Source organism: Hakea prostrata, chromosome 3 (genome assembly GCF_041222555.1).
Source record: "Hakea prostrata isolate BN-2017 chromosome 3, UWA_Hpros_2, whole genome shotgun sequence".
Taxonomy (NCBI): Eukaryota; Viridiplantae; Streptophyta; class Magnoliopsida; order Proteales; family Proteaceae; genus Hakea; species Hakea prostrata.
In genome coordinates, this window is record NC_142602.1 from 34,657,004 (window position 1) to 34,729,092 (window position 72,089).

The 72,089-nt window shown below is 41.1% G+C and overlaps 1 protein-coding gene across 1 annotated transcript; it reads left to right on the forward strand.

The window, feature by feature from the left end:
• The first annotated feature begins 888 nt into the window (after positions 1–888).
• LOC149022151 (ER membrane protein complex subunit-like protein) lies at positions 889–34,428 on the forward strand. Its single transcript, XM_089150320.1, has 8 exons — positions 889–1,250; positions 1,427–1,489; positions 1,567–1,662; positions 10,263–10,310; positions 27,699–27,770; positions 32,669–32,727; positions 33,735–33,825; positions 33,994–34,428. The coding sequence occupies exons 1-8, from the start codon at positions 936–938 to the stop codon at positions 34,132–34,134; spliced, it is 885 nt and encodes a 294-aa protein (XP_089006446.1). The 5' UTR covers positions 889–935; the 3' UTR covers positions 34,135–34,428.
• The last annotated feature ends 37,661 nt before the right edge of the window (positions 34,429–72,089 follow it).

Genomic DNA, 72,089 nt, shown 5'->3' on the forward strand with positions numbered 1-72,089 from the left:
AATTAGGAAATGAAAATTAATGGATGAAATGTAATCTCCAATTCGATTTGACGAAAATTGGAATCTTTCTTTTGGGTAAGCTACCGATGAAAGGTGAAAGACCCTAATAGGAGAAAAGAAAAGCAGACATAAAGAGGGAAGATAAAATGAGAGCAAAAACAAACGGGGAGAAAGCATGTCTTCTTTTTCAGTTGTTGCAGCTGCTGCAATTTATTATTGTTTCTCCATGTGAAGCAGTAGCCGAGAAAGAGTAAAAAAAAAATCCACAAATTAGGAAGAGAATAAAATTTGCTTTAGAGGAGAAAAAATCAGACATGGTAGATATCTGGAAACTGAGAATTTTCACTCATTCCCATGGGAAGTGAAGTTCACCATGTGTGTGATTCTAATGGGGAGAAGAGGAAAGTTGAATCCAACGATGATGGGTTTCTTTGGCTTGTGAGTTGTGACGTTGCAGTGTAGGAGGAGACTCTTAGTTTGACTGTTGGTGGAAATGGGAGCATCAGAAACTTTAAAGCGTGTTAATGGAGTTGAAGATTAGGAAATGAAAATTAATGGTGAAACATAATCTTCAACTAGGGTTCAAGATTTAGAATTGATAGAACAGGGGAATTAGATAACGAAGGAGGGTATGAATAGAACCGGGGAATTGGATAATGAAGGAGGGTATGATTTTGTAAATTTATAAACTTTAATTCCTTAAAATGTAAAAATAAAAAAAGTTAAGGGTAAATTCGTCATAGAAATTTTTTATAAAGAGGCAGATGCAAAGTTTCAATTGCTTTGGATGAAAATAACCGCAAACAAATGAAAATTACCAAAAAAAGAAAAAGAAAATTATATAAAGAGGGCTAGTATTACCGTCTTATAGTAGAGGTTTATCAGCGAGAAATAATATAACAGCATTCTTCGCATTACTGCAAAGTATAACAAAGATGGCAAGTCATAGAGATATTCCGTGGCGGAGGTTCTGCTTCGTTGTATGGTTGTCTCTGCTTCTCGTTTCATCGGCTTTTCAATCCGACGAGCTTCAAGACGACGAAGAATTTGGTCTTGAAGGAGGCAGAGCACCTGATCTCGATTCCGTAAACCCTAAAAAGTCATCAGTTGTCAGAAAGAGATCTTCCTCCGATCAAGACTCTGATTCGAAAGTCGTCCATTTCTCGCTAGAACATGGGTTCGGTGACTCTGATTTTTCAGCCGCAGGAACCTTTACCGCTCGCCTCAAGACTTGGAGTCATGGTGGTCAGGTTGGTCTGTTAATCAAGATTTCAGATTTGGTGTTTTTGTTGCTGCTGCTGTTATTGAGTCCGACAATTCAGGATATTTAGTGTGGCAAGGCTTTGATTTGTTATCTAGGTTGTGAGTTTAATTTGAGTCCTAGATTTATGCAATTTCTCACTGATGTCATATTTGAAACTTTCAGACTCTCACCAAACTTCGGTTTTCAAGGAGTGGTTTCAGTGAAGCAGAGAATGAAAAATTCGAAGTAAACTCCCTTCATCCTTCGACTTGTATGGATGTGGTTATTAATAACTATTCAGTGCAATTTATTACTTTTTGCAGAAACTGTTGGAAAATGACGATTTCTATAGGATAAGGCTACCATCAGACGTGTTGAGCCCTCCTGGAAGGGATTACGTTATTTCTTCCGTCAAAGCCGTAAGTCGATGGTCAACTCTTTGTTGAAAAAATATATATTCTAGTCTCCTATTTTCACTTAATGCTTGTTATATGCTTCAAGTTTTAAGAATGCGAAACAGTAGTTGAAGACAGGATAAACGTTCGTTAAGAAACAATTGAGACAATTGAGACAATGCCATATGGGACCTTTTTTTGTGATGGAAAACAGAAAATATATTAATTAATCAAACAAAAGCAGCTATCTTGGCGATGCTTCATTACCAGGGTAACCAGAGTACAACAACTGTTCTGTAGATCCATTGCACACATCCTTAACAATACTTCCAAACCTAAATACCCAACATATTGCTGGCCACAAAAAGCAATCCTGGGACTGACTTGATAGGCCAAGTTAGATCCCTAGGCTTAGAAACAAGACTAAGAAGATCAAAACGGTAAGTCCAAACTTCACAAATCTGAAAATCCTGACTAATACTAAACTTCTATCCATCCACAAGAGGGTTTTACGGTTTTCTAATGAAGAAGATGAATTTCAGAATTTCTACGGTTTAGATGAGGGGAATTCCTACGCTTCTGCAAGTAAGAAGGAAAAAAGAAGAAGAAAAGAGAAGAGAGGAGCTGGGGTGGGATGATTTAGGGTTGGGGACGGGAGGCGGTTAAATGAAATAGGGATGAGGGAGGGGATGGGGGCTGCCACAGGGTGGGATGATTTACGATTTTTTTTTTTTGTGTGTGTGTGTGTGGGGGGGGGGGGGCTGTGACTATGGAATTTAAGGGTTGGGGTTTGGGTGTGAGGGAAGGTTGCAGATGGGAGGAAGAAGAGGGACAGGCTAAGGCTAGGGGTGGGGAGGTTTTGTACATGGAGAAGGCTTGGGGAATTTGAAGGTTCACAAATTCTGCAGAATTCTCACTCTATAGCAGCTGCAAGTCCCCTTCTAGGGAACCCATGTCTCCAACTCTTGCTCCTTCAAATCGTAGTTTCATTCATTAATCATAATCTGAATTTTACAAGCTTGAGAACCTAATTTATAGCCTTTAAGAAGGAACTCACACTAGAAATCAACTTTAGAAAATAACTCAAACCAGGACTCCAACTTGGACGAAGGACTCACTCTCACACAAGGACTATCATTCTTACTCTATGTCTAGGATGATCCAAATTGAAAAATAAAAGTAGGTATGGAATCCTTGTAGCAAGTGGACTGTAACTAGGGGAATCCCTTGTTACTTGGGAATCACAACCTAACCAAGACTCTTTCAATAACTTGACAAATAAGGACTCAACTTCTCAAAAATAAAAGTATATCTAAATTCCTAACAGAGTTCTGAATTAAGTTAGGTCGGATTGGGTTTGACTAGGGGACCCAAAATTTCCAAAATACCCGTATGCTGGCCAAAATTCCTTGGATTGCTGGTAGGGCTGCAGGATAGTGATAACCTCTATGGGCCCTCTGTTGGTGGTCCTGGATCTGCTTCACATCAGAATGCCTTGACTGTTTCTTTAAGGATAGTAGTATAGTACCAATTGTAGACTTCAGAGCTCTACAAATAAACATGTCATCTGCCAAAAAAGGTAAGAAATCCCCCAGGCTTGTTGGGCCACCTTAATTCCCTTGAAAGAATTGAGATCATGATAAGCCCTTACGATAGGCGACAATATCTCGATTGCACATATAAAGAGACAGTGGCTTAGAGGGCAGGTTTCATGAAGCCCTCTGGAAAGTTTCAAGTATTCAAAGGGAGAACCTTCTAACTTAATAGAAAAGGATGAAAAAGTTATCAGATTTGAAATAATACTGTTTCAAGCTTCTGCAAATCCCAACATCTGAAAGCTGGCCAACAGGAAATTTCACTCCATCCAGGCATAAACTTTTGATAGATCAAGTATAATGGCGGCATATCCCAATTTCCCCTTTTTCTTGTGCTTGAGAAAATGGAAAATCTCATCAGGATGGTAATACTATCTGCCATTTGATGACCAGGGATAAAAGCACCTTGGAGAAGTGACAAAGCGATGAAGAAAGGTTTAACTTGGTTAGCCGACATTTTTGCCAGGATTTTAGAGGTCACGCTGCAAAGGCTAATTTGTTAGTAATCAGAGACCTGGGAAGCAAGTCAGATTTAGGGATAAGGCAGAGGAGGGTGCGATTAATTCTTGGAGGCAGGAATGAGTGGGAAAAAGTTGATATAGAGAAGTAGAAATATCAGAGACTAATAAATCCCAAAACTTTGAAAAAACACAGCCTGGAAGCTGGAATCCATCAGGCGCAGGAGCTTGACAGGGATCCATGAAAAAATTAGCATTCTTAATCTCTTCTTCTAAAGGAAGAGCCACAAGCAGAAAAGCTTCTTCATCATAGAGATAAGAGTCAAGTAAGCATGCAATAAAATGAGGGGTCTTAGGGGGTTTAAATGAAGAGAAAATGGACCGAAAGTGAGATATAAACAAGTTAGCTATATCAGACGGAAGTTAAAGGGTTACCATCCAGGTCCATCATGTTGGAATAATGAAGTCTTGGTTTGTTTGATTTTGGCCTAACTGTCAAAAGTATGGAAAAACCTGGTATTACAGTCCCCTTGAAAAAGTGAACTTGGTTCTATACTTTTGTTTCCAGAATGAGTTCTTCAGCTTCCAAATCCAGGACAAATGAGATGCAATTACTTCTGATACTTGAGGATCAGACCAAGATTAGATTCTTTGGCTGAGGTGAGGTCAAACAGGGATTCTTTTGACCTTTCAATATTATCAAAAACCCTTTTATTAAGATCAGTTGTTGAGTTTTAGACCCCCTCCTTGAAGGCAACCTCCCTAGAGAACCTCTAGTTCCTTTCAACGTAGGCTCTAAGGTGCGATGAAATAATATGATTGGTAGTTATGGTCATTGGTGTGGACTCTTGTTTTGTGGTTAACTTTGAACATTACAATTTTCCAATTTAGATCTCAACCTTGTAGTTTTTTTTTTTACCTTTTAAAATGTCAAAACTTGCTCAGTTTCTAGCCAGTCAGTTTTCCACTCCTTTTCTAATCTTATTTGGTAACGCGTAACTATTGCTATTCATGTAAAGATGTGCTAGTCTTCCATTTAGCTCTTGAAGGTAATGGCATTATGATGTTATCATGTGGAAATCATACTAGGAGTTTATTCTACTAGAAATATAGAAAGGGTTGGATTTTTTGTGTGTGAGGAAGTATGATAAGCCCCTAATAACCCACGTCTACCAAAGGAAGAATAAGAAGAGAAGCAGGGGATCAGCAGCAGCAAGGAGCAGAGAGACAGGCCTATTAGAAGGGGACACGTGTCATGATTCAATTGGGCAGACCCATAACCGAAAGCAGGCAGAGGAGCTTCCAGGTGGCAGTGAAAGATTGGGGGGCAGTGGAAGTTTGTTAGAGAGGTGAGGATTAAGAGAAGGCATGAGGAGCTGGAGAAAAGGGGGAGGAGGAAAGAATAGAGCAGCAACCTCTGCTTGCTAGGAGAGGGCAACCTCTTGGGTATGGGTTTGATCATTTAGGGAGTCTGGGAATATGTAATGTGGGGTGAGCTTTATAGTTTAGCTATTGTTATTTTCATTCCAAGAACTGAATCTCATCTATAGACATTTGAGTTGTATATGTTGATGAAGATTTTCAGAATTACTGAACGAATTGAGTTACATCTGTTGCTGTCTTCATTTACTCTATTGTGATGATTGAATATAGTCATTGCTGTCATTAAGCTTTCGGTAGGATTCAGGGTATTGATAAGAGGGACTTATCAACGTGGTATTAGAGCGCGTTATCCAGGGAATGGTCAGGAGCAGGATGGAGACTAGAGTGGAACTTCTTGAATTGGGGATGAGGGAGTTACAAGATCATCTAACAAAAATTGACGCCAAACTCGATCGTGTCGAGTAGAGTCATGTAGCTTTTATGAGTGAGTTGAGGACATACCTGGAAAAGGGGAAGACAATGGAAGTGGAGTCGGATTTTAGGGAGATTTTGACTGGAAGAAGAGGAGAAAGTGATTGAACTACTTTCGGCAACAACTCTCAGGGCGAATAGAGAGGACCAACAGCCTCGAATCAACGTGATTTCCTCCCAAGATACCTTGAACTCCCAGTTTTCAAAGGAGAAGACCCTAATGGGTGGGCAAGCAGGGCAGAGAGGTACTTCGCGATACAGGGATTGAATGAGGATGATAAGCTTCAAGTGGCGGTCATCTGTTTCGAAGGACCAGCGTTGGGGTGGGCGCAATTCAGGGAGTTGCAGCGACCCTTTTGATCTGGGTACCATCCAATGCGCGTGGCGGAGGGAGACATTGAGAAGACAGCATTTCAAACTCATGACGGTCACTATGAGTTTCTGGTAATGCCCTTTGGGCTGACCAATGCCCCAGCCACCTTTCAAGCACTCATGAATGAGGTATTTCGAGAACACTTAGAGGAAATTTGTGTTAGTATTTTTTGATGATATATTGGTGTTTAGTAGGACCATGGAGGCCCATTTGCAACACCTTCGTGTGGTTTTTGGCTTGCTGGTGCAACACAAGTTAGTGGTGAATAAGAAGAAATGTTCCTTTGCCGTGTCTTCACCAAACAATTTGGGTCATATCATTTCAGCAGATGGCGTAGCAGCAGGTCCGAGCAAGATCAGTTGCATGTTGGAGTGGCCAATACCCAAGAACCTTAAAGCTTTGAGGGGATTTCTAGGGCTGATAGGGTACTACTGGGGATTTGTAAAAAATTATTGGAAAATTGCCACACCCCTTACAAATCTGTTGCGGAAGGATGCATTTCAATGGGACACTGTGGCTAATTCCGCATTTGAAGCTTTGAAAGTAGCCATGACAACCATCCTAGTGTTAGCTATGGCTGATTTTTCTAAAGAATTTGTAGTTGAGACAGATGCCTCGGGTTTGAGTTTAGGAGCTGTGTTGATGCAAGAAGACCACTCCATTGCATACTGGAGCCAGACGCTCTCTCCTCGAGCTCGCACCAAGTCCGTTTACGAAAAGGAATTGATGGCTGTAGTGTTGGCATTTCAGAAGTGGCGACATTACTTATTGGGGAGACACTTCAAGGTGCACACTGATCAGAGAAGCCTGAAATACTTGATGGATCAGAAGCTCATGGCAGAAAATCAGCAAAAATGGATCATGAAACTCTTGGGGTTTGATTTTGAGATCATCTACAAACCGGGGTGTGAGAACAAGGCTGCCTATGCATTATCACGTCGTATGGATGAGGAGATACAACTATCCGCTCTCACAAGTTTGGGAAGAAGGAGAGGGACTAGAAGAAGAATTACGTACTTCTCAGCGGTATAGAGGTCTGATCCAAGCACTATTCGGGGGTTCGACAGAATTTCCACATTATCAGCTGAAGAAAGGGGCCCTTTTTTACAAGGGGAGGTTAGTGGTTCTTGAAAAGTTGAAGTATATCCCAAGCATGGTAGAAGATCTCGCTCTCGAGAGAGATCTCGCCACCTTGAAAAAGAGAGATCTCGACCATCTCGGTGAGATCTCGGTCGAGATATACAATTTTTTGGCGTCAACTCGGTGGCCCATCTCGGTGGGTTTTAGGGTCCCAATTGGGTTGAAACTTGGTATTTAGCTTATTTAAGGCCTTTTGAACACGTTGGTGGCCTTGGATTTGTCAGAAACAGCCCTATGTATGATTTCTAAGTCTACCCTTAGTGTGAAACCGAAATGTAGTAGGATTAGGGAATGTAATGTTATACAACATGTAATATAGAACCTTTAAAGCATATAAATGAAAAGCATGTATATCAAATGCATCAACTAACTTAAATGTTATCAAAATTCCATCCATATGAGTATCACAATCTCAATTTTCAAGAATAAAATAATTATACAACCATTAGAAGTTCTATATAAGTCATTAAATCATAAATTCATAAGACAAGTAGAGAATGATTGATCTTCCTTGTTATAGATGTGCTAAGAGTAGTTGCAAGTGAAAATTCAGCCAAAATCCACAAAAAAATGCAAAAATTAAGAGTTCCAGCGAGATCCAGGGCGAGATATGGCGAGATATGGCGAGATATGGCGAGATATAGCGAGATATAGCGAGATATGGCGAGATCTCGAGCGAGATCTCGAGCGAGATATCCCAACTCGCAGATCTCGACCTCCATCTCGTCTCGCCAATGTGAAAAAACGAGATATCTCGCGAGATCTCGGCGAGATCTCGCGAGATCTCCCACCATGATCCCAAGACTACTTGAGGAATTTCACGCTACACCAGCATTCAGGATCCCTACGCACTTATAAGAGGCTGGCTGTTTTGGTGTATTGGGTAGGGATGAAAAGGGCTGTTAAAGAATTTGTGGCTAGTTGTGATATATGCCAAAGGAGCAAGCACCAGTCTATGAAACCAGAGGTACTACTTCAGCCCTTACCTATTCCAGATCAGAAATGGGAGGATGTAAGCATGGATTTCACTGGTGGGCTGCCGAAGACTGGGGGGGGGGGGGCACGGTGTTCGTGGTGATTGATCGACTCTCTAAATATGCACATTTCATCCCACTTACTCATCCATACACTGCAAAGGATGTTGCTGTAGTTTTCAGCAAAGAGGTAGTCCGGTTGCATGGATTCCCGCACTCCATTGTTTCTAATAGAGATCTAGTCTTCATCAGTAATTTCTGGACTGAGCTTTTCAAACTGGCAGGGACTAAATCAGCAGTGGCTACCATCCTCAATCGGATGGCCAAACCGAAGTTGTGAACCGCAGTTTGGAGATCTATTTACGTTGCTTTTGTGCTAGGCAGCTGCGCACCCGGACCACATGGCTATCTTGGGCGGAGTATTGGTATAATACCACTTATCATTTGGCCACCAAGCCAACCCCATTCCAAGTTGTATATGGTCGTGCTCCACCAACACTACTGAGGTGGGAGGGAGACTCTTCCAAGGTGAATGAAGTTGATGTGTATCTTCGGGAGTGGGATAACATTTTAGAGGAATTGAAAAACAACTTGCGGGTTGCACAGGATCGCATGAGAAAATCAGCAAACCAGCACCGCCGAGAGGTTTCGTACCAAGTTGGGGAAGAGGTGTTTCTTTAACTCCAGCCATATCACTTCAAAAAATTGACCAAGAGACCTAATGAGAAGCTTAGTCATCGTTACTATGGACCCTATCAGATTTCAGCTCAAATTGGCCCTGTAGCATACAAGCTCAATCTTCCAGCTGGCTTGAAAATACACCCCGTATTCCATGTCTCCCAATTGAAGAAACTTCAGGGTAGCAACATCAACACACAACCACTACCAACATGCCTTATGGAGGATGGAGAATTACAGCTAACTCCGGAGGAACTATTGGAGATACGTTACTCACCACGGGGTACTCTAGAAGTGCTGATCCAATGGAAAGATTTACCCTCATGTGAAAATACTTGGGAAGACTTTAGAGAGCTACATAAAGAATTCCCATATTTTCACCTTGAGGACAAGGTGAAACTTAAGAGGGGGGGGGGGGAAAGTGTTGATAAGCCCCTAATAACCCACGTCTACCAAAGGAAGAATAAGAAGAGAAGCAGGGGATCAGCAGCAGCAAGGAGCAGAGAGACAGACCTATCAGCAGGGGACAAGTGTCATGATTCGATTGGGCAGACCCATAACCAAAAGCAGGCAGAGGAGCTTCCAGGTGGCAGTGAAAGATTGGGGGAAGTGGAAGTTTGTTAGAGAGGTGAGGATTAAGAGAAGGCACGAGGAGCTGGAGAAAAGGGGGAGGAGGAAAGAATAGAGCAGCAAGCTCTACTTGCTAGGAGAGGGCAACCTCTTGGGTATGGGTTTGATCATGTAAGGAGTCTGGGAATATATAATGTGGGGTGAGCTCTATAGTTTAGCTATTGTTATTTTCATTCCAAGAACTGAATCTCATCTATAGACATCTGAGTTGTATCTGTTGATGAAGATTTTCAGAATTACTGAACGAATTGAGTTACATCTGTTGCTGTCTTCATATACTCTGTTGTGATGATTGAATATATTCATTGCTGTCATTAAGCTTTCGGTAGGACTCTAGGTATTGATAAGAGGGACTTATCAAAGTATTTATTTTGTTGGGTTATCCTTTCCACCAATCCTAACCAATCTCCCATGAGAGATACAATTTTCAACCTGTCAATCCTCCATATTGGGTATGTTAGCTGTAGTTGAAAATTATACATAGCCAATGCAGAGCTGCTCTAGTGGTGAAACCAACACCTCTTAGTGAAGAGGTCATGGGTTCGACTCTTGTTGAGGCATATTAATATCCCCACCCCCGGCTTAATAAAGCCCCTTTGTACCAAAAAAGAAAAGAAAAAAAGAGAAAATTATACATAGCAGGGATATAGGTACTGGAGTAAGCTGCAAAGAAACTTTTCAAGAAAAGTTGTTGAAAGTGAAAGCAACGAGAAGACGTTTAAGCTTTATTCATGAAAAAATTATAAGGAAACTTCAGCTGATAACTTGACGTTGTATTGTCTGTATCTAGATATTCATTACCAATTGCATTCTTTTTTATATAGATTTCATTACTATTTTTACTTGAAGTCTCTTTCTCTTCTTTTATCGATTGTCAAGTTAGTGAGTTTATTTGCATTAACACCCATTTGTTTTGTTTCAGAGGTGTCTTCCAAGGGATACTCTGGATGAGCATTTTGTCATTCACATGGTAATGTCCCACTGAATGATAATGCATCAGTTTGTTGTAAACATGATTCTTTAAAGATTCCTTAGAGTTTCTCAAATCAGAAACTTCCGGTTTTTATTCCGTTTGCTAGTATGGCATAAATGACATTTTAATTAGAGAGTGTTGACATTAGAAGTTTTTTTCATGCTAAAATCCCTTAACTACCCTTGGTTTAATGTGCTGCATGCCCATAAAATGGACTAATGCCCTCAAATGAAAGAGTTGGCCCGTAAGTCAGTCCCACCCTGGAGAACCTGATATCCACAAAATGGGTTTCACAGGTATAGTCAAGCTCTACAATGCAGCATGCTGACTAAAGTGTAGTAAATGGACAAAAAATTGGTCGCTATGTGCTACAAGTGAATGTTTTATGTAGGTGGTCCTGCTACTGTCAGGAGGTTGTATATGAGAAGAGACTAGAATATGACTCTACAACCACTTGTTAAATTAGGCGACTCTTTGATGAATTTCTGTTTTATGAGGACTCTTATCATCTGACTACAAGCATGCGAGTACATGTGATGTAAGCATGAAATTCCCCCTGGCCGAAGCCCTAATTTGGGCCCCAAGGCCCAGCCCAAGTGGCGCAACTAGGGGCTGGCCAGAACCCTTTGGGGGCAATATGGTCATTTCCTCTCTTAATTAATTATTTTAATTTCGGAATTTTATTTTAATTCTTGGTGTCCAAGTCTGTTTTGTTTCCTTATTTGAGTCAGAAGTGAGTTCTAATGCCGCTGGAAATCTATTTTAAATTAGGATTCCTTGTGGATAATTAGGTCTTCTATTGCAAGTTAAATTCTTTAATCCGCAGCGAAGAGCATCACTTAACCATAGTAAGAACTAGATTATTCATCCAACTGAGACCGATTTCACTTACACGGGGTGATGAAACTGAACATACTTTGGTTAGTCATTCTGGTTGTATCAACTTCTTTAACTTGTGTGGTTGTTATTTACTTAGTTGTAAGGGGGGATCCTAGTCTATAAAGGAAACCCCAGTTGAGTCAGTCTCCCAGTTAGAGTCTAAGTCTTTCCCTCCTTGTGTAAGGCTATAAATAGCCCACCCTACTCATTGTAAATTTAAGTTGAATGAATAAAGAATCTGAGAATTGAGGGAAAGGATTGTGGCCTTCTTGGGAGGGCCACAGTTGAGTATTTTGAGAGATTTTCTCCAACTTCCAGCATCAGTTCAAAACGTCCAGCAGTCCCCATCCCCTTTCCCTTCTTACTTTCTCACCTGCAGCCCTCCTCCACCATCACAGTCCCATGAAACCCCTCCCCACCATCGCACCCTCAAGAATCCTCTCCCCATCCATTGCAGCCTCCAAGAAATCCTCCCCCACCCCTATGATACCCTGAAACCCCTCCCCACCTTTCCTAACCCTTGTGGTTCCCCTCCCCCTCCTTTTCTTCCATTGGGCCCCCCTCCCCTTTGCCTCCTCTCCCTTGCAGCAGGTCTAAAAGAAGAAAAGAAAAGAAAGAAAAGAGAGAAGAAAGCAAAGAAAAGAAAAGAAAAGAAAAGAAAAGCACAGAGAAAAAGAAAGAAAAGAAAAGAAAGAAAGAGAAGAGAGAAAGAAGAGAGGAAGAAAATAATCAAGAAGACTGCCAAGAATCATTCAAGAATCGAAGGAACCTTCCCATCTCTTTTATCCATCCCTTTTTCATCATCTTACCCAACCGCAGGCTTCCTTGATCACCCTAGGGGAGATTAGGTATCACTGAGTACACCCCATGCTTCTTTGTTACAACCCATATTGATTTTGGGTATCTCATGATCATGCCACAAGGATATGTTAAAACACTAACCATTTCAATACCAACCCATTTAGTTTTGTTAAACTAAATTACCCAAATCCTTACCCATTTAGATCCCAAGAGTGTCTTCTTTTCCATCTCTACAATTCATAATGATTGAAACCATATTTAACAAGTTTTGTCCATCTCATTTAGGTTTAATAGAAACCTTTAAACCCTAGGTTTGGGTATCCAACTGCTGGTTCCATAAGAATGATTTTGGGCTAAACCTAAATTCTAGGGAAGTATTTCAATAAACCGTAACCCTAGAATTGGGTTACACTAACATGCATGGGAGAGGATTACACCTTTCAGGATCTCTTTCAAGGATAATTTCATCTATTGAATGAAGAAATATCTACTCTAGTGCATCTGAAGTTGAGAAAAACATCTTTTGATTGTTGCCTTAGCCATTGAGTTTGGCATCATTAATTAGAAGATGTTGTAAGAAGAAAGGATAGAAGAGAAGGGGAAGGAGTAAGGGTTATATGAGTCATATTTATGCAGCCTTAGGCTATACTAGTTTCCAGGCCCAAATCTGATTCGGGGATTGTGTATGGGATGGTTCCTGAGTGGGTTCCCCAATTGGTTTTAAGCATGCCCTTGAATGCCTTGGTTGGGTTAGCATGGCCTCTGAATTTCTTGGTATTAGTTTTGGAGAGATTTAGGTAGGATGAGGCTGGTTCTTGAGATATGGGATGAACAATTATGGTAATGGGATGAAACTGGGAGGGGATGTAGGGGAGATGATGACCCCCAAGTTTGGTTGGGTTTGTATGGCTAAATTAGAAGATATAAGGGTTCTTGTTTGGGGTTTTGGGGAGTAAGAAAATCCAAGAAAATACCTAAATCTTAAAATTGGATTGTCAAAGGGTTTGGATTGTTGGAATAGGGTAAAATTCGGATCTAAGGTCACTAGGATTGGGTGATGATGTACCTAAGGTGTATGACAGATCTACAGGTTAGCTTGGTGTACATCTTACCTGGATTGTTGGCTTTGTTGGAACTCCAAAATTTAAAGAAGAGTTTTGAAAAACTAGAAAAAAGTGTGATAGAAGAACGAGATTTGAGGTAGATTTCTAGTAATACCTGAATGGAGCCTTGAGGTACAATACTCTGGTGGAAAATGAAGACTGTTGAAGTGTACACAAGTTTGGGCTATTTTATTGTTCATGTTACTGTTCACATGAACAGTATTATGCTAGTGATGCTACTCTACTTTCTATTTCTAATGGAGGAGTCTTGCTACATAAGTTTTGGGAGTTTCTAGAAAGCATAGTTTCTATTTTCAGAACTTTCTATTTTAGGAATTAGAAAGTTACTAAAGCTGTAATTTTTTTTGTTTTTTTCCTAGAGGACGATTACTTGTCTCTTAAGTTGTATTAGATTTATTAGAAGCTATAAATAAAAGGGCTATGTGATGACTCTTAAGCTAGAAACATAGGCCTCTTCTACTGGTTCTTCATCTCTCTTCTCTTCTTCTTTTTCTCTCTTTTCTCTGTTCAAGTTCAACTGCTGTTTTGATTATTTAAAGCTTGTTTTCTAACATGGCATCAGAGCAAGTTTAATCAGCCTAGGGACTGTTTTCTCTCTCTTGGCTGCCCAATTTTTATTTTTTATTTTCTTCTTCTTTTTCCCCTTTCTTATCTAGGGCAGCCCCAACCTTCGCTGCAGTAATTGTGAATGGCTGTCCTTCTTTGACTTTTGAAGCACCAAGTATTTATGTATTAATACTATAAAAGGCCCATGCTTTTTAGAGATTTATCTACCTATTTTATTCAACTGAGGTTGCTACTACCCTGTTTTTTGTGCAAATCGGAAGTTTGATCTACACTATACTGATGTCCTAGGATTCCTCTTGATTCTTGCGAAAATATGCCCATAATTCAAATTGCAAGACCTAAGTATTGTCTTCCATTGTTTGTGCTATAAGTTCTGCTGCAGCCTGCAAGTCGTATACTAGTACCCTTGTTTCATTGAATTTCTCTGTTCAAAAAATTTTTGCTACTACCATCTTGCTTTACTACTACTTCAGTTGTTTATTTCAGAATCAAGTTTAGCCTTTTCTTTATCTAATACTTCTACAATGACCTAGAGGACTATTTTTCCTTTATATCGAGATTTTGCTGCTATGGTCCGAGGTACAGCGCAAGGCGTCTATTTTCTTCTGAAGATCAGTTGCATTGGCGAGGATCTCTGGGATGTTTTTTTATTAACTATGAATTTAATCCAATTTTCACTTACAGTGGCTGTTGTTTTTTTTGGGTAAACATATCTAATATTATCTGCTACTGCAACAATTGTTATTGCACTTCTTCTGAGGTATTCTCTGCCTTATTGGTCTGATTCTACTTGGTTTCTAAGTATTTTCGTCGATGCCATTGCTGAATATTATAGTGGATTGCTGCAGCGACTAACGCAATTCTGAGATTCCATGCTGGTTAAGTAATTTTCTCGTGATCTAATTTGCTCTTGCCCTATTTGAGGGTTAGTGGTGGTCCAGAATTTTTTTCCTTGGTGAACAAGACTTTGATTAGTGAGACGATTTACTACTGCTTGATCAGCTTTATTGGTGAATAATACTCTGCTCTGTGGCTGCTACTTTTCCTTCTTGGGTTTCTTTTGTGCTCATACTTTAATTGTCCATGTATAATGCTACACGTGAGGGGGAGAATGGTATCTTATTCCATATCTACTCAAGATGTGCTGATGGATATTATTTGTGAAGATCTTTATCCTCAACTTATGGCATTCTACAACAATATCATTACCTACCTTTGCCTAACTACTTGGTCCGCAGTAACCCATACTGTCTTTTACCTTACCTACTTGGTCTGCGGTAACCCATATTGTCTTTTACCTACCTACTTGGTCCATAGTACCCATACTACCTTATTTACTTGGTCCACAGTAACCTATACTTTCTTTTACATACTTACTTGGTCCACAGTAATCAATATTGCCTTTTACCCACCTATACTTTACCTATTACTTGCCTTCTTGCGAAGCATTTATATAGACATTGGAGTTGCAATTTTGAAGATTTAGTGTGGATATTTCTTCCTACTACCTACATTATGTGGATAGTGCCTTTTGCCTACCTACTACTTGCCTTCTTGCGAAGCATTTATATGGACTTTGGAGTTACAATTTTGAAGATTTAGCGTGGATATTTCTCCTTACTACCACCATTATGGGGATAGTGTCTTTGATCCTGCTATACTTATGGACTTTGTTTGTCTTCAACATCGTCGATGGTTCTCATTATTGGATGTTTCTTTCGACATGAAGAATTAAAGTTTTTTTTTTAAGTTGGTGTTGATTATCTCCTGGGTGAAGTTTTCTCAGTGTTTATCGACGTCTGCTATTGCTACACAATTTAAGATTGGTGCTACCTTTCAAGTTTATTCTTATTGTACAAGCTGAAGTTTTCTTTGTGTATACTCCAGTTTGAGGGGGAGTGTTGAAGTATATGCAAGTTTGGGCTATACTGTTCACGTCTGTTCACGTGAACAGTATTATGCTAGTGATGCTACTCTACTTTCTATTTCTAATGTAGGAGTCTTGCTACATAAGTTTTGGGAGTTTCTAGAAAGCATAGTTTCTATTTTGGTAGTCGTTTATATTTTCAGAACTTTCTATTTTAGGAGTTGGAAAGTTACTAAAGCTGCATTTTTTTTTGTTTTTTTTTCTAGAGGACGATTACTTGTCTCTCAAGTTGTATTATATTTATTAGAAGCTATAAATAAAAGGGCTATGTGATTCTAGACTCTTAAGCTAGAATCATTGGCCTCTTCTACTGGTTCTTCATCTTTCTTCTCTTCTTCTCTCTTTTCTCTGTTCAAGTTCAACTGCTGTTTTGATTATTTAAAGCTTGTTTTCTAACAGAGGTTAAGCTCTGGTGTTCAACCAGCCGTAGGTGTTTAGGATTTACTTCACCTTCAGAAGTTAAAACCTTTTTTTACCTTGGATTTTCAATTCCCAATTGACAGAGCCAGGATTTACTTACAAGCACAGAAGGACTTACTCAAAGAGAAGCTTTTATTATACAGTGTTCAGTCTGATCTCTCCACATCGTGGAGGGGCGTATTTATACAAATTATGAACCTGGATATACTAATGAGAGTTGAATTTCCAGCCTCATTCTAATTTCTAACTGGCTTCTAATACTAGGAGGCCTTTATAGTTAGAGTTAGAGCTGTACAAGGACTGAATAAGATAATAATAACCACATGTCTAAAAAAGAAGGCTTACATGCCTAATATGCCCCTCAAGTGAACAGAATTACAATTCTACCATGGGTTCTGTTGAGTACACTGAAGAACTGAAATGAAACTATAAATAAGCTGCTGGGCAGCAAACCTAGGGGGTTCTCTTGGCACTCCACTTGGTCTTGGACTTGTAGGTTTCAGATACTGCATCGCATATGACAAAGGCCTCTACTTCTATGGCCTTGGCCTTGGTCAATCTCTAACTAATCAATGGTTTCTCATATTATGACTGTCTCACACTTTGGGGTGTCAATTTCCTGCCCAGACCCTTTTCTACTTTGACCTGATTTTGGGTTTTATGGAACCAATACTAACTGAATGACACAGACCAGAACCAATAGAATGTGGACCATAAAAGATTTAAAAGTGAAGTAGCCAAGAACAGAATTCAATCAAGAGACTATGGTGGAAGAGAAAGAGAAGATGTGAGAGAGGTTTGTCGTGTGTGTCCACTCCTCCTCTTGCAATCCTTTAATAGAGAGATACAGTCCTATACTGTTTAGGAAAGTAAATATCAGTCTAAATTACAACAAAAAAAAAAACCCAAATACTAACATCTCAAAACTGCTTTGACTTGCACTACAAGAAACTTACGGCCCAAGTATTTGTTCGATGCCCCCTTAAAGTCGGAGCATTCATTATCAAGGCCAAGTTTAATACATCCATATTTCAAGGAGGGTCCATAAACTGCTTTAGTAAACAAATCTGCCAACTGATCATGTGATTGGACTAGATGGGTAACAATGGTGCATTTTTGTACTTCATCTAGAACAAAATGTAGATCCACTTCAATATGCTTAGTGCACTCCCTAAAGACGGGATTTTTGGCTATCTAGGTTGTTGCCTGGTTGTCACAGAATAGTTTCATAGGTTCTTGCATTCTAAATCCAAGTTCCTACATGAACCGCTTAATCCAAAGTAATTCTAACACTATATGAGCCATTGCTCTGTATTCAGCTTCTACACTAGAAAGTGCCTCCGTGGTTTGTTTTTTTCTCCACCAAGTGATGAGATTTCCACCAAGGAAGGTACAATAACTTGTGGTAGATTTTCAATCATTTGTTGAACTTGCCCAGTTTGCATGTGAGTATGCTTGAACTTCAATACCTGCATTGGGTTTGTAAATTAACCCTTTTCCTGGAGCACCCTTTAAATAACTCAAGATCTTGTATAGAGCTCCCCCATGTTTCTTCTTAGGTTTTTGCGTATACCTACTCACCATCCCCACTGCATAAGAAATATTTGATTGTGTGACTGTTAAATAAATTAACTTTCCCACAAGCTGTCGGTATCTATGGGGGTCTTCATAGTCATCATCATTATCATCATCAAGGCTAAATTTTCCATCCATTGGGTTTTCAAGGTATACTCAAGTTTGCCAGTTTCAGCTAGTAAAGCAAGGACATATTTTCTTTGGGTGAGGGTTATTCCTTTTTGACTTCTTACCGCCTCAATTCCCAAAAAGTAGGTTAGTTAGCGCAAATTAGTGATCTGAAATTGCTGCTGTAAATAAGTTTTTATGTTATCTGTATAGAAATGCTATTTTGACATCTAATTGGTACAAGGGCCAATCCAAATTTAATCTTGCCACTGGCGAGAAGGTCTCAAAATAGTCTAGGCCATATGTCTGGGTATTTCCTTTGGCCACAAGACGCGCTCTCAAGCGCTCAAATTTCCCATAAGCATGGTATTTAGCTACATACACCCATTGACACCCTATAATTTCTTTTCCAGGAGGTAGGTCCACTAATGTCCAAGTTTTATGAGAATGCATAGCATCCATCTAAGCCTTTCAGCCAGGATTATTTAGGGCTTCGGTTTTGGAAGTTGGTATAGGGTGATCATTATGGGATTTATCAAGAACTTGATAGGCTGAAGGTAAATGAGAGGTAGCTCCAAAGTTGGTCATGGGGTAGGTGACATTGGCTGTATTTTTCTGAGTGCAAAATCTTTTAGGTTTTCAAAGAGTGATTGGTAGGTCTGCAGAACTTTCAGCAATAGGAAGTACATTTGATGTAGGTACATGTGAGTGATCATTCTGCCTGGGACCATCTGTCATTTTCTTCTTTGTTTGATAAGTCTGTATAGGAATCAGAGGTGTCTCATCAGGTATGGGTATTACAGGAAGAGGAAGATCAAATCTTTCAGAATCAGGTTGGGAAGAATAATATGGAGTGTTTTCGAAATAGGTGACATATGCGGAAACACAATGACGACGGGTAACAGGATCAAAACATTTATAACCTTTTTGGATTTTAGAGTAACCTAAAAATATACATTTGATAGTCTGAGGACTCAATTTATCTGACTGATGAAAACTATGAGCAAAACAGATGCACCCAAAAATTCGAGGTGAGAGACTAAACAGGTGATGATCCGGATAAGCCACTTGAAAGGGGATTTTGTTTTGAAGAACCGACGAGGGCATGCGATTAATCAATGTACAGGCAGTTAAAACAACACCACACCAAAGCCTTTTAGGAACATTTATGTGCAGCAAAGGTGACTGGGTAACCTCTAGGAGATGTCCGTTTTTCCACTCGGTGACTCCATTTTGTTGTGGAGTTTTAGAGCAACTTGTCTAATGGATGGTCCCTTTTGAAGCATAGAATACATAAATGTCATTCTGTATACTCTAGAGCATTATTTGACTGAAAATTTTTAATTGTTTTGCCAAATCGTGTTTGAATTTCTGTAAAAAATTGTTGAAAAATCATCATAAATTCAGATACAGATTTAATAACTGTAACCATGTCATTCGAAAATGATCATCAACAAAAGTCACAAAATATTCATAACTGAATCGATTTGAAATTTTACGAGGACCCCATATGTTGGAATGCACTAAATAAATTTTTTTTGGACTACTGGAAACAGATAAAGGTGAGGAAGTTCTATGGTATTTTCCTAGCTCGCAAGCTTCACATTCAAGATATAGAGGGAACTACAAGTCTATGTCTTGATAAAGATAAGTGACCTAAACATCTATGCCATTGTAGGGCACTCGGTTCTGAGACAGAATTAATAGCAATAGAATTGAAGGCAGTTGATTCCCAAGTAGTCTAATCCGTCTTGTTCATGTCCTAAAACAATCATTCTCCCTGTCCTGTTGTCCTGAAGCTCACATAAAGCTCGATTAAAAACAATAGTGCAATTAAAGTCACGGAAAAGCTTACTAACAGATAAAAGGTTGACAGGAAAATTAGGTATGAAAAGTACAGATTTTAGGGTGAAATTGGGATAAGGAGATACGTCTCCAATTTCTGTGGCAGGTATGGTAGTTCCATTGGCCAATATAATGGGTGAAGAAATTTCTTTGAAGTTAGAAGTAGGATGGAATATCCTGTCATATGAGAAGAGGCTCAAGAGTCTATCAACCAAGAATTAGTGCTAAAAGAAAGGAAAACAAGGTTACTTGAGTGTGCCAATGTCGCAGTTGAGGTAGGTTGAAGAGAGGTTTCAATTTGTTAAACGTGTTGAAGAATCTGGGTTATCTCGTCTTTAGTAGCCAAACTACCTAGATTTGAACTTGAAGGTAATTGAACAGTGTTTGCAGCTTCAGAACGATATTGATTGTTAATATTGTCTTCCCAATCTGGTCTACCATGCTTTGCCCAACATGTTTCTTCAGTATGGTTTTGTTTGCCACAGTAGTACATGTCCTTGATGCTCTTTCAGAGTAAGCTGAATTTCTTCCCCTACCACGTCCACGGACTGAGGCTCCTCTACCTTTAGATGGGAACCCTTGCCCGTGACTAGCCACCATTGCTGAATTGTTTTTAGGCTGGGCAGCAATATTTCCTGCAGAATTATGCGTTGTAATCTAAAGAAGCTTTCAGATAGAGATGGTACCTTTTCGCTTGTCAGATTTGGTTGTGAATGGGATGATAATCTGGGTTAAGATCAGCTAGGAATTTTACCAATTGTATTTCTGCCCTTTTTCTCGTAATTTTTCTGCATCTATAGTAAAAGAAGGCTGGTAAACAACTAATTCTTCCCGTATCCTTTTGTACGTGCTGTAGTATTCAACTAGGGATTGATCTCCTTGTGTAATATTGAACCACTTTTAATAGAGGTGGTAAATACAGGAAATATTTTCTCACTAGAGTAGGTTTCCTTTAGATCATCGCAGATATTTTTGTGCAGTAGCATTAAACATGATGTTGTTGGCAATTTGTGGCTCAACACTGTTCCAGATCCAGATTTTAATGGTGGAACCGTCTCTACTCCATGTTTCGAATTCTGTACCAGATTTTTCATTCGATGTCTCCAATTTTGGTGGATCTTGTGTCATGTTTTTCTTTTCCTTTGGGACGTATGAAGGCAATCACCGATTGGGACCATAGTTGTCAAGGCGTCGCCTAGGCGACGCCTTGGTGTCTTGGCGGGTTTCTAAGGCCTGAGGCGATGGTCGCCTCATGCAAAATGCATAAGGCGGGCGCCTCAGAGTCGTCGCCTCAGACGACTCGGACGCCGTATTGCACTGGGCAATCGCGTTATTGGGAGTTTAGAAATTGTAAATTAGTTGATTCCAAATCAAAGGTGAAATTTAATTTGAAACGTAGATTCTAATCGGAAAGAATCTAATGGGTGAGTTGTTATATAGGTGTTACATATTATTACATATTATCATTTGTAACATTAAATTAATTTAAAAAAAAAAAAAAAGGAGAAAACGAGATTATTGAAATCGATTGAATCAACGTCTCAACCCTAACCTCTCGCTCTCTCTCTCAGTCTCTCCGACTCTCTCTCGCTCTTTGCTACTCTCCCTCTGCAACTCTCTTCATCTCCGACTCCGACAGCGACCACCGGCGACACCAGTGACACCGGCAACAACTAGCGTCATCACCGGCGACAGCCAGCGTCACCGGCGACAGCCTTTGAAGGATTTGGAGTCTTGGACTCGTGCGACTCTGTTTCTTCTTCTTTCTTCTGCAACTCCACCGTATCTCAGCCTTCTTCTTTCTTCTGCAACTCCTCCGGCGGTTACAGGCTTGCAGCGAGTCACTTCTGGTCACTCTGGTCTCCATCTCAGGCGACGGTAAGTCGCCGAATACTTTTTTTTCTTTTTCTTTCTTACTTCTGGTCACTCTACTCTTACTTCTGCTTCTTCTTTTTTTCTTTTCCCCCGCCTCATAGGCTCATACGAAGGCCACTGTAGTTGCAGCGATCAAATTGCAGCGACGTCGGTCACCATCTCAGGCGACGGTATGTTGCCGGATTTTTTTTTTCTTCCTGCGATTGTAAGATTGTTACAACTTGCTTTTTTTCTTATTCTTTTTTGGTTTGGTTGTTGCATACTGCTTGGTGTATGACTGTATTATCACTGTATGTTGCTTTGAATTTTTTTCCCTGCGATTTGCTCCCAAGCATGAATTTTTCAGAAGCTTGGTTGATGCACCATGTGCAAACCATTTGTTTTCAGCATCAAACAGTTGAGATTGATGCTTTGTTTCCATCAGCTTTGCTTCGATTAGTAAACCTTCTTCTTTACAGGCTCCCCTGGTTCACCCTTGCATGATTGCTTCTGCTTTACCTGAAACCCAAAACAAAAACACAAATTAACTTCCAGATTAATTCATACCAACATTTCTAAACATATATAATTTGATGATCACAATAGAAACTAACCTCTGCAACAGGCTCCCCTGGTTCACTCAATATTCTGTATTCTAAATTTCTGATTTGCTTGTGATGGATCCTTCAATTAACAACTGCATCGGCTGATCAGCTTCATCACCATGTACAATAATTTTTTTAGTCATCATCTTCATCTTATGTTTTCAGATTTTTTAGGTCTTACTATGTGTGGTTTGTAGTATGTTGGATGACTTAAGGTAGGCTAAATGGCTAATATTAGTTTTTTTATTATATATTTATAATGAATTAGTGTATGAGATGTACACTAAAACGCCTCGACCGCCTCAAAAGCGCCTCGGAGGGCGCCTCATCGACTCATTGCCCCAACTAGTTAAAACCGCCTCGCATCGCCTCGTCGCCATGACAACTATGATTGGGACGATAGTAAATAGTTACCAACGCCATTCAGTTTGTTGGTGGTGATTTGAATCTGAAACAATTCAACTTTTGTAGCTTCAGCCATGGAGTAGAGATAAGAGGTAGGTTACAAAAGATTTAATGGTGCATAAAAAATACCTGTCAAGATTTTGTGTATCTTACTAGCACCAAACCAACTTGGTAGGCAGCTTTGTGGTGCTGCAACCAAGAGAACAGCAAGAACTTTGAAGTCGATTAGAAGAGAGAGAAAGAGAGAAGAGTCCCTAGATTGAACTAAGCTCTGATGCCATGAAGCAGCCAAGAACAGAATTCAATCGAGAGACTATGGTGGGAGAGAGAGGTATCGTGTGTGTCCTCCCTTTCTCTTGTAATCCTTTATTTATAATAGGGAGATACAGTCCAATACTATTTAAAAAAGTAAATGTCTGCCTAAATTACCACAAAACCAAATACTAACATCCCAAAACTGCTCTGACTTGCACTAAAAGAAACTTGCGGCCTAAGTATTGGTTCGACAAAAAGAACTGATGTAAATTTAATGCGAGTTACTATATTTTCAGTATTTTTAATGTGTGGGTGCGTCAATAAAACCAAACAGTATATACATATTTGTTGGCATCTGTTCAAATGTGAAGATTGAAACAAAATTCAAACCTTAAGAACCGTAACTGACTCCTTCCTCTTGTGATTACCTCAACTTGGCTTCGAAGAAGAAGGTTGTAAGCACAGTCAAGAAGTTAGGGAGTGAGCAGTTATTCAAGATAGTATATCTAAATTAGATTTAACTATTAGGAGAGAATGAAAAAAACTAATTATATGTGGGGACGAAGTGGGAATAGTTCTGTAATATCATTAATTAGTCTGGATGTGGAAGTCAGGGTACAACCTAAGGAGAGTGGCAGTTGCATAAAGTGTATAACAGTAAGCAGGACTGCTTTTCCTACAAAGGGAGGAGTATCCGTTAATGACTGCTCTCTCTCTTTCCTTTGTAAAGAGTGCCAAGAGGAAATTAATAGCTCTTTGATTACAAGTTTGGCTGGGTTTGGATGGTTAAGTTAGTATATATGAATGCTTTTGCTTTTAGGGTTTGCAATAGTACGAAAATTCAAGAAAATATCTATATCTTGAAACATGACCGTCAGAATAGGGTAAAACTAGGTTCTAAGGACACTGGGGTTGGGGGATGATGCACCTAAAGTTTGTGATGGATTTTGACAGTTAGATTGGAGGAGATCTGACTTTGAATTTTGGATGTTGAACTCTGAGAACACAAGAAAATTCAAGAAAATATAAAAAAGGATGATATGAAGGGGGGGGGGGGGGATGGGGTTTAAGAAACCAGGCACCTTGATGGAGCCTGCTGTTCCTGGGATTCACCTGAAGATGGAGATCAAAGGCTGTCCTATACAGCCATTGTCCAGAGTTTAAGCTTGATTTCACTTGGAACCTTCTTAGGGTTTGGATCTTCAAACTACTTGATAGAACCAGAACTCCGAAGGCTTGGATCTTCAAACTAATTGATAGAATCAAAAGAAATATACACACAAAGTGATTGAAGGCAAGCTTGTCTCATTTATTGAGATTTGTTCTCTTGCCATCAAGTGGAGGGGTCTATTTATACATAATATGCTAGAGTGCTAATCTTATTTGGATTCTAAGTTGGACTCTAACTCAAGATTGGAAACTAACTCAAAAGAAAACTTAGACTAAGATAGTTAAAACTAAAATGAAAGCATTAAAAAGACTATTTGGACCTTATAACTTATATTAGGCAGAAGGTACATTAATTAAAGCAATTAATTAAACTGTTTTCGCACTTACCTCACGCACTAAACTTTTGGGCCCATAGGATAGGCCCATGACCACACAAGCATATTAAACAAAGGCCTGACACCTAAGTCTATCAATCCTAGGTTGATTTCAAAGGAAAATATGCCAATTTGGTGCGGAAAATTCTTCAGGGGTACTCAAATAGAAGGTCTGGGTTGGGAAGTGGAGTCAGGATGTGTATGGGTGCTATCACAATTAATTGATGGTTCTTCAATTCGTGAATCTTCTCCTTTTCTTTTTTGATAATGAATGTATGAAGTAGGGAGAGGGAAAATACTGATGTGTTTCCTTTTGTGACTGTAGTTGTAGCTTGAGGTCAAGGTATCGAACAAGCCCTCAGCAAAAAGTTGCTGGGGTAAGGCTTGTAGGAAAATTGCCCCTCTGGACTCTATTTGTGTGGAAGCCTTTGGCACTGGGTTCACCCTATATTAATTTTTACACCTCCTAATAAATACCAATATTTTTCTCACCCTTTAACTAGTAACTTCCATGACTCTTCAATGCATGCTTTTATAAAATAGTATGATATGATATGTAAAACCAAAATGGTAGTGCGTGATAATGGCACAATAAGTGCCCATTTAGCTGAACTGATCTGAACAGCTCTCGAACCGACTTTTTCCTTGATGGTGTGGTTTTGGTTGTTCAGCCTGATCAAAACCAGACTGATTTGTCTAATTGACAGACCCACTCAGATAGCAGCAAGTTGTCTTTTCATGTAATACTCATGGTCATGGGAGCATATGGTACAGCCTGCTTACTTACTAGTTCAAATTGCACTGGACCTCAAAATGGAGGCCTTGAAGCACTGACACCCCACTTTTATGTTTGAAAAACACTAACACCCTAAAATTGGATTTTCATTGGACACATTTGTCCAATTTGTCACTGAAAATTGTTAAATCACTGTTTTTCCCCCCTTCATATTTTGATAGAGATATTTTTGGAATTGAAAGAAATCGTGATTTTAACGATTTCAGTGACAACTTGGACTAACGTGTCCAATGAAAATCCAATTTTAGGGTGTCTGTGTTTTTCAAACATAAAGTAGGGTGTCAGTGCAATTTGCTCTGCTTATTATTAACTTCCAAAATCCATCTCATGAATGAAAGTGAATCCACTGAGAAATCATTCTGGTAAATTTAAAACTTATTCTAAGAAATCATTCTGGTAAATTTGAAACTTATTCTAATATGGTTCATACTCTTTGACTAACTACATAAAGACAAATTAGTTTTCAAATAATGTCTGTTTCATATATACTTGTTCAATAGTTGGGCTTGAGACTCAAGCAATAGGGGCCTATTATGCTGGCAACAGTAGTCCATTGCTGGCCTCTTTTTTTTTTTTTTTTGGGGGGGGGGGGGCAAAGATGCAGTTGTCTGATGAGGTTCATGACTGACTGTTATTGCTGGTACTTCTCCATTGACCAATTACTTGGGTTTTTAACTCTGTTGGTTGACAAACTTGGTGCCTGAGTTCTCAAGATGAAGAAGTGCACTCCTGATTGTCAGCCCTCAACCAGCTAGCCTTGCTCTGTGATGAAGTGACGGCAACTTTTGATTAGAATTCAGCCGGTCCATCTGTTTACTGGTACACAGGCTACTTAATAAGTTTCAGCCTTCGGATAAATTCCAAATCCCTGGGGTTGTGAAGGGTGAACGTGAATTTGTATAGCTTACAAAATCTCCATTTTTGAATGTGAGATTGCTTTTTAAAGGGATTTACATGTATTAGCTCCTAATGCTGTAGGGTTCTGCCTACTGTAAGTCAAAAGAGAAGCCCACTGGGCCATTTATTTATAGTTCATACAGGCATAAACCAATATGGGCTCTATTATTGGGCAATTGTCAGCCTGCTTCAGTCATTGGCACTTAACACGTTGTCTCCATTTTATGATACTGGCTTATTGACACATTTATGGGTTAATGGCTTTGTCAGATGTGGGGCTCATTTGGCGAGTGTATACGTTTACCCTCTCATTCCTTCACTCCTATTCCACCCCTCCCCAAACAAAACCACTCCCCCCCTCCACCAAAAGGAAAAAAAAAAAAAAGAAGAAGAAGAAGAAGAAGAAGAAAAAGAAAGAAAGAACTAAAGAAGAAGAAGAAGAGTGTAGGCAGGAAAAAGGTATTGATGTAACCCGAGGTCTGGGTTAGCCTTCCAGAGCCCTCTTCGATTAGAACCAGTAAATAAATAGGCTCGCAATAAGGTTAGGGTTATGTATGGGAAGGTTTGGGAATGGTTTTGGGATGATTTGGAGAAAGTAATGGTTAATTCGAGAAGAGGGAAACCCTAGGTTTTGTTAGGGAAATTATACCTTGAGAATGGAATGGTCTTGGTGAAGAAAATGGGTAAAATTTACATCAACAAAATTAGGATGGGCTGGTGGTCTTGAGACACTAGGGTTTGTGAATACCCGAAGATCCTACAGGATGAACTAGGGTTGATAGGAAAAGAAAAGGAATAGCTTAGGGTTGATGGGAAGAAGAATGAGATAATTTGGATCAATAAGGGTAGGGTTTGAGATACCTAAAATTTACCTGGGAAGGGAGGAAGCCTGTGGTTGGGAGGGGTAGGGGGACCTTGGGGCAAGAGGGAGGGGGAGATCTTGAATTCTTCAAAATCCATATTCTTTTCTCCTTCTTTCTTTGTTTTCTTCCCTTCTTTTCTTTCTTCTTTCTTCCTTTTCTGTTTCACTTCTGGCGCAAGATTCAGAAAAATTAAAAGAAAACAAAAAGAGGGGGGGGGGGGAGAGGAGCTGCCACAAGAAAGAGAGAGGGGGAAGGAGGGTTCTCTTGCTGCCGCAAGGGGAAGGGGGAGTGGGAAGCTGGGGAGAAAAGGTGAGGGAAGGGGTTGGGATAGAGCTGCAATGGAGGGAAGGGACTGGGATCGGGTTGCAATGGAGGGGAAGGGCTGTACTTGGGAAGAAGGTGGCTGCTTCTGTAATGGAAGAATGCTTGCTTTGAGTTGAAGAAGGATGCTGGAATTCTCAAAAAATTACTCAGCCCAGGCCGTGTGGTTTGACTCCACGACTCTAAGCTTTATTCATTAATCTTCAGCTTATTTTACAACGTAGGTGGTGGCTATACATGAGAAACTTGGACTTGGACTAGACGACTAGGGCTCAACAACCTAATATGACTTAACCACAAAATTTTTTTTTTTTTTAGGTTACTAGTAAAACTCTAATTACTTGCCAACTAGCTAGGACCAAAAAAATTAACAAGCAAGCAACTTACGGTTGAACCTGAAATAGTTCCTATTAATAGTGTTTGTCCTTGACCTCACGCTGAAAAATTAACCGTAGTCAATTCGGCACCAGGTTCATCCCCTTTTTTTAATATGGCAACTTAGTTGAATCTGAAATAGTTCCTATTAATAGTGTTCTTACAACTCCCTCTATATTCTTTTTCTTCTTTTAATCTATTTATTGTTCTTACTTATAAAACAGGACGGAGTGAACATTTTGGCTGTTAATTATGGTTCTCCTGGGGCATGCCAGTATCCTCGGCCGCTGAAACTTGTGAGTATGATGCTCTTTTTCATTATAGACAACCTTCTTCGCAGTGGTTTGTCTGCAGCTTTCTACCTAGAGAATTAATGCATTGGATATGGTTTCTCGTTTGGTTATTTATTTATTTTTTAAAATAGAATTGCCTCTTGTCTTTTTTGGGGTTGGGATGGGTGAGTCTATTGGGTCATGAGTGATGGTCTGGTTTTCGCTGAGCACTCTTTTGAGTAGAGGTTAGGGAAGAGTTGGAGATAAATAATCTACAATTTTATCCAGGTGTATAATTGAATAGAGGATGCTGCTCTATGTTTGGGATGTCAACAGTCTGTTCAAGGAAGGTAGACAATATTGCTGGTCTTGACAAACTCTTCCAATGTTAACCTTGAAGAATATCACTGACCTCAAACTTTTTGTCTATCATGGCATCAATGAACTTTGTAGTTTCATGCATACCATCATGATACTTGAGTAATAAAGAATATTACCAAGCGCAAACTTTTTGTCTACCATGGCATCAATGAACTTCATAGCTTCATGCATATCATCATGATAGGAAGCATAGGCATGGATATTTTGGGGTCCCATCCAATTTCCACCACCATTTCAAAAGAAAGCTGAGTCTAGGTAACATTGCCTTCATCCTCTAAAATTGGTCAATTGTCTAGGTTTGGTTGACTCTTGCCCATAGGAATGTCCAAGAATTGCTTTCCCTTTGCCACTTACCCATCTCTGCAGACCGCACCATGTAGTGAATTCGATGCAACAACATGATAGGACCTTGAGAGGTAGCCACATGGAGGAGAGAGGGGTGATTGAGGAGGTTATAAATAGGGGGAATTGAGAGGAGAGGGTATCGGGCAATTGATGTGTGTTTTACGGCAGCCTTTGGCTGAGGACACCATTCGGTGTAGGGGGTGACTGGCGCCATTAAAACCTAAAGTTCTTGTGTGATGCCTTTGTTTGATATTGAATTTATGGTGGATTTGAGGGATCTTATTAAATTGGTATCAAAGCAGTCACAGTTCAAGGGAGTTGATATGGCATTGTCTACGTTTTCCGATGAAGGAGAAGTGTAGGGATGGTTAGTTGAGGTTTTGCTATTTTGTAGGGAAAACCAGATCGAGGAGCAATGGTTATGGGTGGCGATCTAACATTTGGAAGGGCAAATGTTAGAATGGGTTTATCGCGAGAACTAGTCAGAATTTACTTGGTCGTGCTTCAATGAGGCTTTGAAGATCAAGTTTTGTAAGGGGAAGACGGCGAATCAAGAGGTGATATTGGATACTGGCTGCAGGCAAACAACGACCATTGATAACGAGATGGATTTGCAAATCTATGCGGTGCAAACACAAGTACGAAGGCGTGGACTGGTGGCAGGAAAGGGCTGTCTGAAGGTGAGAGTCACACTATGCCGCACTTGGAGAAGAAGAGGAAGGGAAGGATCGAGTATGGGATTTGTCTACCTTAGGGCTGAAAAGGAATGTAGCCTAATAATTAGAGCAAAACCTGCATTGAAGAATGGAGAGAGGAGATTTGGAGCAGCAAGTGGAAGGTTGGCGGCTAGGGTTGCTCTTCGTTGAGCTTGGAGAAGAAAGGTTAGAGGGAGCAGGGTTTTTCGAACCGCCTTTCTTAAACTGGTTTGTTGGCTCGGGTCAAGAACTAAAGGCCACAAACCATTGGTTTGTTGGTTCGGTCAAGAACTAAATAAGTATTAACTATTAAGTAATAACTTGCAAAATTTAAAAACTTCCAAGTCACCAGCCAAACGCAATGGATGTTGCAATTGCCTCTCCCACCTCTCTTGGATGATATCAAGGAATTTCTGGTTGCCCTTAGGATATACCTTCCCAACCATCTCCTTCAGCATCTCCATTGTAGCTTATATATTTGGTAAATTTAGTATCCTTTGTTGGTTCTGCCAACTTCAAAATTGTCACCATAGGGTCTAGAAGCTTCACAACAACTTTTAGGTTTGCTTAGAAGCCATCACTGGATATGGTGGCCCATGCTGCTCTCCTTGTTGGTGAATCTGACTGGGGCCAATCAAACCACTCTTGCGATGCAAACATTGCACGTAGTTGATTTTTCTTCTTCTTAAAACTCTTCAAGGCAATCCAATTTGTAGCAAATCTTGTGACCTCAGGCCTCACCAAGTCACCACAACATATCCTCCTTAATATATCTAATGCATATCCATGGTTATATACAAATGCGGTCACATGTCGATCCCGTTGAACAACCTTCTTCACAATTTTGATTTGCCCCATGTTTTTCAGCATCAAATCAATACAATGTGCTGCACAAGGAGTCCATAAGAGCCTATAGTTGGGATTCTCCAACTTCATCCCAACCTTCATCCCAACCTTCTTGAAATTGGAGCCATTATTAGTCATAATCTGCACCACGTGCTCGACTCCAACCTCTTCCACCACACTCTTTAGCAACCCATATATGTATTTTGCGTTCTTCTTGTAACCAGATGCATCAACAAACTTGAGGAACACTGTACTCCCATCATAATTCAACATAAAATTGATGACAGATTGTCTAGTGGGACCAGTTCAACCATCACACATCACCGTCACCCCATAGTGCCTCCACATTGACTTAAGACCATCAATGTAGGTCTTCAAGTCTTCCTTATGCCGTGGGACATATACATTATATATCTCATATGGGGTTGGCCCAACCCACCCCATGTCCAACACCACTGATCTCATCCACCATTGCCTCATAATAAGGCCCCTGTTTAGCATATGCAGGAATACTATGCCACCACTTAGAAAAGGCCATCCCCACCTTCTCCTTCACATTACCCCACATATGCTTTAATTTCTTTTGTTTTGTTTGTGGCCTCCCAAACAAGTCAGGATCAATGCATAGTATCTGCACATTGGGATCTATGGCACGGATCTATGGCACTGGGTCTAGGTGCAGTAGATGTGGCACTAGGTCAAGGCCGTGGGGCCGTGGTAAAGGAGCTGACTTTTTGACACTCTGGCGGCTCCTCATACTGGATCTGCCTCTAGTTGCCCTCTCAAAATCCAGATCTCTAGACGACCCTGCACCCATGGCCCTCTGTGTCCTCTTGATCTCATTGAGTCTATAAGACTCCCTACTCATCTTGGGTACTCTCTTTATCTTTGGCTCTGATCGGATGAATCATTTGGATCCACATTCTGCTCTCCCACCTCCTCTAAGCATACTGTCTAGAACTCATCCCTCTTTGCCTTCTTCTCTGCCCTCTTCTCTTGCCCTCTCACATATTTTGCCATTGCCACTTTAACTTCATAAGGGACATCCAACCACATTGCGGTCCCCTCCCGCTAGATGGATCCTCAGTCGAGTGGCCCCACCTAATCCAATATTTTTCAAACAATATTTACACTCTTGACTTCTTCCTGTCATCTGTTAGAGGTCTACCTTGTTGCCAAGCTATGTCTGACATAGTGCTTCTGAGTCTCTGATTCAAAAGTTTGTGTTTGATATAAACATACATAATAATCATCATTAAAACACAAACCCAACACTTTACTTTTATCCTAAAGACACTAAACACACATTACTTGTAAACTAAGGTATTCAGTAACATTTTAAAAATTTTTCCTAGTTAAAAATAATTTTTTATAATTAAAATAATTTTTACAATAATTATTAAATACAAGAAAAATCAGAAAACATAGTAAAACACTTCAAAAATCAGATTCAGTCAATTACATATGTAAATCTACCTATTAGAGACAATACATAATAATTTCAACTCAATCCAACATAGTTTGAGCATGAAGCAAATAAAAAAATGTAATTTTTTAGGTATATTTTAAAATCAGAAAAATAAAAAAATAGTAGAACGCTTAAAAAAATCAGATATAATCAATTACATTTGTAAATTTACCTATTAGAGACAATACATAATAAATTCAACGTAATCCAATATCGTTTGAGCATCAAACAAAGGAAAAGATGTTAATTTTTACTTTTTTTTTTAATCATAAAAAGGAAAAAAATAGTAGAACACTACGAAGATCAAATCCAACAACAACCACTTGTAAATCTACCTACTAGAGACCATGGAAAAAATTTCAAAACATTCCAACACCATTTGACCATGAAAGAAAGGAAAAAAATAAAAAAAATAGAGAAAACTTAGGTTACCTTGCAACAAAGCTTGAAAACAGTGAAATAATCTACCAAGAAGGGCCGAAATCAGCAAAAGAGTGTTTAAAAGTGCTCGAAATGATCCAAAACCATGGGGGAAAAAGCCGAAATCTGGGGGGGAAACCAAACCCTTGGCGCATCTGAGTTTCGAAAGCGATCCATTAACCAACAGGAATGGAACAAAGATGGCAATACTTCGCTCCTCTCCTTTTCAGTCGAGCTCTTAACCACCCCTCGCTTTGCTCGAGCTCTTAACAGACGAGGTAGAAACTTCCCTCTTCTGCCTTGTCTACGCGCTTGAAACTCTGCTTTTTGTAGAGTTTCGTGTGATAAAATAGACTTTTATAAAACTGAACCTGCTGGGTCAGCCGGTATGGTTCATATTTTGACCCAATGCGAAATTTCGACAGTTTTGACCTATGGTCCAACTGGTTTGTTTCTTTTGTCGACCCAATGTCAAAATTTTTGTGGTTTCGGTTGAAACTGTAGAAATTTCGAGCGAAACTTGAGACTGTTTTTTGGTCCCCTAATTTTTCGTTTTGAGGTTCATAGACCAAAATTTCGCAAGTTTTGACCAAATTTTGCTCTATGACTTGAAAGCAAGTTTAACTGTTTATGTATACTGGGTGGGTGTAGGTAGAGAACATAACTTATGTGTCACCTTTTTTGTCACTTCTGTTATTATTATTATACTGGATGGGGGAGTCGGTATTAGGTGCACTGACTAAATTAAATTTCACATCATCACACAGCCAGTGAAGTGGATGTTCAACTCCCATACGATCCTGAAGAACAGTGAGCAGGCACCAAGGTAATTTTCCCAGCTTACTAGTTTTTCATTTGTATTGTAACCTTATTTGATTAAAAAAATGCAGATTAAGTATTGTGCAGTGGTCACTGGTGCCTTTGCATATGTGAATCAGTTGGTTCCTTAAAAAGTTCTTTGAGGTTTTCGAGAAGCATAATCACTTCATGTCATGGAGAAGTTATCAGTGTTAGTTTTGTTTGGGGATAAGTAGTAAAGAGTTTGTGAGTTCTTGGATGATGTTTTTCCAGTGGTGTGTTTTTGGAAGATCTTGTACAATGGGATCTTGTTTGGCTGTTCCTGAATTCCTGGGTGCCCCCCCCGGTGTACGAGCTTTTGACCCAAGTCTGTCTCTGTTTTGGTTTTGGTTGGTGCATGGGCCAGCCAAGGTTGCAGGTACCCCAACTTGTCCTGCTCAAGCCTGGCTTCATGTGGCTATATGGAACGTTCACCAAGGGGCCAGTTGCTATACTCTTGGGTAAAGTTACTGTGGAGTCAGGTTAATGGTCTAACACCGACTCCAGGTCTGAATAGTTTGGCTGGAGATTGGAATTCTGGCAGAGGCCTTGTCTAGGAGGAGCTCGGTAGATAAAATCTTGTTCTTCAAGACACCCCCAGAATTCTGTTTAGCTACCCAGCTTCGTTAAGGAAGTCTCAGCTTACATGTAGTTAGGAGAAATTCCAATGTCTAATGTGGAGTAGAAGCATTTTCATTATTGAGGATGAGGATTACTGCTTAATTGGTACACCACCAGCTGGATTGGCAGAACAGAGACCAGTGGATGGAGTCATTTACAGTTCGCTGCTTCAATTCAAGGAAAAAGCCAGAGACGATTAAGAATCAATTCAGTAAAGTTGTACCCATTACCATGATTTAGAGATGGGCCAGTGATTTGGCTGTACCAATTGGTTTCTGGTGGTGGGAAATTTACCTTTGGGGTCTTTTCAGCTGACTCTTGTGACGTGTCTGCTGTGATTATCTTCTACTGAAAATAGTTGCTCGGTTTCTGCAGAACTCCAGCTTTTGTAGAAGAAACTCTTCTTGGGGAGACTGGAGAGGGTGAAGGAATAAAGCCGCCTGAGAAATCCTTCTGGGCAAAATACGTAAGTATAACAGCTCCATCTCCCCACCCCGCCCCCCCCCCCCCAAAAAAAAAAAAAAAAAAGAAAAAAAGAAAAGAAGAAAAACCAACATAAAAGAGAAAAAAGAAAGTAGTTTATCTTATTCTTTAAAGGTCCATTAATCGTTTTTTGCCCCTCCTTTTGTTCCAGTGGATGTATCTTATTCCTCTTGGACTTATTGTCATGAATACAATCACCCAAGCAATGAACATGCCTGAGGAACAGGCGAATGGACCGGCAGCACAGACAGCACAACAACGGCCTGCAGGTGCTGCTGTGCGAAGAAGGTAACCGTGTATGGTAAAATACACCTGACGTAGGTTACATCGGTGAAGGGCTGACCCGCACACTTCTCACCTCACTTTTCAAAATTGTGCCTTACGTACGAGAGGTTTTAGAAATCTTGAGATATATGTTTGGGAACTAAATCCGATAGGAGACGTGCTCACCCAATTTTTCGTTGTAGTTAATTTGAAAAAAAATCACAATTTTTCAAGGTTTGCAAGTATTGACTTTTTTTTTTTTAATAATTTTTTCTTGGGATAACTACTGATAGTTTCCTTGTTTAATTACAATGTTATCTCATGTACTTGCGTGAATTTACTATTGGTCTCCCGTTGTCAAGCTTCGATTATTAACTGATGCTGATGTGGCATTGTTATATTTTTCTAGAGCAAATTTGTATCATTCCCCCATACTTAAAAAAACCCTGTTTACTAAGATTCTCTTGCTCAAACTTTTACATTTGATTCTCCCAAAAATTTAAATTCTGATCTATTAACTATCCATCTCATGTTTTTAAATGCTCAAGTTACACGCCTTTATTTTTTTTATCAGTTGGTTTTTCTTTTTTCAGAGTTGAGTTGGTTCATTTTACACTTATTACTTGAAAACTAACACTGTTACAATGGTGTTAACATCAGAGGCGAAATGAACATAATACAGTCAATTAAAATAAAGACAAATGAAATTACCAATGCACCTTTACTCAACCATTGAAAATAACAATTATACTTAGGGCTGAACTGGGCCGGGCTGGGTCGGGCTTTTGCAATCTCAAGCCCAACCCTATATGTTCTAATTTGACCCGATTACCGCCTTGACCCTAGTTCAGGGCCAAGGATTATTGTTCCTAGCCCTAAGCTCTATAGGGCCAAGCCAAACCCATTCTTGCCCTAATTGGGCCGGGTCGGGATGGGTTGGCCTTGATTAGCCTTAATTGGCCCTGAACCTGATTGGCCTTGTCCCTGGTTCTTACCCTGATTGGTCCTGACCTTAATTAGTCCTGATTGGCCCTAACCCTGACCTTGATTAACCCTGACCCTGGCCATGATTGGCCATATCCCTAGCCCTGATTGGCCTTGACCCTGGCCTTGATTGTCCTATGTTTGTAATTGATCCTGTCTTTAAACCTAAAATATCAAAAGTAAATTCATATAAAAAAATTATATATATAAAATAAAAGTATCACGAGTAAATTAAAAATAAAATTCATAAAAATATAAGATGATTCAAGCTCATACAAAATAATAAAATAGTCAATAAGTTGATAGTGTTGCTTTAAACATAAATAAATTCATACTCCATAATTTTATATTGAGCTCTGAAAGTCTCCCATTGCTTTGGTGATGGAAATTGAAAACCTTTCCCATTACGCTGGTGATGGAAATTGAAAACCTCTCCCATTGATATCCTTATTCAACAAAAAAATATCCATATTCAAAACTTTGTTAATGAGAAAATCAACGATAATTTAGTAATGATGTTTTTTCTCTAGAGTTTTTTTTTTTTTTTTTTTTGGTATATTTTCTGTAGAGTTTAGATGCATACATAGAGTTTAGATGGAACACCGGTTTATAAACTGGGGTTGGCAAACCAAAAAAAGAAAAAAGAAAAGAACAAATTGCACTGACACCCCAAAATGTAGGCTTTAAAGCACTGACACCTCATTTTATGTTTGACAAACAGAGACACCCAATTCATTAAACATGGTAGTCCATTCTGTTATTGAAACCATTAGTCCACTGTTTATTTTTCTTAAATTCCAAAAATGCCCTTACAAAAAACTGAAAGAAAAAAAATGGACCAAATTTATTCTCTTATCTCAACTCTGCGGGTTCACTTCTCCACCTTCGGCTTCGGCTCCGGCAATGCCAACAAGAGAGACAAAAAAATCAGGGTTTAATGAGAGAAGAAACAGAAAAGGGCCGGCAGAGGACTGAAAGTCTAGCACCCTATCTACCTTTAACAAGTTATTCGATCAAGCTAGTAATTGATTAGGAGAGGCCAAAAACAGCGGCGATTCTTGAGGTAGAGAGGCCCTGGCGGTCCCCTGCCTTTGTCTCTCCGCCTCTTCCTCTTCCTTTTTCTCTTTTCTCATTCTCCTCTTCATTTCTCTGAGAGTTCTCTCTATTGCCAGAAGCCCCTGCAGCTCTGCCTTTCTTTTCCCTCTTTCTTGTCGATGCAAGATCTGGATATTTCTCCTTTGAATCTGGAAGTTCCGAAGTGCAGGAAAGTTCGATTGTTGCAAGTTACTAGACTCTAGAGATGGTTGTGAACACTAAAAGCTTCCTCTCCTTCTCCCAGCAACACCTTTGGGATTCTCACTTTTCTCAAAAGTTTTCGCACAGTAGCAGTAGGGGTTCTTCTCTTAGAATCTCTGTTGAAGTCAACACCACCGTGGCTACCGCGACTTCGACTTTTGCATCCATCACAGCCTTTGCAATGCTTCCAGTTGCCACCATCAAAGCCCCTGCCAGAAGATGCAGCATCGTCCGGCCAATGATCTGGTAAAGGAAGATCACCGCTGCCCAAACGCCAGCCCCTTCAATCTTCTCATGAAGTCAGTGTCGTTTAGCCAAAGATCCGGCGAAGGAAAAGCCCCCACTGATGCTCCCTTGGGTTGCCTGGTGACACATGGTGGCGTCGTTGGCGTTGCCGGAGCCGAAGGTGGAGAGGTGAATCCACAGAGTCGAGTGAGGAGAGAAAATAAATTTGGTCCATTTTTTTTCTTTCAATTTTTCTTAAGGGCATTTTTGGAATTTAAGAAAAATAAGCAGTGGACTAATGGTTTCAATAACAAAATGGACTACAATGTTTAATGAATTGGGTGTCTGTGTTTTTCAAACATAAAATGGGATGTCAGTGCTTTAAAGCCTCCATTTTGGGGTGCCAGTGCAATTTGCTCTAAAGAAAATGATAATTTAGTTACAAACATAGCTATTTGTCCTTGATAAGTTTTATTTCTTATTTTTTATTTTTGTCTTCTTCTTTGAAATATCACATTGGAGGCAAAAGAAAAATGTCCATATTCATGATGAGAAATTGGGGTGTAGATTTGTTAGATATTAATTCTCTATATACTATCTTTTATTATTTATAATATATTCTCCCCTTAGTCCAAAAAAAAAAATCAATGATTTTTGGGAACTTAAAAAAGACTTAGTTAGAAAAATAAAAATGATCTTAAGAATAATATAAAAAGTGAACTCATGGTCTAATATGATCAAAATGACTGAAGATCAAAGTTGAGACTTATAGTTATATCAATGTTAATATGAAGATTAATGTAAAAATCTAGTACATGATCAGGGTCAAATTAACATTAAGACTAGAGCCAAAATTAGGGTTTGGATGGGGCCAAAATCAGATGGATGCTTACTACATTGGTAATGAGGATATAATTATTTTTATTTTTATGTTTATCCATGTTCCAAAGAAATAACATTATAAAGGTCTAAACTAAGGTCTCTTCGATTTTATACAAGATATCCTCATAGGTGTACACATAGGAGACCAAACACGGCCTTTCCCACACTAAGGTCGGGCTAATCCTGGTACAGAGGGTCCACCCTCGGGATCTTCACCGTAACCTTCATGGTGGCCAAGACCTTCAGAGTAGTATGAGGGATCCTTGTCCGTCTCAAGGAAGGAACCATCAACTTCTTCAATACCTGCAAAAAATCCTAACAAAATAATTGAATAGAAAGGAATGAGCTCAAAAGAACTCAGCAAGATAGTTATTCCATAATACATAAGCCATATGATACAAAACATAATATGATGCAAAATGATATGAAGCAGATGGTGCAAATATGATTCTAACTCTATATATGTTAGTCTCTATGGTAGACATGCTTTAAGTCATAGCATCATACTTCTTTGGGTAAGTCTCAATCACTTAGCACCGGTGGGAATTGGGTCCTGCATCCATCTCGAACAATCCATGGCTGGGGTTTCGGTCAACGCTCTCTCACACCTCCATTTGGTCTAAGTATTGGCGCATGTCAAGGTAAAGTCTAGCCCAATGCAAGTCGTCTACTCAGTCGTATCATGTCAGATCTGGATACGTCCAAGTTTGTAAAGGTCGGCCCCTGTTGGCTCTTCTATGGATAGAAAGAACTTATTGAAGAACTTTCATTTTTGTCTTGATATTGCCCGATTGTGACGAGTGTCTTTTAACCTTCGGGTGGGTAAGTTAACCAAACTCTATTATTGTTTTTTTCAACCCACGGTTTTGGTCTTAACAATTCCTTAGAATTTGTTCAAAGGGCTCACTCGGGGTTACCCAAAGTCTTTTACCTTAAAAATTCCTTAGAATTTTACCTAGGCGTTCGAAGGTTCTGTTTGGTGTTACTCGAAGTCCTTTACCTTAAAAAGTTCCTCAAAATTTTTTTCGAGGCATTTGAAGGACTCATTCGGTGTTACCCGAAGCCTTTTACCTAAAAAGTTCCTTCGAATTTTTTCGAGGCTTTCGAAGGACTCACTCAGTGTTACTCGAAACCTTTTACCTGAAAATTCCTGGGAATTTTTCTAGGAAAAAGTTCGAAGGACTCACTCGGTGTTACCCGAAGCCTTTTGATTCTAAATATTGTTCCTTATGCTTATTTGTTGCCCTTAATCAAAAGATTTGGTAGTCAAAATCCAGAATTTGCATTTCTTCTACACCAAAATTGAATAAAATTGAATTGCTAAGAAAAATATTTCTTCAAATGTCTCGCATTCCATGATCGGTCAAGTTCGCGCTCAGTTGCCAAATGCTTTGACTTGTAAGCTCCCGAACCTACTTGTTTGATAATCATGTATGGTCCTTCCCATGCTGAGTCTAGCTTCTTTTGATGATGCAGGTATGACGCTAGAGTGTTTCTTAGGCCCAAATCTCCCCTTTGGAATTGTCGATGCTTTACTCGAGCATTATAATGTGATGCTATCTTCTGATGATATTGCTGAGTTCGAGCAACCGCCTTTGCGCAAACTTCATCCAATAATTCAAGGCTATCTAACAAACCTTGTTCGTTCGTTTTTTCTTCAAATTCCCTTTCCCGAAGGGTTCTTGACATTATCTCGACTGGTGCTAGCGCTTCTGAACCATACGTTAATTTGAACGGAGTTTCTCCAGTGGGTGTCCGGATAGTGGTTCGGTACGCCAGAGGACATTCGGTAATTCTTCCACCCATAAAGTTTTATTGGCTTCGAGCCTTTTCTTTATTCCATCCAACGATGTTCGGTTCGTCACCTCCACTTGGCCATTACTCTAAGGATATGCTACTGACGACATCCGATGCTCGATCATATAAGTATTGCAAAAGAGTTCGAACTGAGGATTATCAAATTGTGTTCTATGATCGGTTACAAGTATTTTTGGAATCCCGAACCTTTGGGTGATTGATTCTAGCACGAATTTTTCCATCTTTTTCTCTGTGATTGAGGCCAAAGGAGCTGCTTCTACCCATTTGGTGAAATAATCGATTGCAATGATTAGGTATTCTCTTCCTCCTGATGCTTTCGGGAACTTTCCCTTTAAGTCAATTCCCCACATTGCGAATGGAATCTGATTAAGAATTGATGTTAAGATCGTGGCAGGTAACTTTGGCACGTTTGAATGCACTTGACATTGATTGCAAAACCGAACGTATCTCATGGCATCCTCTTGTATCTTGGGCCAACATAACCCATGCCGTATGATCTTATGTGCTAGCGCCCGATTGCGCAATGGGCTTCGCAGATTCCTTTATGAACCTCTGCCAATGCAGTTTTGGCTCCTTTGAGTCCAATACACCTAAGTAAAGGTCCAGCAAAGGACCTTCGATATAGCCTCCCATGTTGAATTGTAAATATTGCCGCCTGAATTCTAATGGATCGAGCTTCTTTCAAATCTTCGGGAAGTTTGTTATCTTGAATGTACTCAATGATCGGGTCCATCCAGCTTCTTTTACTTTCTATATAGGATATCTTGTTCACCCGTGCACTTGGGATGCTCAATTCCTCGATGTAGACTGATGGTTCTAAGGTCTTTTCCTTAGAATTGGCTAACCTGAAAAGTTCATCTGCAATAGTATTCTCCTTTCTAGGTATTTGACATACCTTAACATCTTTGAATTCTTTTCGGAGGGTTCAGATTAGCTCTTGGTACTTTTGCAATCGAGGCTCTTTTATCCCGTACTCGACCTCCACTTGGTTGACTATGAGTTGGGAATCGCTATATATTGTTACTTCCACCACTGATAAGGTTTTAGCGAGTCGAAGCCCTGCAATGAAAGCCTCGTATTCTGCTTCGTTGTTACTTGCCTCGAATTCGAACCTCAGAGCATATCAAATAAGAAACCCTGCTGGACTTTTTAACAGGACGCCTGCCCCCGATCCATATTTATTGCTAGAACCGTCAACATATACATGCGACATACTTGAGAGAGCAGGTTCGTTTTCTTCCTCCATCAGTATCGTAGATTCCACTATAAAATCGGCCAGGGCCTGTGCTTTTATAGCGGTTTGGGGTTTGAAGTCCACTTGGAATTCCCCCAACTCTATTGACCATGCAACCATTCTTCCAGATAAATCAGGTTTAAATAGAACCTTTTTCACAGGAAAATTAGTCAATACCTCAACCACATGAGCCTAGAAGTATGGTTTTAGCTTTCGAGCTGCTAGCATAAGTGCCAATGCCTGCTTCTCGATCTCCAAATATCTCGTCTCCGGATCCAAAAGTACATGGTTGACATAATAAATGGGCCACTTCTTTTTTTCTTTTTCCCGAATGAGGACAACGCTTACGGCCGATTGTGAAGTCGCCAGATATACTTGTAAGGTTTCTCCCTTCTTAGGTCGAGAGAGCACAGGTGGCTGCCCGAGCCTCGTCTTTAGCTCCTCGAATGCCTTCTGGCATTTGTCCGTCCATCGAGCCTCTTTACTTCCCCTTAAATCTTTCAGGGCTTTGAAGAAAGGTAAGAATTTTTCTCCCGACTGTGAAATGAATCAGGTTAATGCCGCTACTCATCTCGTTAGGCATTGCGCATCCCGAACAATCTTTGGAGGTTCCATGTTGATCAGGGCTTGTATTTTGAAAGGGTTTGCTTTGATTCCTCTTTGGGAAACCATAAACCCTACGAATTTTCCCAAAGATACTCCGAAGGCGCATTTCTCTGGGTTCAGCTTCATATGGTATTTTCTTAAAATAGAAAATACTTCTTTGAGATCCGCAATGTGCCCTGCTTGTTGGATACTTTTTACAAGCATATCATCTACATATGCTTCCATATTTTTTCCGATCAGATCACTAAAGATCTTGTTTACAGCCCTTTGGTAGGTGGTCCCTGCATTTTTCAACTCGAACGACATAACTTTGTAGATATAACTTTCCTGATCGGTCTTGAAGGCCGTGTATCTCTCATCTTCCTTATTCATCAGGATTTGATTGTATCCCGAATAAGCATCCATGATACTCAACGTTTCGTAACCTACGGTTGCATTGATCAAAAATCGATTCGGGGGAGTGGATAACAGTCTTTCGGGCACGCCTTGTTAGTAATCAGTACACATTCTCCACTTCCCATTCGATTTTTTCACCATCACGACATTAGCCAGCCATGTTAGAATTGACTAGTGTTAAAATAGTGGGGTGACAAAGTAATGAAATCCCGATTACATTTGGGCTACATCGAGGGTCGACTTTAATCCCATATCTATTTGCATTGGTAATGGATGAATTAACCAAAGATATTCAAGATGAGGTCCCTTGGTGTATGCTTTTTGTGGATGATATTGTGTTGATTGATGAGACCCAAGTGGGGATTAATACCAAATTAGAATCATGGAGAGTAGCTTTGGAATCAAAAGGCTTTAAACTTAGTAGATCGAAGACAGAATATCTAGTTTGTAACTTTAGTCATGATTGGGTAGATAATGAGGTGGTGATACTTGACGATAAAGAGATTGTTTAGGTACCTAGGTTCAATCATAAGTAAAAGAGTTGATTTAGAGGATGAGGTTTCCCAAAGAATTAAAATAAGGTGGATGAAGTGGAGAGGTGCATTCGAGGTCTTATGTGATCAGCGTATTCCATTAAAGTTTAAAGGAAAATTTTATAGGACCGTTGTTCGACCAGCTATGATGTACGGTGCGAGTGTTGGACTTGTTAAAAAGAATCAATAAATAAACTCAGTGTAGCAGAAATGAGGATGCTAAAATGGATGAGTGGCAAAACTAGGATGGATAAGATAAGAAATGATCATATTAGAGTTGGTCTGGGAGTTGCTCCCATAAGTGATAAGCTTCGAGAAAGTAGTTTGAGGTGGCACAGCCACATTCAACGGAGACCTATAAATGCCCCTGTACGGAGAAGTGATATAATCCAGATTGAAGGAACTAGAAGAGCTAGGGGTTGAACTAAGATAACCTTAGAAGAAGTGGTGAGAAAGGATATGTATAGCTTAGGCCTTGTATCTAGTATGGCCACGCATAGAATTGATTGGAGGGCAAGAATCCATGTAGTCGACCCCATTTAGTTGGGACAAGGCTTATTATTGTTGTTGTTGTTGTTGTTGTTGATATTATCTAGCCATGTCGGGCACTCTATGGTTTCAATAAAGCCCGAACTCTTCAACTTCTTAACCTCTTCCCTGATTGCTTCGTGCTTTTCAATTGAGAAGTTTCGTCTTTTCTGAATTACTCGTTTTGCGTTTGGGTTGATCCAGAGCTTGTGTGTAGCTACCGCTCGGTCAATACCTAGCATATCATCGGCTGACCACGCAAACACATCGATGTTTTCCCGAAGGAAAGCCTTTAATTCTTCCTTGAAACTTTCTAGTTGCTCCGACCCAATATGAGTTGCTTTTGCTTCATCTCCTGGCTGCAACAGGATTCTTTCTAACATTTCCATGGGTTTGGGTCTTTGCATGGTGTCCTCATCCCGATCGTCTCTTACCTCAATTGGTAAGGCCATGGCCTTTTAAGGTCCAACTTTAACTTTGAGATATGCTACATAGCACTGTCGGGAAAGCCTCTGATCCGAAGTTGCCTGACCAATTCCCTTTTCGGTCGGGAACTGCATCTTCATATGCCTAGGTGAAACTATCGCGCCTAACTTTGTTAATCAAGGCCTACCAAGAATGACATTGTAAGCAGGAAGGTCTTGAACGACCATAAAATTTACTCGAATAGTGGATTCTTTCGGGAAATTCCTCACCAAAAAGTCCAACTGAATCGATCCTTTGGCTACGACTGACGAACTGGTGAATCCGTAGAGATGTGTGGGTGATGGCTTTATCAGATATTGCTCGACTTTTAGCTTTTGATAAGCTTCGTAAGACAAGAGGTTGGCTGAAGATCCTGTGTCAACTAGGACTCTGTGCACCTCTTGTCGTCCAATTCCCACTTTGATTACTATCGCATCATGGAGAGGTGCATTTGGGATTCTCCTCTAATTTCTTCAGTTTCCGGGATTCTCTTGTCCCACAAATTTGGACTTCGCCTTTAGTTTTCTTAGAGATTCGGGTTCGGCGCCCCCAAATATCGTAAGGATAGGGGATCGGCTAGGCCCGATCACTTCTTTCCCCTTTTTTGGTTTTGGAGCTTCAAATCGGCACTCTTTGCTTCCTGAACGGTCCCTTTTCTCGACGGTCATCCTCTGCTCATTTTCCTGACCTTTAACAAAACTGGCCAGGTGTGCTTGGTTTATCAATCTCTTGATATCAACTTTCAAGTGTCTACACTCATTTGTGTAATGTACGTAATCTTTGTGAAAACGACAGTATTTCTCCATGTTCTTTTCTCCCGATTTCGCTATTATTTTTGGTGGCCATTTCAAAATGTCTTGGTTCTTGATTTGCATCAAGATTTCCGATTGGGGAGCATTCAGGGGCGTGTAGTCATCCAAATTGGGAGAGCGCCGTCTCCAAGCCGATCATGGCTTTCTTGCCTAATCGTGGATGGGCTGCTTTTGTCTCGGCTCCTTGCTAGGCACTTTTGGCTCTCCTTGATGTGCGTGAAGTATCTCTGTTACCTCAGCTTGTTTTTGACACCGTTGCACCAACTCTGAGTAGGTGGAAGGCATGTCCTGAAGCAATAACTCCAACAGCTTTCAATTTGTGAGCACAGTGAACAAAGCAATTTTGGCCACCTACTCATCCAAATTTTTGATCTCCATAGTGACCTTGTTGAATCTCTTCATGTATTCCCGAATCGATTTGTTCTTCCCCTATTTGATAATAAATAGGGTTTCCTCCATCTTCTTAATTTGAATGCCCCTTAGGAAACGACCGATAAATTTTCGGGCTAATTCCTTAAAATCAACAATTCTTCCCGAAGGAAGGTTTGAGAACCACTTCCATGCTGCCCCAGTTAGGGAGAAATCGAACACACTGCAAAGAATTTCATCGGAGTTTCCCGCTATTGCCATAGTCTGCTGGTAGTAACTGTGAAATCCAGCCCTAACCTAACCCTGACCTTGACCCGAAAACCCGGTTGTTTGTAGGTCCGAAGACCCGGAGTTAAGGAAGAAGCCAGCTGTGGGCCATCTCAGTAGAAGACATGGTGTTTGACTCAGAACCCATGGATATTGATGGTGGAGTTCAAATCTTGGAAGCCTGTACTGATCTGGAAAGGAAGCTGCACCTGTCTGAAGATGAGATTAGTTAAAGGACTTGGAGTGTTATCTGACTTGGTTTGAAGGCATTTCTATACCCTAGGTATGTCACTTGATATGTGTGCAAAAGCCCTTGAGGTTTAGAGCCCATTTGATCCTCCATTTCCCTATTTTGGCCTTGTTGTTCTGCTTGGTCGACTGGGCCACTCGACCAAGCACTCGACCAAAGGTTTACTAAATCCGAGAAAATGCAATTTAAGGGTTTTTCACTTTTATTTAAACCCTACTTCATGTTTCTTAGTTACGGCAGCCTTGTCACATCCACCCAGCCGGTATCCTATTTGGCATACCCAGGATGTGATCCACAGCCCGAAGATCCAGATCGAGCGGCCATGCCTCCCACATACACGATAACATAATCATGAACAAAAAAATCAATGTATACAGAAACAATAGATTTGTAGGTCCGATGACCTAACCTTGACCCGGAAACCTTGTTATTTGTAGGTCCGATGACCCGAAGTAAAGTAAGAAGTCAGCTTTGGGCCATCCCAGTGGAGGACTTGGTGTCTGGCTTTGAATCCATGAAAGTTGATGATGAGGTTCTATTTTTGGAAACTGAATCCTGATGAAGATCTGATTAGTTGATGGACTTGGAGTGCTCTCTATCTTGGTTTGAAGGCATTTCTACCTATTAGGTAAGTCACTTGACTTGTGTGCAAAACCCCTTTAGGATTGGATTTGATCTGGACCTTCAATTCCCTGTTTTGGTCTTGTTTGTCGAAGCATTGGTCGACCGATTGGTCGATCGGGCGATCGACCAATCCACTCGACCAATGAGTGCTGTCTTTGGCAATTAGGTTGTTCTTGCTCTATTTAAGTCCAATCTCGAGTCCACTTCGTATTTGCTGCCTCCAAACTCTCTGGAACGAACCAAAGACCTCTCGCAAGTCATCTCTCTTGCATCCTTGGTGTTTTCTTGACGGATCTTCGTCGAAACTCTTCTTTTTGCATCAAAAGGTATGTCTACTCTCTCTTCTTCTCCTCCATCTTTGTTTTTCTTTCCTTTTTGAGTTGAGACAGTAGAAGAGATGCTGCATTCTCTGTTGCAAACATCTCTGAACATGTTCTCATGATCATCCTAAGGATTTGAGGCTAGAACAATGATCTTAACCATGATCATTGCAAGCTTTTGAAGGAATCATGATCAAACCATGATCTAATCTTTGTTAAACTTCTAATCTGAATTCCGATCTCTTTGGATCTTCTATGTTGATCATGTTAGTAGTTAACTACTGTGTTTTCCTTCCATGATCCATAATCTATAGATCTCTAGTGTTCTCTTCTACCTTACTATGTGTTCTTCATGATGCATGGTAGTCACATATATGGTAGGTTTTATTTCCTTATTTAGATTTATGCTTCTAAGCCTTGTTCCTTGAAGATCTAAGTATGTTTTCATGATACCTTTACCTGAAGCAATGATCCATCCTCCTATTGTTCTTGTCTTTGTTTTCTATTTCAAATTCATCAAGATCCATGGTTGATTTAATTATGGTAACTTTTTGTTTCCTAATTTGGATCTTGATATCTTGATTTGATTGGTGTTTTGAGGTCCCCTATATGTTAGAATACTACTGATGTAGTCTACCCCTTGATTAGTACCCTTTTGAACCACCAAATTCGGATTTCAAGAATCCCCTAACTATTTTATAGGCTATCGTCGCATTGGACGATCGATTGGTCGACCGGGACTAGCCGACCAATCCACTCGACCAATGAGTACAAAGCAACTCCAGAATTGGTCTATGTTGGATGTTTTGGTATCTTTTCTGTTAGGGATCTTTCCTAATATGTTGTATATACTTGTTTAGGACCTTCTTCTCAAGTTTGCCGAGATCTTACTTGACTTCTTAGGATTCCTTTGCGAGTTATAAAAGGTAAGGATGGTTATTTCCTTAATTACATAGATAGCATGAATCTAGTTTCTATATTTGAATATCATAGATATGATTCCTAAATTAGATTCTTACAATGATATACTACTGTTGCATAACTTTGATTACAGTAGCATTACTTATTCATATTAAATTGATTCATGTATGATTTACTTACCAATGTTATAAAAGTGATTGTAATTATTGATTTCTTTCCATATATGAAGTTACCATATATGTGATGATATGAATTGATGCATGTGTATGCTTAAGTATGGTTTGGAAAGGAGAGGTGTCCTTTTGACACTTCTGTTCTTGGACTACTACGGGAATATTATGGGATGTTTCCGGAGATGCCCTCTGGACACCTTCCTAAACTGTTGGATGACATATCTAGGATTGTCTAGTAGTGTTTGGCTAGGATGTCCTGTTATGTCGACCCTAATCGGAGGGGTATTGAGACCGAACGACCCGTGGTAGCAATGGGGATTCATGGGCGCTCAAGACCGGTAACCAACCCGTGAGAGGACAGGAATCACATTGTGGGGGCCATTTATTGGTAGGGTTGCATATGGTTAGACTTGGGCTCACGGGCGCTTAAGACCGGTAACCAACCCGTGAGAGGACGTGAGAGCTTCCCGTTTACCATATGTGGATGATCAATAGGGTTGATGAGTCCGTAGTCGGGGACTATGAGGACTCTAGTGTGAAGGATACCGGAAAGGATCGTCGGGACGAGGAATGGAAGTATCTGGATCTGACTTGATGTAACTAAGTAGAAGACTTGCATTTGGCTAGGTTTTACCCCGACATGCGCCAAGATTTATACCAAATGGTTGTGAGAGAGTGTGTTGACTTAACCCCCCGCCATGGTTTGTCCCGAGGGATGAAGGACCCATTACCAATCGGCTGCTCAAGACCGGTGAAATGATCCGTGAGAGAATCCAAGATATCTTAAATGGTTGAGGATGTGAGTGGACCTTCCTAAAGAAGTACGGTGCTATGACTTAAAGCATGTCTCGCCAATAGAGACCAGCATACATAGAGTTAGATTCATCCATTCATTGCTTGTCTCATATCATATTGCATTTATGTTTGTTCGGAATCCTGCCATTTATGTTATTATGGATTTTTAATCGCTTTACCGAGTTTCTTTGAAACTCATTCCTTTATTGTACAATGTTGTTAGACTATCCTGCAGTACCGAGTACTATGACGGTCCCTATGAAGAAGCGCAAGGCAAAGAGGCATATCTCCAGGAAGGTGATTGCGGTTACCACAATTACTCGAAGATCCCGCGAGTGGTTATGCTCCGTACGATGCTTAGTCCGACCATTGAGTGGAAGCGTCCTTGTGCCATTTATGAGATTTACACTTACAAGGATGTTGTCTATAAAGTGGAGAACAATTTAGTTACCCAATGTACTAGCTACTGGGATTAGATTTTATTTAGTTTATTCTCTTTAGAGCTACTTTTCCGCTGGTTGTAAAGTGGGATTTTTGCCTCACTTTACTTATCTGTTTGATACTCTGATTATATCTATTATTCTGATTCATTTATGATTCATTCTTTCTTTATTGGATCTATGATTTATCTTCCGCACTTTTATTATGATTGTTCATGATTATGTTATTGTTTATGTGGGAGGTTGATCACTCGATACCTGATCTTCGGGCTGTGGATCACACTCTCGGGTATGCCAGATAGGGTACCGGCTGGGAGGGCGTGACACTACCACAGGTCGTTCGGTCTCAATACCCTTCCGATTCGGGTCTGATACGACAAGGAAAATATCCTAACCATACACCTAGACACCCTATATATGTCACCCAATGACCCGGGAAAGTGTCGATAGGCACCATCGGAGAACATCCCATACTATTCCCTCCGACGCCCAAGGACAGAAGTGTCGAAAGGACACCTCCCAATCCCAAGTCATACGTAATCAATCACAAGCTCAATCTCATCATATCATACTTGAATCAATAATTCATCATATAAACAATGTATATCATAACATGATTGATCATATTTAAATTCATAAAGCATAATTGAACATGATGTTCTAAATAATATATGACATTGTATTACTGATAAGAAACATTTAACAGTCATGTATGGTAAAGGAAATACTCGTATTAACATAATCATTAACTTCCCATAATGTAAGCATGTTGATGTAATTAACATACTTAAGTTAACGACTGTCCTTACCTTAATCAAGTTGTAATTAAATTCAAGGATCACCAAGAATGGTTCCAAAGTTAGTGTTGACACCCTAGATAACATACAAGCAACATCAGAGAAGAAAGCATTCAAATCGGGGTTCAAACGGATCAATTCGGCTGAAAACAGGGCTTTAACAACTCTTGGTTGACTGGCTGGTCGACTGTCACTCAACCAAGACTTGTTAACTTCTGGGCTGCAAAGGAAATGTGATCAGAAGCTGCCCTTCCACTATTCCGATTGACATGAAATTTGGAGGGCATGTTTATAACAGTAAGAGGATATTGCACACCAATTTTCATGAAGATCCAACGGTTCAATCAAAAATGCTCAATTTGAATTATTAGGTTCTATATGGTAATCCTCAAGAATCAAAATGGAATTTATAGAAATTGTAAAGGATGGAAGGAATCAATCAAATAAAGGATAAGAATTGAGTTAGAGTCTTAATTTCAATATAGTCTAAGCTTATCATGCAATTACATATCAGATTTGAATCAATTAGGCTAGATTGAATAGAATCAAAGTGATGAAGTGAAATTAATCTTAATTGAATCATAGCATATAATGAGTGAAGATGTTTAAGGAATTGGAGAGGGGAAACTCATGGTTGAGTGTTTGCAAGATTGCAATACTTCAGCCATGGTCTCAAGATTATCAATGATAGGGAAATGAATAGATTAGAAGAGGATAGAAAGAATCATACCTTGGATTGATGATTAACACATACACTAATGATTAGAGTCAAGATCTTCCCAAACTTCAAAGAATAGCCCAAGAGAGTGTCCAACCTCGAGCTCTGGAGTGCCAATGATTAGGTTAGGTCCTCATTCACGAGTTCCAAGAAGGTAGGGGCAAAATGGGAAGAGATTTCATGAATATTCGGATTTCATGACTCTTGGTCGACTGTCAGTCGACCAGGCACTCGACCAAGCTGTGACAGCAACTTCAGGAGTGGATTTGGAAGGCTATACAAGGTCAAATCGAGTGGGGTTTTCTCCTACAAGCCAATCAACAAGTCTAGTTTCAGAAAATACCTTCGGATTGATCATGGGATTCCGAGAAGGTCTTCAACTAATTCAATCTTCGTCGATGCGCAGATTCTCACTCAAAACCGACAATGTGCTCAAGTAAGGGGCATCATCGTCAATGTCCATAGGCTCCGCTTCTAGCATCGAATCATCAACTAAGAGGCCCACAGGTCTCTTTTACCACCACTTCGGGTCTTCGGACCTGCAACAGTATAAAATCCGGGCCGGGTCAGGGTTAGGATAAGGCCGGATTTTACAAGCATCCTAAACACTTTTTGAACATGAGAAGACCTCTCTGAAACTCTCTCTGGTGATTCAAACGATTCTTCTGCAGATCTGAAGCTTATCATCTCTGATCTACCAATTCAAGGTTAGTAATCACTTCAACATTACGAATTTATTTTCTTTAATCTTATTCTTGATTGAGATTAGGAAGAAGATGCTGCATCCTTGCAACCATCCCTTCGTGATCTTATTCTATTATTGAGGATCTATGATCATCGTCATGATCTTAACCCTAGCCGAATATTTTCTTGAAACCCTGACCTTGTATGATCTTTTTGGAAACCTTTGGTATGCAAGGGAAACCTCATGGGCAATGTTTAGATTAATCTAAACTTGATTTTCAATGATTTTCTTGTTAGTTTTGGCCAAGCAATTCATTCCCTTTCATCCTGTGATCATAGCCTTTTCATGAGAGCCTCATGATTGAAACCCTAACTTCTTGGGTCAAATCAAGAACCCATCTCTTGACCTTGACTTGGTGATTTTACCTTTCCATATAGTTCTAATACATTCTAGGAAGTTCCCCTTCGAATTTCGGATCAATCCGACTTCAAACAAAGAAGTTATGACCAATCTAAATTCTGCAATTCCGTCTTGACTCAGTTGGTCGACTGCTTGGTCGACTAGGTCAGTAGACCAAGCACTTGACCAAAGGAGGCAGTAGCTTCGTTTTTTCGCTCAATTTGATTCGTTTGCTCTCTGATCTTTTAGGTATCTTTCCTAATGTTGTATCTATGATTGTTAGGAGTCTATTTGCCAAGTTTGGTGTCTCTCTCTTTGGTCTTTGGTTTATCTTCGGCGATAATCAAGGTAAGGACAGTTATTTCATAATAATATAGATCGCATACTCTCTGGTTTCTACTTTAAGAAACTCTGAGTTTATTTACTGTTCTTGTATTTTATACTTCTGATGTACTACTGTAAGTACAATAGCACTTCACTTATGTTTTCTTTTTCATTATTCAAGCTTATATGAATTGCTTATTACCTATATTGTTTAATGATTAGATCATGACTTTATATTCTCTTTTATATGATGAACTGTTGATTGTGTATGACATGACTGATCTGAGAATGTGTTTGATTAGGTATGGTTTGGGATTGAGAGGTGTCCTTTTGACACTTCGTCCTTGGACATTATCGGAAATAGTATGGGATGTTTCCGGGGTTGCCCAATGACGCTTTCCCAAATCATTGATTATCATACCTAGGACCGTCTAGCAGTGTTTGGCTAGGATGTCCCCATCATATTAGACCCAATTCGGAAGGGAATTGAGACTGAACGACCCGTGGCAGCAATGGGGATTCATGGGCGCTCAAGACCGGTAACCAACCCGTGAGAGGACAGGAATCACATTGTGGGGGCCATTTATTGGAGGGTTGCATATGGATAGACTTGGGCTCATGGGCGCTCAAGACCAGTAACCAACCCGTGAGAGGACATGAGAGCTTCCTGTTTACCATATGTGGATAACCAATAGGGTTGATGAGTCCGTAGTTTGGGACTATTAGGACTCTAGTGCGAAGGATACCGGAAAGGATCGTTAGGGACGAGGAATGGAAGTATCCAGAACGGAGTTGATGTGACTGAGTAGATGACTTGCATTGGGCTAGGCTTAACCCTGACATGCGCCAGTACTTAGACCAATGGTGATGTGAGAGAGTGATGACTTAATCCCCAACCATGGATTCTGATGAGGACTTTACCCAATTACCCTAGCAGACCCAAGATATCATGTATGATTGAGGGGGAGTGACAGACGACCTAAAGAAGTATGGTGCTATGACTTAAAGCATGTCTGCCAATAGAGACCAGCATACATAGAGTTTAGATGCATACATACATTATCTGTTGCATACTGCATTGCATCTTGTTATGATTTGCCGCATGTTATTTATGTTGTTATGAGTTAACTTGCCTTACTGAGTTTCTTTCTAAACTCATTCTTTTTTGTACAATGTTTTGTTAGATTATCCTACAGGTACTGATTACTATGAAGGACAATATGATGAAGCGCAAGCCGATGAAGCGTACTACACGCAAGGTGTTGGCGACAATCAAGATTACACTGATGATCCCGCAAGTGATCAAGTTGTGTACTACGATTAGAGACAACGTGGAATTGGAACATCTATGTTGGACTGACGAAGTCCACTATTTTGAAGATGTCATCTATAGGATAGAAAACTCTTAAGTTTAGTTTGTCTTTCTTATTTTCTTTTGACTCGGTTGTAATTCTTTTTAGACTTACATACTACGTTCCGCTGTATCTGTGGAGTGAGTTTCCTCCTCTCTCTACTCTATTTTGATATCTTCGGATATTTGGTATCATTTTCCGCACTCTGATTACATTATTTATTTATTTCCTGATTTGGATATTTTGTTTATAATATTAAACATTGATTATTTCCTGTTTATGATTATGTTATTGTCTATGTGGGAGGATGATTTCCTCGATACTTGATCTTTGGGGCTGTGGATCATACACTCGAGTATGCTAGTTAGGATACCGGCTGGGTGGATGTGACAGTAACTAATATGGGCAATGGGATCTCCCAAACCGTCGAACGAAGTAAATGTAGGGAGTCAAAAATTATGTGGAAACTTGAACCTGACAATAGCCTCCACGAATGGAGTTTTTCTGATGACTGAATAGATGTCAACAGTTCTTCTCCCTCGGGAAAGTTGTCCCAATCTTTGATTTATATCAGCCAATTCTCGACCGATATGCAATAACCGTCCGTTGTCCGATCGAATGGTTTTTCGACCTGTACATCTTGAGGTTGGTGAGTGAGTGCGAACTCTTCTTCGTAACCTCGTTATTGTTCCCGTTCGGCTAGCTTGCAGTCGATCATGCTGATCGTCCCTTCTAGGAAGTTCCCCAGTTCTCAATCCTTGGGTTCGCCGACGGGGATTCTTCTGAGCATTTTGACAATAGTTCTGGCCTTCGGCAAGTTGTTTATCCCCTTGCTGGGAATGCCTTCACACTGGAAGTATGAGCACATCTGCTTCTCCAGCACGTCTTCTGCCATCTTCTTGATCAGGAGCCTGGGGAGCCACCACTTGCCTGACCAACATACGAAGTGTATTTTGCATTTCCAAAAACTGGATCTACATTTGATCCAATTGCTGTTGAAGAGGATTCGGATGGTCTTGGCATTCATTACCACCTAACCCCCCATCTTCACGAACCTCTTGAGCATGAATTCCTTCAGGGAAATCGTCTAGATCATTCCCATCTGGAGGACAAACATTCAATTGTCGTTGAGCCGCCGCAGCTGCTGCTGCTGATCTGGTGACCATACCTTCTTGAAGCGTTTCCCACAGACGGCGCCAAATGATGCGTCCAGAAATTGTCAAGCCTCCGGATCTACAAAGATAATTTGTGAAAGGTGGTTAGACGTGGCCCGACTGCTGGGGAGGCCACCTCCGAAGCTTATGTCAATCACTGAACTGATCACAAAGCTCTGGCTAGATGCAGAGCGTAAAAATGAATACGAGTATTAGAAAAATGATTTAGATACTTCTAGAGTGAGTGGGTCACTCGTTTATATAGACTTTACCTCCAAGTCTCGACCGTAAGATGAGTTCATGATCTTTGCGGATGACCGTTCGATTGTAGAGTTCTTCCCTTGATCTTCGGAGGTGTAGGTAGTTACTGATCTTAGCACGATTCCCTCTCTGTCTTGACGATAGTTGCTTCCTATAAGTTAGCTCCGCCTACCACAAGATTTGGGAGGTCGTTCGTGACTGGTAACAATAGTGCGGCGCCCTCATACGATCGTGAGATTAGGTTAAAGTAGGTCCCGATTGTGGTCTAACTGGGACAGAGGGTTCGACAGAGGGTTCGAACTTGGTCCAATGGGTTCGGTGCATTTTTCTTCGTAACAATACCAGAAGCAACAACAAAGAAAAGTGGTGGATCAGAGAGGTTGAAGGAGTTTTCGAACTTGTCGGAAGTGTCGAAGATGGGAGTTTGCAAAGTGGAGGTGGAAATGAAGAGAAAATTTGAGGTTTTTGAGGAGCTGCAACGGGTTGTCAAAAGATTGCAGTTCGAAGAGGGAACATTGCAGAGGAAGCAGCTCTCGGGGCGATTTGTCTTCTTGTAGGAATGCTTGATTCTAATGATCAAGATTTTCAGATAGCTCGCTCTATGCTCTTCTCAACTTAAGGATTGGAAACGATGAATAAGTTGATTTTAATTGTCTATTTTTCCTGCTGTATATCTATGCTTGTTAGTAGCCTTGAATTATTGTCTTCCGAGTTCTGTTTTTGGCCTTCTTTCCATTTTGACTGTGCTAATAGTTAACACAGAGGACTATTTTTTGAATTACATAGAAAAGTTGCTAGCATGTACCAACGCATTTCCCATGATCTTTTTTCCCCTATGGAGTAGCATCAAACTTCATCTTGTTCTAACAGTTGCGGAAAGGGTTTCCGGCAATATGCACCACCGCAAACCATAATCTGAAATTTCCACCGCCAGAAGGATTGTTATTCTGTTCATGACTTGAAACAAGGCGAGACAGAGGTTTGGGATCGGGTGGAGCCAAGGGTTTCATTTGTTAAACGTGTAAGATATCAAGTCTTTAAATGTAAAAATAGACAGCTAAATTTACATATGTACCCCTTTCATTTGATTCAACACCATCAGATCATGTTTTGTACATGTGGCATAATCTTCACCTTCCGTTGCAAGGCAGCAACTGCTGTTGCAAATAAAAATCTCACAGGTGGGTGACAGTTAAGTGTTGTTCACCGGTTGTGTTCTTTGTTCTGAGTTGTCTTTGTCCATAGGTCCACTAATAGCTCTTTTCACCATTTTACCCATACTTGTGTTACGTTTCGACCAAAGGTTATTGGCCTTACTAACACCCTGCGGGTTTTTGAGAGAAGAAAGTTGAAGCCCATTGCTATTCTAGGGAGTTAAGAGAGTTAGAAGAAATAGAAGTTGCCTGGGACAAAATTATCCCAATGGTTGCTTGGGACACCGAATAATTGTAATTGAGGGTGTTTAGGAATGTCTTCTTTATACTGAGTCTAAGCTCAAGATGGACAAACATGTTGGGAAATTGCTTGGGTGCTGTGTAATTAATGCACGACACCTGGAGTGAACGGTTTAGATCAAGATCTCAACTGAAATCATACCATCTATTTTTGAAAAATGTATTTTTACATTTTTGAGAAATGGACGGTCGAGATCGAAATCTTTCTTGACTGTTCACGCAAGCATAATTGCATAGCACTGACGTCGAGCCCAACATGTTACCCCAAGTTGATCAAAAACATGAATGAGACCCCAAAGGAGAGAGATTTTCTTTGGGACTTGCTAACAGCTCAAGCCCCCATCTCCCCAAATTTTTGTTCACGCCTGTGTGGATATTGTTCACACAGGTGCTAGCTATGCGACACGTTTACTTAAATGAATCCAACGGTTTCAAACGAATGCAGCTTTTAAGAGTTTTTCTAATTTACAACCAAACACCCCAAAATTTGGGGAAAACTTGAAAATGATTGAGATAAACCCTAGCCTTGCTTCCATCTTTTCGTCAGTTGAACCCTAGTTGTACGATTTTGTTTTTCGTCCGGTTTATGGAACTCTCTTAGTTCTCACAAAATGAAACCCCAAATGCTTTTGCCTGATCAAAATGAAGATCCTGAGTGAGAAGTTGTGGTAATCCTACTGCTACATCTCTCTTCTCTCTTCACTTGGATTTGGAAAGCAGAACCATCGATCAACCAAACTTTGCTCCGAATGTATTATAATATACTCGTTCAGATTAGTGAGGAACATACTACATCAGAAAGTATTAGTAGAACACTCTGAGATTCAAGATTAAAAAGTTCATTTTAATCTTATTCTCTTCTTTCCATTTTTTATGCTACAAACCCTTATCCAGAACAATTGCCTATCGGGAAAATAGGAAAAAGAAAAGAAAAGGTTTGTGCTTCAAGAATCGATAGCAAACCTCTATTTTACTTATTGTTTTTCATTTCTAGGGTTTTTTCTGTCTTCATCGAAAAATTTGGTTTCATTTTGGTGAATTTAAAATCTCTTCGGGGATGATAGATTAGTTTTTACTACTTTGTAAACTAGAATAATAATTAAAACTAAGGATAATTACTGTTGCCCCCTGTACTTTGATTTTATTACTAATAAAATCCTGTTCTTTACGAAGTTACGGTTGCCCCCTTCTTATAACGGTGTTAAGTAGCCGTTAAGTTTGAATATATAATGTCTAATTTGTCATTCATTAACATTAAGAAATCAAAAGCCCCATTTATAAAAATCAGATAAAATGTCAATTTTACCCTAAACTTTATTTATTTTGAATTAATGAAATGGGCAAAATCCAAATCTTATTTGGTTTCTTGCCTTCACTAAGCTTCATTTATTTTGAATTAAAGAAATGGGTAAAATCTAAATCCGATGTGGTTTCCCACCCAAGGTTCCTCGTGTCGACGATATATCGCCGACACGAGGCGAAAAATCGTCATGTCGCTGGGGGGCGACACGACACCCCCCAACGACACCGAATTAACCAAAAGTCGGCGATATATCGCCGACGGTCGACTTTGATCTCCTCTCCTTCTTCATGGCCGGCTAATTTTTCTTCTTCGCTGACGATGGCAACTTCCTTAGCTTCGGTGTCTTCCTTGACAGGCTCGTCTCTCTGGAAATGGAAGCTGGAGAGGAACCTATCGATGTAGTTGACTGCAAGAACGGCAGGTGAGAGGGCGAGCCGCAGAAGGCCACCGAAGACAAGCCTTGGATGGCTCAGCTCGCCGCCGTCGCTTGCCTCTCCCTGGCCGCCAAAGTGGAGGAAAGTCAGGAAACCCAATTGCCTCTGTTGTTGGACCTGCAAGTACGCAATTCCAACTCCCAAGTTCAACAATGTCTTAAAGCTCGTTTTTTTTCTTCTTTTCAATATCACAGATTTAACAGTTACCGCGTACCCTGGTTTTGGTCCATCCCTTCTGATCAGGTGGAAGAATCGAAGTATGTGTTTGAGGCCAAAATGATTCAGAGGATGGAGCTTCTGGTGCTCTCCACGCTCCAGTGGAAGATGAATCCGGTGACCCCACTTTGGTTCCTCTGCAAATTAACACAAAATCTCCGTTGCAAAGGCTGATAGATCGAGCTTAACTACAGAAATATGTCTCTCTCGTCTCCGATCTGCGATCAAGAGAGAGATCGTGATGAAGAGAAGAAAGTAATCAGAGAGAGAGGACGTCGTCAATGGGGTTGAGAGAGAGAATTTGTGGGAGGAGCTGAGTTTATAAAAAGAATGATTTTGGCGTGAACACCAACCAAAAGTCGAGCGATTTTGGGCAATATGTCGCCTGAGTCGCCGTGTCGCCAGGGTCCGACACGGCGACACGGGTCGACATACCGAACTTTGTTCCCACCTTCACTAAACTTCATTAATTTTGAATTAAATAAATGAGCAAAATCCAAATCCAATTTGGTTTCCCACTTTCACTAAACTTCATTTATTTTAAAAATATAATAGGTGATATTCAGTTTCCAATTTGAGTTGCATTCGATTTTCCTTCTTTTCGGTTTCCATTTGAGTTTTATTCAATCATTCTTTCTTTATTTGGTAGTTTTTTTTTTTTTAGAATAAAACGGATTATAATTTTTTTTTTCTCCACAATTAATTAAGGGTATTACTATAAGTTGACAAAAGGGTAAATAAGTAAAGAGATAAGTATAAGGGTATTTTGCAGTTTTTGAGAAAATATAAAAATACCACATCATCAGTAAATTAGGTACTTAACGATAGGGGCAATAGTAATTGTATACAAAGTTAAAGGTTGGATTAGTAATTTTGAAAAATACAGGAGATACAGTAGTAATAAAATCAAAGTATAGGAGGTCAACAGTAATTATCCCTTAAAACTAATATTCACCTTTATATATTTGGATCAACACGTGTTGCACACCAGCACATGCACGGATGTCCGCGCAGCCACGAACAAAAATCCCATCTCCCTTGATTGAGTTCCCAAAAAAGTCTGGAAAGCTATCGATCATCAAGAGGTACTTTGACATTGCACTTCAATAGCTTCTCATCTAGTATTCCCTACCCGCTTACGAAGATGGTGGTGGACGAGGCTGTCTACCTTAGCAATGATCCTGTAGGAGATGTTCCAGTTCTTGTGAGTAGTGGAGACGGTTGAAGAAGACACTGACGGGGATGAAGTTGGCTGGGATGAAGAGTGGCTGTAATCCAACTGGGACGAAGCAAACCGAGCACCAAAATGAGATTTTTCCTTTTGTCTTATGAAATTATATATTTTCTTTGTCAGATCTTTGAATGTATCAAGCCGACGAAGGCCTTTTAACACTTTGCTGAACAACATTCTCTTTCTTCTTTCTTCTTGAAAAATTACTGAGAAAAATACCTGGAGGAAACAGTCTACTATCTCAGTCTACCAACTTAGGAGAGGGATTAGGCCATTCGGTCTTGCTCCGTCGGCACTAGGGCTGCAACTGGGCCAGACTTTTGCAATCCCAAGCCCAGCCATATATGGTATAATTTGAGCCCATTCCCGCCCTGGCCCTAGTGCAGAGCCAATGATTATTGTCCCTGGCCCTAGCCCTACAGGGCCAAGCCAAGCCCATTTCTGCCCTAATTGGCCCTAATTGGGCCGGGTCGGGATGGGTTGGCCCCGATTGGCCCTAATTAGCCCTAATTAGCCCTAATTAGCCCTAATTGGCCCTGTTCCTGGCCCTAATTGGCTCTGTCCCTGGCCTTGATTGGCCCAGGCCCTAATTGGCCTTGTCCCTAGCTTTAATTGGCCATATCTTTGGTTAAAAAAAAAAAAAAAAAAAAAAATAAATTTTATAAATAATATAATTTTTTTTTTATTTATTTAAAAAAAAACCCCCTCAAAAAAAAAAATATTATAATTTAAAAAAAAAAATCAAAAATTTTTTTTTATTTTTTTTTTTACTTTTTTTTCCGTTATGGGGAGTTTATGATCGGACCGGGTTCATACCTGGTCTGACCCTCGACCCCGGTCGAGACGGAGAAAACCGAATCGCTCCCGAGCGAACCGGATCCAGAGGATGGCTTGCTGAAGAAGAAAGATTACTCGGCTGCAAGCGTGCCCTAATCTTACTTATGGATTAGGGTAATCACCCCGATGATGACGAGACTCAAGCGACGGCTGCGGATAATCGTCATCAAAGGGATAACTATCGCATAACCTAACGGTTATCTCGGGAGTCCTCTACTAACCCGAACTAGTAGAAGTCTATCGCTCAATGGATCTTATTGATGAGATCCAACGACTACCCGAAGAAGGCTCGAGTGCATCCAACGAAGGAGATTCAAAGGTACACTCTATATAAACCTCACTACTATACAAGGTGAGGGACGGATCAATCGATCAAGGAGAATACTATCCGAGACTCGGGTTCGGATACATGCCGATAGACCTCAACTATCGGCGTCCCTGCTATCTAGATCACCTTTCCCGTTTCTTCATTCATTAGCTCGTGCTTCTAGCGAGCCGTTTGTGATTAAGTTCATCAAGCGACTTAGCCTTCGGAGGTGGACTCCCGACCCCGGCGGTCGGGCCACATCTGACGCTTTTGTTTTGCAGGACACTACGTGGAGATCCAAGGGCTGAGCAGATTTTGGACGCATCATTTGGCGCCGTCTGTGGGAAAGACTTGAAAAAGCCATGGTGACTAGATCAGCAGCCGCAGCACACGCACAACGCAATTCCGGTGTTCGGATACCCGGGGTGAATAATCCGAGATATTCCCCGGAAAGCCAAAATCCTATAGAAGTGGATAAAGACCAGGGAGGACGTAATCTTCCTCCTGATACAATCCAAGATCAATTGGATCAGGTAAAGATTCAACTCTTGGAGGTGAACCAAGCACTCCGCTTGCTCACCAGACGAGTGGTTTTACCACAAGAACCTGATCAACACGACTCGGAGAGACGTGCATTGCCACGTGACCAAAGAATGGCTGAAGACCGGAATGTTGATCATAATTTTCGTGAAGGAGACCGAGGACTTCGGAGGATTGATGATCAACTAAGGCGAGGCGATCGGTTCGATAGACCGCAAGAGAGTACAACCGATTCAAATAGAAGGTTGGATTCTGGGGTAAGAACTCACTCACCCATTGTCGGAAGAACCGTTCGTGATGATCGAAGCGGTTCGTGACGAGAGAAACGTTCGTGAAGGACGGGCTGTTCGTGATGAACGAGTGGCACATGATGATTGTGTTAATCGAGGTCGTGATCGTATTGCTGAAGACCACCCGACCCAGATTGGTCAAGAATTGGCCAACATCAATGAGAAGTTAGGGCAATTGGCTAAGGGAAGAATAACGAGGATATTTACTCGGTCATTCGGAAGACTCCTTTTGCTGAGCCAATCGCGGGATATCGGTTTCCCCATAACTTCCGTTTGCCTACCTTCTCAACATTCGATGGCTCCGGAGATCCAACAGCTCATATTGGCTATTACCAATAGACCATGGCGATTTCGAGTAATTCGATGAAATTTTATGCGGGGTTTTTGGTTCATCTCTAACTGGAGCGGCACAAAAGTGGTTTTCTAACCTTCCCTCGGGAAGGATCGTAAACTTTGACGAATTGGCACGCCAATTCATAGGGCGATTCCAGAGTGGGATACGAGGTCAAGAAAACGGAAGAAACCTTGTTTCTTGTCAAACGGGGAAAGAACGAATCGATCGAGAGAGTTTCCGAAAAGATTCAACAAAGTGACGATGGAGATAGAAAACTTGGATGAACAGTGGCGAGAACCGCTCTATTCACAGGGACTCACAAATCGGAAACTCCTGGAGTTATTACTACATGATATACCCACGACTTATGCTTGGAGTTGGTACGAGAGATGCCGAAGCGAGGCTGAAGTCATGGAAATTCTAGATGCGCGCCAAGGAGATAATAAAGTCTCCAATAAGGAACAAAAGGCTCCTGAGCGAAGCCGAGAAGCCCAAGAAGAATGTTCGTGATCGGGTTGGAAGATCCCAACCTTGGCGCCAAAGATCCCCCGGCGAGAAGTGAGTACACTCCATTGAATGCTCCTCGGGCCGATATTCCGAATATCCTCAAAAGAAAAAATATTTTGAAGTGGCCGCCTAAAATTCTTTTGAAACCTGGAGAGCGACGGGATCGGGAAAAGTATTGCCGATTCCACAAGGACTATGGTCATTACACTAATGACTGTCGTCATCACGAAGGCGGATATTGAGAGATTGATATCTCAAGTACATCTGTCCGGTTTTGTTAGCGAGAAGAAGGGGAGGAGCCACGCGGGCCACGTGCGGCTGCCCCTAAAAGGAATCGTTCGGTCCGTTCGAACGATCAAGGGAGGCCCCGAAGTCCAAAAAAGGCAAGGAGGTGATTGAAGCTGCTACTCGATCACCGATCCTTACCATCTTCAGGGGTCCAGAGCCTAAATCATTCCGGAGTTTAAAAACCAAATCCAAATTTGTTGGAGCCGGAGAGGCGCGAAGCGGAAGAAGCTGAATGGTGAAGATTCTATCACCTTTAACGAAGAAGACGAGAGAGATGTTTGTTTACCTCATGATGATGCTATAGTCATCAAGGTAGAGATTGCACGGCGGGAAGTGCATAGAGTATTGATTGATACGAGTCTGCAGGTGACCTAATTTCTTACGAAGTGTATCAAAAATTGAAGGTGGATCAAGATTTGAAGAAACCTTCATCAACACACCTATATGGCTTTGCGGGGTCATCTGCGGTGGCGGAAGGATCGGTTCGATTGGATCTTTCCATTGGAAGTTTTCCCAAAGAAACAAGCTGTCCGAATCAACTTTCCGGTGGTTCGAGAACTACCAACCTATAATATGATTCTTGGGCGACCATCTTTATCCAAGATAGGTGCTATTGTTTTGACAAAGCACACTGAAGATAAAATTCCCAACTGATATGGGAATTGGTCAAGTCTCCTCGACCAGAAGATCTCTCGGCGGTGTTATGTTGCCTATTTAAAAGACAAGGAGGGTCCGAAGAAGGTTACTTGCCCTCCCCATAGAAGTTCGAGATGATCGGGAAGAGACAGAGATGCAAAGGCCCGAACCGATGGAGAAACTGGAGCAAATCCAGGTGTGTACCGAGGATGCGAAAAAGATTACTTATGTCGGGTCGAACAGTTGGAAGAGTTTAAAGATGAATTGAAGTTATTTCTTCAACGAGAATAAAGATGTATTCGCGTGGTCTGCTGAGGACATGCACCGGATCGATCGGGCCATTGCAGAGCACAAACTCGGATAGACCCTAAGGCGAAACCGGTGATACGAAAAAGAAGAAATTTCTCTATTGAAAAGTAAGAAGCCGTTCGGAATGAAGTTGAAAAACTTAAGAATTCTGGTTTCATAGAACCAATCGAGTGCCCAACTTGGTTGGCCAACGTGGTGATGGTGAAAAAAGCGAATGGGAAGTGGAGGATGTGTACGGACTACACGGATCTAAACAAAGCTTGCCCAAAAGATTGTTACCCGTTGCCTCGGATTGACCTCTTGATATATGCTACTGCGGGTATGAAACTTTAAGTTTCATGGATGCCTACTCGGGGTATAATCGGATCCTTATGAATAAGGAAGATGAGAAATATACGGCTTTTATGACTGATCGTGAAAGCTATTATTACAAGGTCATGCCTTTTGACCCGAAGAATGCGGGAGCAACATATCGGAGGGCCGTCAACAAGATTTTCAAAGAGCCGATAGGAAAGAACGTTGAAGCATATGTTGACGACATGCTTGGTGAAAAGCTTTACAAAAGCAAATCACATTGCAGATTTGACGAGGTTTTCTCGATCGAGGAAACATCAAATGAAGTTGAACCCCGAAAAAATGTGCCTTTGGAGTCTCCTCGGGCAAGTTCTTGGGTTTCATGGTATCACGAGAGGGGAATTGAGGCAAATCCTGCCAAAATACAAGCTCGATTGATATGGAGGCTCCCAAAACCGTTCGGGATGTACAATGTTTGACGGGGAGAGTTGCTTGCCTTAAATCGATTTATCTCCAAGTGCGGAGAAAAATGTTTGCCTTTCTTCAAGGCACTTAAAGACCTGAAGGGCGATAAGGAAGCAAAGTGGACTGAAGAGTGCCAGAAAGCTTTGGAGGAATTAAAAGAAGCACTTGGACAACCACCGATCCTGTCCGAGGCCGGAGAAGGGGAAATATTACAGCTATATCTAGCGACATCCCTTTTCGCGATCGGTGCGGTACTTGTTCGGGAGAAAGATAAGAAACAGTGGCCGATTTACTATGTAAGCCACGTGTTGCTGGATGCGGAGACAAGATATTCGCAGATTGAGAAGCGGGCTCGGCTCTCATGATGGCCGCCGGGAAGCTAAGGCCATATTTTCGAGCTCATCCAATTGAGGTATTTACAACTTTTCCTCTTAGTAAAGTTCTTAACAAACCTGATTTGTGCGGAAGGATGGTATCCTGGTCGGTTGAGCTAAGTGAGTTCCAAGTGAGCTTTAAGCCCGGACTGCAATCAAGGCTCAGGCATTAGCCGACTTTGTAGTAGAAACTACTTGCACCGGTGGAACCCACCATTGAAGATCCCATTATACCAACCACATGGGAGGTATATGTCGATGGTTCGAGTAATAAAGATGGAGCGGCGCTAAAATTCTATTAAAAAGTCCGGCGGGATTCATTATTCGATATGCTTTGAGATTCGCATTTGATGCGAGTAATAACGACGCGGAGTACGAGGCCCTAATAGCGGGACTTCGGTTGTCAAAGGCATTAGCTATTGCAGATGTTACTATTTATAGTGACTCTCGGCTTATAGTCAACCAAGTCCAGGGGGGAGTATGGCATTAAAGAACCACGCTTGCAAAATATCGGGAGATAGTGCGGGCATTTGAGAACCAATTTCGGAATTTGAAGATATCTCGGATTTTGAGGAATGAAAATTCAGTGGCGGATGAGCTATCCCGACTAGCCAATGCCAAGGAAAAGAATCTAGACCCTTCGGTCTACATTGAAGAGGTAACTTTTCCAAGTTATCATGAGAAAGAAATTTCTTATATTGAAGCAGAATGTTGCTTGGATGGATCCAATAATTGAATATCTAAGAGATGACAAGTTACCCGAGGATCCGGTAGAAGCAAGGTTGATCAAGATTCGATCAGCTAGATTTGTCATTCGAATGGGAGACTATATAAAAGATCTTATGCTTGGACCCCTTATGAGATGTATAGGCCCCGAAGGAGCAAACTCAGCTTTGGCTGAGGTTCATGAAGGAATTTGTGGCGCTCACATGGGTGGCGAGCCCTGGCCCACAAAATTCTAAGATTGGGGTTATATTGGCCTAAGATCCAAGAAGCTGCTATGGACTACATTCGTCGATGTAGTAATTGTCAAATTCATGCTACGATGTCGAAGCGCCCGGCGGAGATTATGACTTCAATTCTAAATCCCATTCCCTTTGCAATGTGGGGAATTGATATCATGGGCAAATTCACCAAGGCATCGGGCGGACGGGAATATTTGATAGTAGCAATTGATTACTTCACAAAATGGGTAGAAGCCGATTACTGCACCGCGACAATTACGGAGAAAAAGTGGAGAAATTTGTGCTTGAATCAATCATATATCGCTTTGGGATTCCAAAGATAATTGTCACTGACCATGGTACTCGGTTCGATTGTCCACAATTTGAGCAATTACTGTGGAACATATATGATCGAGCATCGTATGTCCTCGGTGGCATACCCCCAAAGCAATGGCCAGGTAGAGGTTACTAACCGAACGCTACTGGAAGGAATAAAGAGAAGACTCGAAGGCGACAAAGCTTCTTGGGTCGAAGAACTATATAATGTCTTGTGGGCTTATAGAACTACGGTTCGAACACCTACGGGAGAAACTCCATTCAGGTTGGCATATGGATCCGAAGCATTAGCACCTGTGGAGATAATGGCGGGGACGTTGCGGGATCGTGAGTTCGAGGAAAAAGCAAATGAACAAGGACTGCTGGATAGTCTTGATTTGTTGGACGAAGTTCGGGCAAAGGCAATAGCACGAACTCAACATTATCAAAGAAGGATAGCGTCTCATTATAATACTCGAGTGAAGAATCGTCGGTACTTAGCCGGAGATTTGGTGTTGAGAAACACCCTAGCTTCCGACCCGCGTCACCAAAGAAAGTTGGACCCTTCCCCGGGAAGGACCTTATATGGTTGTGAAACCGGTCGGTTCAGGAGCTTACAAGCTGAAGAACATTGATTCCCAGAAAGAATTGGATCGTTCGTGGAATGCTAGGCATCTCAAAAAGTTTTATCCTTGAAGATGATTTCAATTTTGTTCGCGATATAATCATTTTCAACTCAATCAATGCGATTTTTGGTTTTCAACAAACTATCTTTTGATTGGGGAGCATCATACACCACATTCAAGAACAGGATCCAACTATAAGGCATCGGTTTAAAACCCGAGTGAGTTCCTTCTCAGACTTATTGTATTTCTTCGGAAATCCTTAAGTATAAGGCATCGGTTTAAAACCCGAGTGAGTTCCTTCTCAGACTTATTGTATTTCTCCGGAAATCCTTAAGTATAAGGCATCGGTTTAAAACCCGAGTGAGTCCCTTCTCAGACTTATTGTATTTCTCCGGAAATCCTTAAGTATAAGGCATCGGTTTAAAACCTGAGTGAGTTCCTTCTCAGACTTATTGTATTTCTCCGGAAATCCTTAAGTGTAGGCATTGTTTCAGACAACTAAGACCTAATGCAACGGCGATTCAAGTGGCTAGCAAAGTTCAAGATAAAGTAATTTCTTATTTCTTCAGAAGATCTAAAGAGGCCAGTATCAAAACAATTACAAGAGCTGGATACAATCTCCGATCAAAGAAGAAGGTCATTACAGATTTGTTAACAAGTTATACAAGATCGATGCGACTTTGCTAGAACAAACATATGAGTCAACCATTGGAGAGGAGTTAAGGAAAAGAAGAGAAGAAATGAGGATTACAAAAATATTCTAATATTCAGAAAAATCCTCTGCAATTTCATACTCTTTGCCCAGCTTGTCCAGGGGAAGAATGGTCCTCGACCAAACTCGCATTCGGCACAAGCTCGTCATAATTGACTTCTTCCAGCGGAGAATAAACAGGAGAATCTTCCGGATATTGCATAATATCCCGGATCGGAAGGTGGAGGATCAATCTTATCCTTGGTCCGATCGGGAGGAGGAATACCCGGGTTGGTAAATACTTTAGGATGGCAAACAGCACCGTAGGGAGTCGTATCAAAATGAGGATCTTTCCTTAATATTGATTCCCATACTTCGTTCTCACCATCCCGATGCGCCTGCAAATTATAAGCATTCAGCATATCAACAAAAGGCTTACTTGTGTAAATACTTGAAGACGCAGGCTCTGCGAACATCGGTTGGAAGGGATTCGGGCAAAGGAACGACGGCTTGCCTTTCGGGTAATGTTTCGGATCCTTTAGCTCCCGACTTTCCAACTGTCCGTTCCAGTTGCCGGATCTTCTCCACGGCATCATCCAAATCCGACCGAAGACGACCAATCATCAAATTCTTTTCTCCTCGCCACCTCCCAAGCAGATTCCGAAGGCGAGCAATCTCAACATCTTTAGCTTCGAGAGATTCCCCGAAGCCTAGAAACTTCATTGCTCAACCTCTGAGTCTAGTAACTGCTTCCACTTGGTTGTGGAAGTTACCGAAGAAGACTCCTGCAAACAACTTTCGAGTTAGCAAGGAGCAGAAAAGTAATTTTTCAAAATCGAGAGGATAATGAAGAAAGACTTACATCACCGGTGACTTCGTAAAGACTTCATCCGGAAGTTTGGAAAGAACTGCGCTCTCGGGAAGTCATTCGAGCAGCGGTACACACCATTCCAACGCTCTGTCAAACTCGTTTGACACTAATTCGAGCGAAGGATGAGAAGGACGAACTACACCAAGAGAAGGATGAGCTTCATCACTTGTCATCCGACGACGCTTCCTGGTAGCAAAATCCTCCAACTCGGAAGGAGAGGAGGAGGATGCCAAACAAGCACCGGAGTTAGAAATAGGAGCAGCACTGCTGGGGGCCACGCCTTCATCGACGCGCCAACATAATTGCCTCGGATGCCCAAAGAGTCTCCTTCGGGGTGTGCACCGACAGGCTCACCAACAAGCTCACCAGCGGGATTGCCGCCGGGACCATCGGCAACGGAGTGATCAAGATCTTCCTAGGAAAGACGAGCGGTCACTTCGGGCAAAGGAGGCGCGAGGACGGCATCAACGAAGCTGCGGGAATATGACTTGAAGATTCACCGCCAGCGATCGCCTTACGCTTGGAGGATTCATTAGCTAAAACCACCGCACTGGCCCCAATCACCACCGACGGAACACTATTCTTGCGAGATTTTGCTCCCGATAAAGTCCGGGTTGATCTTGGGAGCCACTATACAAAAAAAAAAACAAACAACAGCCGTATCGATACGAAAATAAACGACAACAACAATGGGGAAACCCTAGTTTTCTAAAGCATCTGACAGACCAACAAACTAAACCCCAAGTATAACTACTGTGCAGTTTACTTTGGGGGGAAGAGGGAAAGAGAGATGAGAAATCAAAAAACTCACTCGTTCGGAAAATGGATAGAGCGTCGTCGAAGTACGAGGAATACGGAGGCGGGCCGAAGGACGAAAGGTTGCTTTGGCACTTTAGCAAATCAATCTTGCGAAGTCGGGATAGATGGAGGGTACCCACGAAGGCTTTAAATAGCCTCAGGTATAAGACGACGATTGAAGGCTAAGGACAACCGACGACCCAGATCGAAACGACGCTTCGAAATCCGTAAAAAGCAAGATCAACGATCGAAGGGATGCCACATGGAAACATATGGAAGCGAGCACCTGATGCAGAGAAACCTCCAATCGTCGCACTGCCATTAAAATAATGGAGGTATTTCAGATTCATTGGAAACAGTGAATGGTACACAAAAGCGGAAAACATTTGAACTTCGCGAGAAGGGAAACGTGCGGACTTTGCAATAAATGAAGTAGTGGGGAAGATTAACGCATCTTCCCGAAATGCATCTTCACAATATTTCTACAAGATCATTATTCGGCGAGGAATGAAGAGTTAAGTGATAAGTTTTATCATTAATACTTTGATATTCAAGGCAATACTTCGGCAAGAGATGGGGAAATTTTGAGGCCAACATGAGTAAAGAAATGTCTATTCATTAAAATGAGGGTACATCTTTACAAAGGAACAACACCCTAAGCCTTTTCTTCATTGTTGCCCGAGGGACCCTAGTCGGGATGACTTTTCTCAGGATCCTGAGAAGAGCCTTCCTCAAGAATGGCATCGGCTGAATCCTCTACAGCAACAACTTGAGACTCGGCTTGTGATTTCTCCTCTGGAAGTGCCGGCTCGTCATCTAGATATGCCTCATATTGAGGGTCAGCTGGAAAAGGATCATCTACTCCCTGGGCCCAGTCTGGGAGATCCATACCAACTTTCCCGAAGACCTCTGGGTGGCATACCTCACGAAAAGGAGTAGTGTCGAAGTCAGGGATCGTTCCAAGGATTTGCTCCCAAACGTCGTTCTGCCCCATGCGATAAGCTCCGAATATTGTAGAAACCTAGCAATTCGGAGAAAGGTACGCTGTCCAGGTATTTCCGGATACACTCCTTCCAAAGGTTTGGCTTTATATGCTCAGGCTTGCTAGGGATTGCCAACTTCAGATGTTCTTCGAGATCCCTACTCTTAATTTCAAGGCTGTCACCAAACAACGTGGCAGCTGCCTTTTGCTTCCTGGCCTCGCGCTCGGCAGCAGAGACACGAATTCTTGAAGCTTCAAGGGCTTCCTTGAGGGAGGTCACTTCTTCCTCATGCTTTTTCTGCAGCTCTACAAAGAGGCTGCGATCAGTGGGTCTATTTCGGAATTGGCCTTGGCCAATTTCTCTTCACAAGTTTGCAGCAAGGAGCTGGTGCGACCAACACGGCTCAAAGCTTCCATGTGTTGATAAAAGCTCAACACAGACATTCCCCGGGAAGACGGAAGATATCGAAGAAGTCATAAGAAATTATGAAAACATAAATAAGCAAGAAGACCGTTACCTTGTAGATTGACTCACAAGGGAGGTGTCACCCAGGGCTTCAAACTCCTGGCGATCAGAAGGAGCAAGACTGAGAGAGCTCCACTCTGCAGCTTTCTCAGGATCTTGAGTGACCCTGTCGGTCATCTTCAGGGTCCACTGGGGGAGGAAGACTTCCTCACCATCCGTCGAAGCTTTGGATTTTTTGTTGGAGGGAGCATCAATAATGTCATGCCTCCTCTTGGTTCGGACGGAGGAGGAAACGGTGGCCTTCTCCACCATTGGTTTCTTCCCTTTACCCGAAACATCAGCTACATGCCTGATATTCCTGATACCCCTGTAAGAGGGGTCGGGAGAGGGAAGATAAGCCTCTTGATCTGCAGTCAAGACCTTGGGCGATCGTTGTTCGACTGTCACAACGGCTCTAGCGGCCTTCACCCGCAGGCTTTCAGGGTCGGTTCTGGGAGGCACTGCAAAGAAGAAGGACAAGAATCAGAATTCAAGACATATCACTTCAGTCAAATCAAAGGATGATGGTTAGAAGCTCACAATGAGCCAAGCCCCAGTACTGAAGGATGGAGTTATACTCCATTTCATATCCATGTATCTCTTGATACCACGGAATGGATTTGATCTTCAAGATGGCCGAGGCGCCTCGTCTTCTTTGGATAAGGGAAGGCCCCGGTTACTTTCGGACGAAGAAGTAAACCTCCTCCAGGTGGTCGGGAAGTTAAGATCTGATGGAGTCGCTCGACAGAAAAAATATCGTTCGCGCCATCTTTTGTGGTTAGAAGGGCAAGTTCCTTTGGCGAGGATGCTGCCCCTCCAATCAAGTTCAACCCTATTGCGTTTGGAAAGAAAGACCCATCCGGGAGGATGGGAGATAGAAAGAACATGAAAATGTACAAAAAGAGAAAGAGATGGCGTGATGCCAAGCTCAAAACACAAACCCAAGAAGCCGACGATGAGACGCCAGCTATTGGGGAGGAGCATTCCGGGACAAATGTTCCAGTGATTCAAAACTGCGGAAAATAAAGGATTAAAAAAGGGATAGCGAACCCCGCTTTCCAGTGTATCTATGTACAGAGAAAATTCACCCGAAAGGGATGAATCAACCCTCTCATCAGGGTGGGGAGCCCTAACCTGATATGAGGAAGGAAGGTCAAAATCTTGAACAGCGGAAAGAAGAGTTTCTCCATTATAAATGGAGGGAATAGAGCTAGGCCCACCATTGGACCCGGAGGTTTGAGGTTGCCTAGAGGAATCGACGATCTTGGAAGATCTAGACTCGACAAGAACAGGAGAAGTTTCAGTTTTTCTTTCAAAACCTTTTTGAGAAACTTCAGCGAACTCCTGCCAGAGGACGGTTAGGGTTTTGTTATCACTATCCGATTGTTCGGGAGCAGGAGAAGCAAAAGCATCATCGCTATCACCAACATGGGGTACTAAAGAAGCCCTATCGTCCGCCATTACTCGTTTCAAGAAACTACAAAAGAAAAGATCAGAGAACTTACTGATTCGGTGAGACGGAAGCTTGAGACCAGGAAGGCGCGAAGCAGACGACAAAGATTCAAATTCCAGACAAGAAGAATGAAACCTACGAAGACAAAGAACCGCTTTTAAAACTCCCGCACGAGTGTTCGGGAATCTGAACGATCGAGATTGATTCAAAATCAACGATCAAGATTGAAAGACGTTTTGAAAGTTTGAACTCACGAATCCGAAATAGGCGTTCGGAAACCGTCGCTTGGATGACGTGAGCCACGACAGATCAACTGCAACGGAGACATGTGGCCTTACACTCACAACGCTCGAGGAAAAGTGACCACCGCATTAAATGTGATATGACATTTAATGAAGCACGCAGAGATCATCACTTGACGACGAACCCAGTTAAAAACCAAGCCCTCGGGATCGACCGAACGCTTGGTCTGGGGGGCTCGTGATATGGAGAGTTTATGATCAGACCGGGTTCATACCTGGTCCGACCCTCGACCCCGGTCGAGACGGAGAAAACCGAATCGCTCCCTAGCGAACCGGATCCAGAGGATGGCTTGCTGAAGAAGAAAGATTACTCGGCTGCAAGCGTGCCCTAATCTTACTTATGGATTAGGGTAATCACCCTGATGACAGCAGACTCAAACTGACGGCTGCGGATAATCGTCATCAAAGGGATAACTATCGCATAACCTAACGGTTATCTCAGGAGTCCTCTACTAGCCCGAACTAGTAGAAGTCTATCGCTCAACGGATCTTATTGATGAGATCCAACGACTACCCGAAGAAGGCTTGAGTGCATACAACGAAGGAGATTCAAAGGTACACTCTATATAAACCTCACTACTATACAAGGAGAGGGACGGATCAATCGATCAAGGAGAATACTATCTGAGACTCAGGTTCAGATACATACTGATAGACCTCAACTATCAGCGTCCTGCTATCTAGATCACCTTTCCCGTTTCTTCATTCATTAGCTCGTGCTTCTAGCAGAGCCGTTTGTGATTAAGTTCATCAACTGACTTAGCCTTCGGAGGTGGACTCCCGACCCCAGCGGTCGGGCCACATCTGACGCTTTTGTTTTGCAGGACACTACGTGGAGATCCAAGGGCTGAGCAGATTTTGGATGCATCAATACCCATTTAGATTTTAGAGAAATAGAGAAATCCAAATTTCTAGGGTTTTTTAATTTGCGATTCGATGAAAATTATGGTTATTATATGTAAACTCGAAGGGAAAAAGAAAAAGATTTATTTCAATTCTCAATTAATTTCTAGCTTCTAAGACAATGGTCAAACTTCATTCTAAATTTT

Bases quoted from the DNA above. Each gene is read 5' to 3' on its own strand.
- LOC149022151 (XM_089150320.1), top strand. From the start codon at position 936: ATGGCAAGTCATAGAGATATTCCGTGGCGGAGGTTCTGCTTCGTTGTA. The intron at 1,251-1,426 runs GTTGGTCTGTTA...TGAAACTTTCAG, and splicing joins CTTGGAGTCATGGTGGTCAG to ACTCTCACCAAACTTCGGTT. The intron at 10,311-27,698 runs GTAATGTCCCAC...CTTATAAAACAG, and splicing joins AGCATTTTGTCATTCACATG to GACGGAGTGAACATTTTGGC.